This window comes from Neopelma chrysocephalum, unplaced genomic scaffold, assembly GCF_003984885.1.
Source record: "Neopelma chrysocephalum unplaced genomic scaffold, ASM398488v2 Primary Assembly neopelma1_97065, whole genome shotgun sequence".
In the NCBI taxonomy this organism is placed as follows: Eukaryota; Metazoa; Chordata; class Aves; order Passeriformes; family Pipridae; genus Neopelma; species Neopelma chrysocephalum.
In genome coordinates this window covers 2,342,747-2,414,835 of record NW_020925707.1, presented here as the reverse complement: position 1 = coordinate 2,414,835, position 72,089 = coordinate 2,342,747, and the positions used below count along the sequence as shown (strand labels likewise).

Genomic DNA, 72,089 nt, shown 5'->3' with positions numbered 1-72,089 from the left:
CTGAGTCAAAAACTTCTTAAAATGGGCTTATCTGCATGCATAGTACCATCTTACGACAACACAGATGCTTTAAGTTAAGGAGAATGGGCCAATTTTTTTCTTAATATTTTACAAAACTGAATCTCCACTTTCTCCTTTTTCCTGGGCAGTCCCTGGTGGATAGTCTTTCATCAAATAGATTATTGCTGTCTTTATGTGAAGCCTATTTCTTGATATTTAGTCTGCTGTAAAAAATGAGATAATCGCAGGATGTCTTCTTGTATACCTACAATGAATCCTAACAAAGAAATGCTTCTGCATCACTACCAACCCCAAATACTTTGCTTTTTTCGTCAGTATATATATACATATATATATATAATATATATAAAAATATATAATATATATATTATTTTTTAAATAGCACATGTTGTTAATTTCTCTGTTACAGATTGTGTGATCTGTTCCCCCTTGTCCTGCAGCACTCAGCATTTTGCTTTGAGGACTGACCATTTATTGCAGAGACATCTTGTTTCAGTCAGTGATTTACCCTTCTGTGATTTTGATTATATCTATGTTTAATTACGTAGAGTTTCTTTCTTCCTGTACTTGCATTTGTGAAGCATGGTTTTCGCTAGCCTTGGAGGTATTTGTCAAAATTTTGCAGAGCAAGCCTCTTTCTTCACACTAACTTGGTATGTGGCCTTTCATGTCATACTACATGTGATCAGTGACTAACTTCTGACTGGGATATTCAAATATGTATGACTTAGCTATGCTGCAGGTTTGTAGAAAGACAGGTCTGCAGTTTCACAGGGCATCTTGCATTTCCCCCCCCAAAATAACATCTTATGCATGGGTTAAAGAATTATTTAAATTTTGAATTACTTAATCTAGCATTTTTTCCCATTCCTGGCGAACACTTCATTTGTTCCTGAGTCTTTAAATGTGTAGAATTTCACACATACAATTTCTTTACATTGTGATTTGCTTTAAGAAGAAGAAAAAAGCTTTACAGAGGCTCAGACGTACAGAGGTGGGAGGGACTGTGAAGGCTTTATTTCACTTTTGCTAAGTGTTCGTTTTGTTTCTCAAATCATGTAATGGAAATGTGGCATAGTGATAGCAAGACGAAAATTCTAATTTTCGGGGCTTGGTCAAATGTCTCATGGCATGGGGTGTTACCTTTGTTGCTGGAAACTGCTGAAGTAAACATCCACTTCTACAGATCTCTTTAGTTACATCATCCAGAAACTTGGTGAGAAAACCATCCAAAAGGATGGATTGTTTTAACACTGAAGGAAATCACTAGAAATTGAAGCACGTTTAAAAGAGCAACAGAGCTGAATTTTCTTTTCTACTTTTCATTTCTTTCTAGAAGGAAGAAAAAGCCCAGATATTCAATTTGGCTGCTGCTGAGAGTCCTGCCCTCCTGCTTCGACCTCATTTAAACAGTTTAGAAGACCAATCACAAGAAGAATTGTTTTAAAATCGTTTCACTTCTCAGATACAGAAAGTCTAAGAAAGGATATCATCAACACACAAGTCAAGTCACAGGGAGACCATCAGTGTCACTCTTGCATAAGAAAGGGCAGAGAAGCCTTGGACTGCCTGCCCACAGAAGAGCATTCCCACAGGACACATAGAAATGCAGTGGCTATAAGGAGAGGACAGGTAAGAGCTCCAGCAGAGCTAAAATGTGGTAATTGTAAGGTGCTGACTGACGTAGTGGCTTCAGTTAATATTCACTTGAGACCTGAGGCAGAAATCGAAGGTCTACTTTACTTAAAATGAAAGGGGAACATACCAAAGTAATAGTTTTCAATTGAAAAGTAAAACTAAATGACTAAATAGTAAGTCTTACAGTCTTAATTGATTAAAATAATCCTTCTTGAGAGAGATGACAGCAGTTGGAGTATGGAGCAGCCCACTAAACAGAGAGATAGATAAAACCTGATAAAACTTACTGGACCAAAAAGAAACTTGGAGATAAGAATTAACAGTATTTTGGTACAATGACTGTGAGTTCAAATTGGCTTAAACCAAAAAAGTTCTGATCTTGAATTGTAAATATCAAAATCAAGTAAATGAAGATGTACAGCCTGTGACACAAGCCAGGGCATTAGATGACACATGGAAATAAAGATGCAAGACATATGTCAGAGTTTGTATGGGTTGGTCAGTACCTACGGATAAAGAGGACTGCTGTGGAGCATGCTGAAATGTAGCATTTTCACTTCTACTTTCATCTCTCTGGTGGAATACAAGAATGAGATATGCTTAAATACAGAACTTTACTGTTAAGGAATATTATTCAGCTTGGTTATAAAAGTTTCACCTTACAAAATGCTACTTTCATTTGAATGGTAAAGCATCGAATTAATTTTACCAGAGTTTGAATACATTTCCCAGCCTTTAGGAAGCAATCACTAAGCCAAATATAAAGATGATACCAAGCGAATTACACACAATTCAATCAGACAAAACAACTCCCTATGCTGTATAGCAGACAAGGCAAAACAAATAAGCAATGCAGTGGTAATTGACTAGATTTTGGGGAGTCAGGACAAAGGACAAAAAACCATTCTTTATACAAACGCCAAGAATTGCTAGCCTGCCAGAAAAGATGTATCTATTGTGTTAAAAAAAAAAGGGAGCATTTGTATGGTATAGGATCAGTCAGTGGAGAAAGAGGTCTGGGAACACACAACAATGTTTCATATGGACAAAGTTCATTTCATCAAATTGCTTTTTGGGTTGCCCTGTAGAAAGAATTTCACTGTGGAAGAGCATAAAATAGCACAGCTGGGATGATAGTTAACCTTGCAAAGAATGAGGATTTTTTTGCAGCCAGCTTGAGCTCATTCATCACATACTTGTTTACTTCCCCAGACTGCAAAAATACTAAATTCCCTGCAAATAATCAAGTTTTTCTTGAAAAATGAATTCTAGAACCATTAAAAATGATGCTTTGCAAGATGCACAGCTCAAATCTTTATAATCTGAGATGCTGACAGAAATGCTTCTGGTGTGAGACATGTCCAGCTTTAACTTGTCCAGCCTAAGATTCAGAGAAAGGTGATGCTAAATCGCATTTGCAATGGTAGAGTTAAAACGGCTAACACACCGGTGCTTAGGAAAGTTGTGTGTCAATGCACTTTTACTAAGAGATACTCCCATAATATTCTATAAAATCTGAAAACCATTGATTTTGGGGAAAAAAACTGGAACTTATCATAAATATTATATTTTTATTGACAAAAGGGCTTCCTAAGCTCTTCCTTATTCTGAGAGTACAGGATGTTTTAGTGCTCCGTACCAGAGCTTGGGCTGGTTGGACTTACCTCACTACAAAGCCACTTCCAGTTACTGCCAGGGAAGGATTGACATAGTACACTACATCTCTCTTCTGTCTCCTCTTCCCTCTACTCGGCATATTTTATTTTGAGGAAAGGACATGGACATGAAGTACAGACCTAGATGTGGCACATCTGTGTTTTGCATTGTGGAAATTCTCCTTTGACAGCACACAACCAGACTACAGCATTCTGCAGCAGCTGAGAAAAATAATTTCAAATTACCTGTTTCTGGGCACAAATCTCGATTAATCATATACCTGTCTCTAGCCTAAGATCAACACAAATTTTCACACTCTCCAGTCAGACAAAATTGATATGTGAAAATAAGTTCTAAAAATTCTGCCCAGGTAAGTGGCAATTTCCTATTCAAGCATTTCAGACTCAGATTTGTCTCTTCTGCCGTAATTCTGTAATTAGAGAATATTCACATCTTGTGACTTACAGCACTTCACAAGTGTGTGTCTATACATATACAATTTTTTTTCCCTTCACACATGGCTTTATTCGGTCAGGGCTGAACCAATGACTTCAAAAACAAATATTCCTTTTGTTTTAATATTAAAGTTCACAGTCTGTCATAAGCTTGGTAAATCAAATTTACTAACCATAGCTTTTCTCTGAACTATAAAAACAGTTATGCTATTTGTTTCTATGAAAAATAGGTATTTTTGATTTTGTGACATAATTTCCTTTAAAGACCACTAAAAAATAAAGTTGTCTAAGCAAAAGCAAAAATTTCTCAGCCTTTTATTTAATGCAAATCATACTTTTAACAGTCAAAAGAATAAGTCTCTGAAATTGATACAGTGTTTATATTTCTTCAAATGAAAAAGTCTTAACACTGAAAAGCTTCTAAAGGACTTCTATAACTGTGACTGGTTAAGATTTTGTATTTCCCTCAATACTATCTTTGAGAAATCACAATTAATAGGATTTCATTTTTACTGCAATTTCTATAGGATACATTTTCACTATTTGTAATTTCTTAAACTTTTTAGTCTAAGAGATTTACAGAAATATACTAAGTAAAATTCAGAAATATCTTTCTTGATATGTCTATTACATTTAAGGTCTGCCTATCTTGAGTATAGGACTGGAAGTCAGGTGAGCTGAAGTGATAACCCAACCCTGCTAAGTCAATCAAAATTTAACATCACCTTCAGCAGGGTCAGAAACTCAACCTTAGATCTGCTTCATATGTCTGCCCACTGACCTGGGTGACACTTGGGAAATGTAATTTCCTTGTGGGTTTTTCTTCCCCTGTTGGTGTTTTCTGTGTGGATTGCAGTTTTTGAGGCAGGCTTTCCCATGGGAATTTAAATACCTAAGACCCTGATCATCTGTGAATGGAATACTACACTATAGTTTTAAGAGAAATAAAAGAAAAAATATATGGACGTTACTGCATTTTAGAGATGACTTGTCCTGAAGAAGCTACTGCTTACAGGCCTTCTTGGAATGTGATAGATGGGGGGGCTTCTGTTTTAAGTGCTAGACCACTTTGTCTTACTTATACTGTAAAACTGCCATTGAAAGCAGTCATTAAAAATGAACTTGATCATACCAATGCAGGCTGAGAATATGGCTTTACAAACAATTTACCGCAAAAGAGAGTATACTGTGAACTAAGCATCTGTTAGTTGTTAAGTAGTAACAGTTTGCATGCATGCTTTTGTCTGCAGCAAATATGAGATTATGTTAAGGTATCTTTGCTGTCAACAAACACGGCTTGCTTGTTCATCTGCCCATACAAGGTCTGTAAGTTGCTACGAAGACAGCCATAAATCCTTTCTTCAACAGGGATTTGAGTCCAAATCCTTTGTATGCCAGGTGATGTTTGGGCATGGAGAAGATTTCTTTTTGTTGAAACTTATAAAGATACCATACAAGTGATGTTGAATTATGCTATTCCATTTAGGGGGGAAAAAAAAAAAAGAGGAAAAAAAATTCTGAACAAGATGTGGCCACACTCAGCAAATGCCTCAAATTGTTCCTGTCAAGGAGATATGTCAGACAATATAGTTGAAGGCATATGTGAACCCCCTTTGTATGACTTTATCAAAAACAAAGCAATAAAAGCCAGGCAATTCTGTAGTGTCTAACTATACAGTTCAACAACCATTAAATTAAGCAAAATTAAAAATAGCAGTAATAAAAATGGGAATTAGTTCCCAAAGACTGAGTGGTTCCTGCTGTGGTTTGAATTCAGACAAAAAGCTTCTTTCCCCATCTTCAAATCTATATAGTCTAAGTGGGTATCTTGCTGGAAACTTTTAGTAAAATTATGGTTCTCACTGGGAGGCCATTCACTGTTATTAAAATATAATAAAACCTCACAATCCACCATTTAGCTCCTCAGAAAATCTCTTTCCAGTTCTCAGACATGGAAAATTCATGAAGTAATCTCTAATAATTTCACTACAACATGTTTAGGAAATACATTTTCTCTGCATGCAGTAATGAGTTACGAATTGTTATAAATAGATGAAACTAAAACATAGCCTCCAAATAAAAGAAATAGTCATTTAATGTTGTCCCTCCCTTGTTTTTACAACCACAGTTACTCACTTGGAAAAATAAAAACAACCAACATGCAAGCTCTACATTAATAGATAAAAAGCAAGTATTATTATGACTTCAAGATACTTCCTTAAACTTAATTTCTTCAGTAACAACTGAAGAGCAGACTGGTAGCAGGTGTGCTGGCAACATGTCTTAGCTACAATTAATCACACGGTTCCCTGTTCTGTGTTTGCCTACTGCCTCTTAACAGAAAGCAGTGCTTAAAATTTCAGGCAGACCCAACCAACATTGCCTCTGAGTAGGTACTGTGGTGCTGTATTTTGTGCATGGGTCTGCGCTGTGTGGAAACCTAAGTCCCAGGTCTTAAGCTCTAGAACCTTGCCTAAAGTACAGAAGAAAAAAAACAAACCTGGACTTTTTTGTGCTATGTTAAATGAGTTTGCAAGAATAGAATGATGTGCTTGAGTCTGGTCTCACTTCCTAGCTCGGGAGGGGTATTGAAAACACCATGGCATCAATACAGGGTGTCATGGTTTAAACCCAGGCAGCCACCAAGGCCCACATAGCTGCTTGCTCACTCCCTCTTCTGTGGGACAGGGGAGAGAATTGGAAGGGGAAAAGCTGGAAAACTCATGGTTTGAGATAAAGACAGTTTAACAGGTAAAGCAAAAGCCATGCGCACAAGCAAAGTGAAAGAAGGCATTAATTCACAGCTTCCCATGGGCAGGCAGGTGTTCAGACATCTCCAGGAGAGCAGAGCATGTGATACGTTACATCACATATAACAATTACTTGGGATGACAAACACCATCACTCCAAACATCCCCCCTCTCCTCCTTCTTCCTCTCACTTTATATACTTAGCATGATGTCAGATACAGTCTGTAATATTCCTGTCTGTGTCTCTCCCCATTTCCCACACACTCCCAACTTCCTCGCCAGTGTGGCAGTATGCAAAGCAGAAAACACCTTGGCACTGCTCAGCAATAACAAGAACATCTTTTAATATCATCACTGTGTTCAGCACAAATCCTAAACACAGCTCCATACCAGCCACTGTGAACAAAATTAACTCTACACCAATCAAAACCGGTATCATGGCTAGGCTTCGCGAACGAAGATTTGGGAAGGGCTCTACCCACATTTGTTACAAGCACGCTGGTGGCTAAAAAGGCCAATACGAGATAGGCAAGTCCGGTTGCAAAAGGCACAGCAGAAAGACTCCTTAGGTGGTATATTCTGCAAGACATGATTCTTTCTGAGTTGTCTTTTCTCCTCAAGAGTGATTTCTCCTCAAGAGTGATAAACCAGTATACAGGGCAAACAATTTGGGGTCTTTCTGATGTCCCATGGAGTAAGGAACTCTACTGGATCACTGATCTGAGGCCACCTGAAAACAGAATAGATTTGATGCAGCTGAGTTAAACCTCATCTGAAACACAACTCCTACTCCCAACTTCAACCCACAACCCCTAGGCCCTAACACCGAACCCTACCACCATAACTCTAAACTGTAATGGCCATAACCCTAATCCTAATGACCCTAACTTTAACCCTAAACCCAACCCTAACCTCTCACCCCAAACCTAACCCCCAACCTTAAAACCTAAGAGGAGCCACTTTGGACCAAGATTTCACTGCAGGCATGAGCAAGCACAAAAAAATCAGAACTATCCCCACTAGCATGATCTTTCTTCTTTCCTTCTGCAATACGGCCTGTTCAGGTAACATCACAAGAAGGTGTTCACAGTCCTTTAAAACTCTCAGTCATATCCTATGACTCATAAGGAACGCCTAGGTGGGGCTGGACAGTAGTGCAGGTTTTCTTGATTCATTCCCAACACTGTTACCGGGGAACACTTAAACCATGAGGACTAATTTCAAAGTCTGAAGGAAAAGGCACCTTATTGCCTAATGAAGAGAGGAGTTGGAGGTTTGGTGTAACCAGAAAGAGGATTGCTCTTTGGAGTTGCAATCATTTATCCATCTATGTTTTTGATGTGTTCACAATTTACAAATCGTTAAACTGCAAGGATGGACATATAGTGAGAAATTTACTGGACTTTCTTTCATTTGACCTAAAAGAAACATCTGAGTAAAAAGCAGTCTCCTAGCTGAGCCATGTTTTATGTTCTAGAAAGATGGGTTCTTCATTCAGACTCCAAACCAGAATTGTATCAGAACAATGAAGTGAATTTAGAACTTGAACATAGGCTCAGGTTCATTTACGCAAGGAAGACAAGGACTTCATTCTTGCAGGACGGACAAGTAGAGACAAAAAGGAGACACAGCTGTATGCATTTCTTACCTCAGCTTATTCAGGTATGCTTCTCCATTTAAGTAGTTTCTTATACCTTTTCTGGACTCTCAATTTTTTCTCCCTTTTTTTTTATTGGACCAGGTATAGTTGTTTCCCTCTCTCCCAGCTGCCAATCCCTTTATCATTTCACCCTCATCCTTCTTCTATATCTACCTCTTCTTCTTTCTTTCTCTTCTGTTAGTTTTCCAGTGTTTTCTAACCCTTATTTCGGTTCCCTATTTTTTCTGTTCATCCCAATTACAAAATATACAGGTTGGCCATTTTTCCTAAGGGCAAATTGTCTTGAGACTCAATGAAAAGGCTATGGGAAACAGTGCAGCTCATCATTACCAAATTTCACACATACAGTCCCTAGGAAGGAAGATGATAGCCATTTTGATTTAAAGTAGTGAGGTTCTAGCCCTCCTGAAAGGTATAGTAGCTGAGAGCCATCCTGTATTAGCATAATATTAGCATTTTTGTAACCAATGTTTGTGGGACTTTTGAAATATCCCATGTCACAAAAGGAAGGAGAAGATCATGACAACTGACAATGTCTTTAGATTGGCCCCTACTTGCATGATTACTCTGCTTGAAATGTGGACACAGTTTATATTTTACTAGAATATAAAAGTGTGCATAGATCAGAGAAATTTGCAATGCAATAAACACAATGGTGTATGCGCCGAAATTATCATTCTTCCTTGCTGTTACACTGCAACTGTGTCTGGGCACCTGTGCACTGAGTAAATACACTACTGCACAAAAGAACATAAAACAGAGAATTTGGTTTCATTGGGATTTAGCTCTAACACTTTCTTTGGAATTGCTGTAAAATTTCTTCTGGAGAAAAATATGCTCTCTTCCTGACACACATACACAAGAAATTGACGCAGCCCGGTGGGAAATAAGGGTTCTACCACTCCAGAATTAGAGGGTGAAATGGCCCTTTATTGAAAGGCAGTGCTGGCTTATATAGGGGAAGGATGGAAGGTGCTGGAAGGGTAGGTGGAGCTAGGGAGGAGCATGCTAATAGGATACATATAAGGAAAGTAGGGGTTGGACATAACCATAAATGGAAAGGGATAGCAAGGAAATGCTGCAATGCAGCACTAAACAGCCAATCAGGAAAAAGGGGAATAACAGGGAATACAGAACAATGGGGATTTTAATGAAAATTGTAAAATAGGGTAAAACGGGGGGTAGAAATACAATGTGCTTAAAACATAAACTTGGGTACAGAATCCAACAGTCCAAACAGTCTCTTAAATGTGCTAAAGGCACTGTTTTTGGGAGTCCCGCAGATCTCCTCGCAGACATCTATTTCTTTTTTCCAGATTTCATAATCCAACTTCTCTTGGTCTCCCACAAGAAATGGCTCAGAAATTCGGGTAAGCTTATCTTCACTGTCTCCACACTATTCGTCCTGTGGTTGTTCTGCAAGGCAATCGCAAACACCAAGTCATCATTGGATGTTAGTCACAAAAATGAAAGGGGAGGTGAATATGAATATGGATTCTGGCGTGCGTTTTGTGTCTCTAAACATCAAGAGAAATTTAATCACCACCAACCTCCACCTATATGGTGGAGTAACTATACAAAACTGCAGCTCAGTGCACAATCTTTAATTCTGTTGCCTATAAAGCTGAAGTATTTCAAATGCTGCTATTTGGAATGCCAGTATTGCTAAAAATGTAATATTTGACTTAGATAATATTTCAAAGAGGAATACATTTTAATGAAAGTATGTATAGATTATGATAAACAGAAGCATAGAATATATTCAAATTTGGGCTACAAGAGCAATTCTGCAAAGTTTTAGTGTTTTTTGCACATTAACACTCAGTAACAATGGGGATGTCCGGTGCCTTTTCTTGAGCCATCAGTGAAAATATTGGAGGATATTGATCTCTGCATGACAACAGATCTAAGTAGCAGTAGCACTTAAAAATTTGACAAAGTATTATTCATTTTTTTAACTAGATTTTTTTAACAAAAAATTCGAATAGTTAATACTATTAAATACACTGTAGGATTAAATCAGAATTAAAATTGTTAAGCAAATGCAAGAAGGGGACATCAACCAAGCCTATTCCTGAAACAAAAGCATGCATAAACATATGACCATTCCACAACGTTGATTCAGCATTTTGTTAAAAAATACTATATAGGAATCAGCTTTATTTGCTGTGATTTGAGCAGATTTGTATTAAAATTATACATTAAAAAAATAGTTAGAAGGGAGATGAAAAATTTATTTCATCCATTCTTCCTCCTTTAGTTAAAAATCCAGAGATTTGTGCAACTTATTCCTAAAGACTACTAGTGATGGAAAGCCTCCCCAGCAAACCTCTCTGGAGTTTCTCTATCCTCAGTGATAAAAAAAGACTGAAGTAATTCAGAAGATATTTCTGGGCGCCCACAAACATGAAATACTCTTAATGCAAAAAGGACTTTATATGGAAATATGCACTAACAAATGTAAATGTTTCAAGTTTCTAGGTACTTTCTTCAGCACGAAATGCAGCCTTTCAAGAACTCTTTGCCGTAGGAACTAATTAGCACTCTGAAATTTGAAATGCTTAAATGCATGATTATTTGTATTATTCACATTTTTGCTCCTCCAGTCGTCTTCATGAAAGAAATTTTACTGTCATCACTAGCTGCCATGAAATAGTATTTACTGAACATATTTCTGGGTTCACAGAGCTAAACCATTCCTCCAATTCATGTGAAATAAACCATACTATTTGATATAAATGCCATTCATTATTTAAATATCATTAGACCGTATGAGAAAGAGGAAATAATTTCAAGGCATAATTTAGATATCCTGTTATAGAGTTATGAAGCGCTGTTGATGATGCATTAAAGAAAGTTAATGAAAGGAATTGGTGAAGTACTAGATGAATGTTTGAACTCTCTGTACAGTAAACTCATTTTGCATAATAATAAATTTAACTATTACAAATGAAATGTACCAAACGTAATGTATACACCTATACGCTGTAGGTGTCTGCCTGTTACTTGAGTACATTACAGAGATTATATGTAAGACTATATCAGGAATAATGCTCTAAGAGAGGACAGAGCAGCTAAGTGAGGGATCTTCCTCACTGCAGTAACAGCTGTAAGGTTATTCCTGAATTAAAACTTGGTACTGATTTTGGAGAGCAATGAAGAAATTAGGAACGTGCCCTGGATCCACTTTTAAGCAACTCCCGTGACTCTGGGACCCTGTTATGTAGATAACCTCAGAGCTTAGATTAGCATGCACAGAAGGTGAAGACGCTGAATTACTGCAGTGAATGATCTGGGTTACCTCAGGATCCCACATCTGCTTTTGACCCCGAAGTCTGTGTTCATGATAGTAGAAGGACAGGCATGAGAACAGCATGAATTTTCAGGAAAATGCCACAGGCTATTGAGCACATTGTGCTTTTGGAGAAGTGCTTTTCTCCATATTTTAATCAAGTGTAAACTGATAGTTTTGCTTTCTAGTAACTGAATTAAAGTTTTAGAGTCTTGATGGTTTGGAGCTTCAAGTCAACTTTTTTGGCCCCTATGGGGGATGGAGGTCAGATTCAGTCAGATTGGTTGCAACCAGAGTGAGCAGAGAGAGAAAAGTGCACTGCTGGGCGAGGCACCTCTTGACCACTATCGCCATCAGCTCTCAAGTCCCTTGGATGCAGGCAGAGATTCCTTGTGTGGGAAGAGGATTAGCTCCTAGGAAGCAACAGGGAAGCTGGGTTTTAATCTTCAGGGAGGAGGAAGTGCAGCAGAAGATGGAGAAGAAGGTGGTGAAGGCACACTGCTTTCTGAATGTGCACATGGCCTGGCAAAGGGCTGCTGTAGCTGACAGTGTAAGCTGCCATTGGTAGCTGTAGGTGGAACCCAGCAAAACCACCTCTGAAGGCAGGTGAATTTGGGATCCTCTGTATCCCAAATGATCCTCATTTTCAACACCTATTGATGATGAGTCCATCTAACTACAAAAATAATCTAATATACAAAAATTATTTCATGCATAAAAAAGAGTATTGCAGATGTTCAACAGGGTTAACAACACTGATGTAATCCTAAGTGTTCAGCTGAACATGTGATGCATTTTTACAGTAGTATTAAACAGGGTTTTGCATTGAATCTTTTTTTTTCTAGAAAAGAATGTATGTCAGCAATTATAGTATAATTATACTATAATCTGAATTTCACTCTCACAGATGAAATGGGCTTTTCTCCTTTTGCTGCAAATGCCTTTTAGAGGTCACTTTCTGACACTAGGTTACCAGAGCCATAGCAGAGAAAAGCATAGAAAGAGCAGCTTGATCTGGTTTGTCTGGAATGAAATTGCAGTTTCCATTCCATTCTACTGAAGCTCAGTTAAACCTTTCCTACTACACAAAACTGATTTTCAGAACATAATAACTATTAGCAGCAACTTCTCTAACCTTTCTTCACTTCTAATGCCTGTGAGGGAGTACTCTCTTGGGATGGAAAAATCTGCACATCACCAAATTTGCTTGCATCTTTCTGTGAAATGTCTGTTACCGAACAGTTCCGGACACAAGATATCAGAGCAAATATAGCCAGGGAAGGCTCTGTCATCCCATGAGCTCCTGCTCTTAACCTAAGCCAAGGAAGTCACACTAGATTTGTCACAAACCCCTCCTGGATCCCCGTGGGACAAAAGTGATGTTGGTCTTGCCTTCTACAAAAGTCCAAACCTGAGAGCTGTGGGCAGCTCCCTGTCACAAAGCACAAGCATAGTTCCAGGGTAGCCTAGTAACTTTGAAGAGGGCAAAACAATACTGAGAAAAGCGGATATAGCTAATAATTTATTTTTTTCAGGTTGCATTATGCTTTTTTAAGATTTTTTTGTTTCGTTTCGGTTTGGGGTTCGGGGGTTTTTTGTGAGTTGCAGAGAAACCGCCCTAGCAGAAGCTGGGAAAATAACGGACATGTTGAGACCGCGTGGATGAAACAGGACGCTGGGGAACGGGGCGCGGGCGGCGGATTTGGCTCCGGAACTCCAGACGGGCGTGTGCGGGGGCAACGTCGCTCCCCTCCCGCATGCCCGCCTTCTCCTGTCGGGGCTGGGGCAGCTGCCAAGGCGGGAAAAACCCTCCAGTGCCCTTTTCAACCTCCAACCGTCCATTGGGGCAGAGATGGGAAAAAAATTAAAAATTAACAAAAACCGTTCCTTTCCATCGGCACCGCGTTGGCGCTCCTCCCCTCTAACTTTCTGACGCCCCAACAGGCCACCGGGGTACTCCCGCCAAGGGCCAGGGTGTGAAGCCGCGCCTCCGCCAAACACAGCTACACGGTTGTACTCACCATCACTCCCCAGACCCGCGGTTGCCGTCTGTTCGCCGCTCCCAAGGAACCGCCCCCGCCGGGCGCGCATTGGCCGCGCTCCGCCCGCGCCCGCCCCGCCGAGCCGGGGGCGGCACCGGCCGCGCGCCCGGGGCCGAGCGGCGCTGCAGCGGAGCCGGACGCGGAGCCGGAGCGGAGCTTTCTTCTCGGCTCGGCGGGCCAGCAGCGGCGACGGCGCGGGCTCGTCTCCCCGGCTCAAGGCGAGCGAGCCGCCGCCTGCACGCCCGGCTGCTGGGCAGAGCGAAAGAGAGACAAACAAAACGCCGAACAGCCCCCCCGCCTGGTTTGGTTTTATTTTAATTTTTTTTCTGCTGTAATTATTTTTTTGGGGGAAAAAAGCCCCAAGCATCGCCGTGTTTTTGGCAATTCTTGCTGCATGAGGAGTTGTTTCCCCGCACACCCCTGACAAACAAAGGAAAAGGGGGAGGGGGCCCGCGTTTCGCAGAAGACATGCGTTCCGTCAGGAAGAGGTGGACTGTGTGCACCATAAGTCTCCTCCTCATCTTCTATAAGACGAAGGAAATAGCGCGGACCGAGGAGCGCCAGGAGGGACCTCTCGCCGGGTAATTGAGGGGCGCCGCGCCGGGAGGCCTCCCCGACTGGGCAGCGGGGCCGTGTCTCTGCCCGCCGTCCCCTCCGCGTCCCCGCCGGGGTCGATAGGTGCCCCGGCGCCCCCCGGTCCGGAGCGCCTTGTGCCTCGTTTCCTGCCTTGGGAACCTGTCGGGGAGGTGCGAGCGTGCCGGGGTGCAGGTGACTCCTGCCTCCGTCCTTGGAGTTCTACCTGGGAGCTCGGCATAACTTCAGTGCTCCTTAGGGATGCTTGCGCAGGGAGGGTGTGGGTCATCCGCTTAGCTCCGGAGGTTCCTCCGCTGGAAACTCTGGTCCCTCGCTGAAACCGTCTGTTACATGCTTTCCTCCTCCTGCCTGTCTTCGACTGAAAACAAAAGGCGAAGAGTCCCTTGCCATTTTTCTCTTTGCACCTCAGCTTTCTCTTTGTCGGTCGTTGTGTTTATGTACGTGAATGCCGGTATTCCTCATTTTTCTCCCAACTTACAGCTATCCTATGGAGATGTTGGGTTTTCAGCCAAGCTGGGTTTCTCCTTGGAGGAGTATAAGATTTTGTTTTCACTGGAGGGATGCATAAATGTCTTGATCGCTTAATGAAATCAGCAAAAGCTGAGTAGGGGCTCACACTTTCTGTTTGCTTTTGCAAGTCGACTAGGGGAGAGAATACCATTCACAGCAGATTTTCATCTTCTTGTAAGCCCTTGCCTTAATTTGAGGTGTAGGCATAAGGGGGTTGTAAGTACCCGTACAGACCTGGAGGAAGCTGCGGCAACTATAGCCTACTTAGTCCCCGCTTGGCCCCAGAGTTAAAGACAGAAAGTGCATCCCTCCTCCCTGTTCACGCAGTCTGGTGCGACAGCGGGGCACAGGCAGCTGGGAACAGCTGGGCAGCAGTGGCCCCGGATTTCCCGGGAGCAGGGGCTTGCCTCACTTGTGTGTGTGCGTTGTTTGCTTCCCATGTTATTCAAGATTTTCACAACTTGCTGGTATCTTTCCCTGTTGTTCAGCCTGGGTGTAACCCCGGTTTCTGCCACAAAGCTATCTGTAGACTTAGGAGAGGTACAGAAGTTTAAAATTTTGGGGTTATAGGTTTGTGAAAATACACGTGAAAATCAGTGTGTGAGGCAGAATTGTCATTAAAGATACCCATGTTTCTTAGTATGTACTTCTTCCTGTTGGACTAGAGGTAGCTGTTAAAATTATTCAGAAATTACTATATATAAGTTTGCAAAGAAAAAGCCCCCTCCAGCTTACTGCACGTGATTAGACACAATTGAAAAGGTACTAAAATGAACTGATGCTTTAATATTAAATAAAAGAAAATAAGTGTAATATGTGTGCTCTTAACAAACACTTTAAAATATAATGTAATGTACTTCTGCCAAATGATTTAGTGATATATTTATTTCTTTGTTATCAGTGAGACTTCTTGTACAGCATGATGCTAGTCACTTTCGCTGCTGAAATATCGTTTCTCTTCACAGCCTGTCATCCCATTTGTTACTGTATGAAGCAGAAAAAAACCCCTAAGTATTACTACTATCTACTGCCAATATTGGTGTTACACTTGCCTTTCTCCAGAACTAGGGGTTCATGACATTTGGTTATTTTTGACTGGCCGTGTGGGCGAGCAAAGTCACTTTTCTGCAGGATGTTTTACTTTCAGAAGTACCAGTAATACAGAACTATGAATGTTCAGGATGGTGCGTTTTATGGTTATCAGTGAAACCTCAGGTAAACTCCAGATATTCCAAAATGGACTATATGCAATTCCAGATTTTTTGATAAACCTTAAACCAGCTGTGTCCTTCCATAGCAAAGTTTGCTAGTACAATAATTGCAAAACACCCCCTGATTCATATAGACAGTAATGTCCCTTTAAGGGTTAAGCAAGTAATGAAACACGTACGTTGTGTGCAGTGCAGTGTTTCTTAAACAGTGTCATCTTCCACTGATATGGAATATGCTTGAAGGAAGTTACTTTATTTAATGAACTATCTTCAGGAGAAGAGATTGTCCCATGATATTGGTCTGATTGGTTGCCAAGGCAAGGTAGTTCAGAGTGAAGGCTGACACTGTAAGCCGTAAGTTGCTGTCACGTTATGGCAGCTGTTTCATTTACATCAGAGAGAATTTGCAGTGATTCTAGAAGATACGAAGTGACCCAACTTTATTTCACAGTTATTTACACAATGAAGAGTTATCTGGAGAAATTTTTTCTTTTTATGTGTTAGTTTATTTAATATTAATTTAAGTGAAAATTAAATAGAACAATGCCAATAAAAGGGAGAGGAGGATGTGAGCACATTTGCGTTCCTAGTAGTACTTCAACAAAAAGTACCTGGGACTTTCTTTTAGCTCATAAGAACATACTTTAACACTGTTTTAATGTACAAGCTATATAGCTCACTACAGATGTAAATTGTGAATATGGAAGAAAACGACATTTCAAATGCTATGGTGCTTTAAGTGTTGGCAATGTATTTTGTTGTTAAGTTTTGTCAACCATCTCATGTTTCAGTGTCTGCTAAATAATATTTAACCCAGAATAAACTAGAGACATCTCTGGAGTACCTTTAGACTGAGAACTTTACTTGAATGTATTTTGGTAATCTTACTTTAGATGCATGCACTCAATGCATCTAGAAAATATATGCAGGAGTATATATGTAATAAATATTATTACAACCATTATGGAAAAATTTTAGGGAATAAAAAAATTTAATATAGCAAAAAGTATAAGTTGCCTTCTCATTATTGAATTTAGGGACTTGTGCAGCATCCTCCCATGCTCTCAAGTTAGCGATATTTTGATAATTTGCCACAGGTCTTGTACCTAAAGCTGCAGGTTTTCGATAGGTGGCAGCCTTACATCTGCATCGGAGAGATGTCAGGGCTGTGGGATGTTGGTGGAGGGGATGGTGAGGGAGAAAGAGCCGTGAGTAATGCAGGGCTGGTTTTGGTGAAGTGTGTAACACCGGTTTGTTACTTATAGGGGCTTTTGCAATGATGGATCTTTTTAGAAATTACTGCATGTTACCAGTTTTCTAAATTTAGCTTAATTAACGTCCCATTGCAGGTTAGCTCGAGTTTAGCCTGCTATACAGTTTACCAGCTATTACTGCTTTATATATCCTGCAGTAATGTTGCTGTAGTTCTTATTAAGGGCTGGGATCCAATTGTTTTAAGAACTTACAGCCACAGGAAAACAAGAGTCAGCAATTCCCTGAAAACCTTACAGTCTCACATCTTTTCCGTTTCATTGTTTGAAGGGCTGTGGTCAGAAGTTCTGTTTGCAAGTTAAGTTATGGTTGTTGGCAGTATTTCAGAGCATGCTGATTTAACAGAGAAGGAGATTTCTGTATGTTCCTATTCTGTGTGCTCCTGTGTTACAAGACATTCTACATGGTAGAATGTTATATTCAACAACTTTGATATATTTATGATTAATAGCAGTATTTGAACTCAACTGAACATTGCTCTGGCACCTAAAAGGGAGTGGTATGGAAGATAATGGAAACATATGGAGATAAAAATGGATTTTATTGCTAACACCTTAAGTTCTTGCAGTGTTTTGGATTCTCTATCCCATTTGTGTGACCCTACCGGCTAATATTTCAATTGATAACATTATGATAGCTCATCAGGTGTTTAGTGGTTCACCGACTACTTATTGTAGTTTTTTATTTTTTAAGGTTACCTTGCCGAAAGTTATGAATATTACAAGACTGATGGACAGGATAAGACAATTGGGGTGATTTGGATATGTGCATACAAGTTTCCGGAAGTGATGGGGAAATTTTGTGTTTTGTGTGCCATTAAATTCCAGAATTTTGTCCATAAAAGTCTTTAAGTATCAACAGGAGGCAAAAAAAATCTATTAGGCCAGTATTGCAGATTTTGAGCAATTGCTGGGCAAAGGCTTGAAAGTTAACACTTAATTGTTAGTTTAGTACTAGAAATTTGGAACCTAAAAGTGCAGAATCTGCCTCACAAACATAATAGTTTCATCCAGATTCACAATTTGTAGCTTATTGTAGTTTTTCTTATGTCTATTTTATTACAAATATAAACATATTTAGGCTCTTAAATTGCATGTTCAACTCTTAGATATAGCTGTCCCATAGATTTTTTCACAGTTACAGTTCATTTGCTTTAGAAAGCAGAGAGGGAATTGCTTATTTTTGTGGTGAATAAAAAGATATATTGCTGGTGCTTGGGATGTAAATTACTTAAAACTGGAATTAACCTTGGGTGTCATTGTGTCTTTTCTATATTGCATTGCAGAGATGGTGAACTGAGTTTGAGCAGATCAATGATCAATAGCTCTGATAAGATAATTCGAAAGGGTGGTTCCTCAATCTTCCAGCATGCTGTAGAAGGTTGGAAAATCAATTCTTCTTTAGTAATGGAAATCAGGTGAGTGTCTTAAATGAAAAGCAGTTCATTTCATATTGCCTGTAATTATTTTCATTCATGTTACTTATAATTTCTGTGGTCTTGAAAACAGTAATTTGATTTACAGTTGCAGGTGGATGGTTTATAACTGTATATATTTAGGTTCAGTGTTAAATGCAGCTGCATTGCATTAGACTTCAAAGTCATGTCATCCTTCGTAAGAATTAATAAAATGTTTTCATCTGGTTGTGGCAGTCAGACCTGTGCAATCAGCATCTACATTATGCATGTCCACATTTAAGCTGCTTGTTTAGAACTCTTCCACAGCCAGTGGTGAGAATCTGGCACTTTTAGGACATGATTTCCTCTCATCCTAAAGGTTTGAAATAGAACAGCTGAAGGTATCCTGAACATAGCAGTTTTCCTCCCTTGACTGCAGAGGGAGCTTAGATAAACAGCTTAGGTGTAGGGGTCAAGAGCCAGGGCATCAAGTCCTCTGAATCCAACCCTGGCCATGGTTGGTACACATGGCGGGTCAGGCACTGACAGTATCCATGTCCTAGGCAGTTTTCTTTCTTGAAGTCAGTAAGGCCAAAAAGAGCCTTAGGCTGCTGCTGCTGGGGCAACTCAGTAGCAGAGTTAGAGTGGATAGCTCTGATATGTGTTAGTATTCATAGTGGGTCTGTGCACCCTGAGAGAAGAACAAGCAGATGCCTCTTAATGTTGTTGTGTCATACCTTCCCCATCTTCATCAGGAAGGTGGCCAGTGAAATAAGCATGTGGAGCATGACTTGGCAGTGTGGAGGACTAGGAATGTCGCATTCTGTGAAAAATGAGAGAAAATAACTATTTTTGGCAACAATCACATAGCAGACTAGACTTGATTATTAAGATTTTGAATAGACATTTGGTCTAATTAAAATGTGGTTTCTATGTGATTTCCCTTTCTACTTATTTTTAAGTTTCGTGATTGTTTTTTTGTAAATTAAGGGACTTCTTCCGAACTCCTTAAACAGGCATTGTTTCCATGTACGAAAGCATGGCTTCTCTGAATGAGAAACTTGAGGGTTTTTTTTAATGACTGCTATTTTATGTCCCTGATCCTAAAACATGCAGAAGATAAAGGTAGCTCAGAAGTGTATGGAGCTGTAGTAAAGAACCGATGTTCTGGAAGCCTTGTGGTATGATGGACCTAGTGCAGCCCCATTTGAAAAAGCCAAGGAGCAGCATAAAGGATGGAAAGCGTAGCAGGATTTGGGCAGGCAGAAAATTAATACTGTGGAGGATGTAGCTGTCACTCAGCTGCTTGATAAGTGCTCTGTGGAGTCCCCACTCCTTGACTGCCCAGGTTAAAGGACCTCAGTCATTTAGCTGTGTTTCCTACTGATGAAGACGGTGTGGGCACTCTAAAATGCAGCTGAGGTGCACTTTAGGAATGGAGTTTGATCCAGAACCATTTTTCAACCTGTTTGACCAGTGTATGGTTGTTCCATAAAGGCTGATTTCCACTCCAGGACAGTCTAGGGAAGATAAGCAGATTGTCAACATCAGTGATAGTATTTAAAATTTGTATGCATATAACTGACAATTTATGTTGGAGAAATATTAAGTAACTTTAGAGGAATACTGTTGAAACTTTGTTTCATAGGCTATGGGTCTGACAATTGGAAGAAAACAGCTGTTTTTTATTTGTGAAGTAAACTGATTTGGAAGTCGTTGAGTGACTATAAGTAGAAACAGATAACTATTCTCAGTCATTTTGTTGAAAAATGAGTATCATATTTCATAACCATGTAAATCCAATATGCCTTGCTGGTCAAGCCAAACAACAAAGTAAAAATATTACAATAACTTTTTTGATGAAAATTAAGACATAAAATGAAGCTTGGGTTATGCTAATTTTCCACCTGTTTCAAATGCAAAATACATCATTCAGACAAAGAGGTAAAATAATAGAGAATAGTTTAGATTTTTTTTCCAGCCTGTTAGTACATGTGTATCATCTCAATGTACTAAAATCACAAGTTTCAAAATAATTTTTTTCTTTACCATTGGCTGAAGGGGAACATTCATTTAATAAATTACTATTGTGCACTTTAGAAGCATCATGACATGATAATATGGGGGTTTTTTAAAAATTGTGCAGGAAACGATTTAATTTTTGGGGGGTCTCATAAATACAGTGAAGAAAAAAGTGTATCTTGTACACTAACTTAAGCAGTAGAGGTTCTACTGTATCGTAACGTTTTCTGTACAGTAGAGAGCATCAAGCTGAGGTTATGTCCACACTGCCAGTCCTGTTTTGAGATGAAATAGCTACTATCATGAACACTGAGGCAGAGAGCAGGTGTTTTAACTGAACCAGTAAAAGAATTTAAATTAATGTGACTTAGGGCCAAAAGTTGACATGAACTATATGAAAGGAACCAGTGCTACCAGCCAGTCACAGTATTTCCAGAAATCCTCTTTGCTGACATAGCATGGCATATTCAGTTATGGTACTCAGCAGTGAGGGAGGGACATTTGGCAAACTTTTCACTGAGGAAGCCACATGCAGCCCCTTGTGAGATGTGTTTCAATCTGATGCTGACTAAATGATCTGCTTTCTCTCACTTTTACAGGTGGTTTGCTATACACCTTTCTTCCCTGTTACAGCAGTAAGAAGCATTTTGGCTGTATTTTTACACTTACACACCTACCAGGACTAACTTCAAATGTGTCTAGTGAAGTCCTAGAGTGTTCTTGTGGTTTAACTAACTGTTCAGCCCTCCAAAGTGCATTACGTGCACTGTGTAGACCATGAAGATGATTCATGCTTTATTATTGCAACTATTAACATGAACAGTGGTTGGTGGTCTTGTGGTGTGAGGTTGACCGTAGGAAGTAACGGTAAGAGAAAAACAAAAAACAAGCTAGTGCCTGTTGAATTATACATAAAATGTTTTCAGTTCTTAGGAGTGGGGAAATTGTAAAACCATTAGTGTACAGCATAAAGATATTTCATAAAACAATCACCCATAAATGACAGCTACTTTTATGTATTATCAGCTTTACACCTGCATTAACAATTTTAGAATGAAGAAAATATATGATAGTGAGCCTTGCTTTGTGCAAGGACTGTTGGTCAATAGTATGTTGAACCTAGTTGGCTGGCATCTAGAATATTATACTTTGCTTTGTTGACTGTGGGCATCACCTCTGGTTACTTATTTTTGCTTAGGATGGTGACCAGTCTATGAGCCTCAAAGGTGAATTCTTGGCCAGGCCAGGCTCAGATAGGAGTCAATGAATGAAAAAGCTCCTTTATCAGGACCCCATGGAAGGATGGAAAGCTTTCACTTGGTTTCTGGTGCTCTGGGACTTTGCAGCCAGAAAAGGCAGTCTGAGGAGTGTAGCAGCCCTCCTGGGAGGGCAGCATTCCTTTGGAGATGTTAAGCAGACATAAGAAGAAAGAGCTAGACTTTCTATGATGGAGGAGGATGTTATTGGTAATATTAATTACTTGAGACTGTGGGAAATATGATACCTTGCCAATCATGATTGGTCTGGTGGGTGAGTGATTTTTCCAACTGATGTTACCTTCTGATTGCTTACAGCTTCTTTGAAGAATAATAGATAATTCTTGTGTCTAGGGAAGGAGGATTGCTTTCTTGGTTCCCTTTCTGTCTGAATGATTTCAGTCATGAGGAAGAGAATATATCATGTGCTAAGGTTTTATGTCTTAAGTCCTTTCTACTCTCTGTAGCAATGTGAAGGTTTTCCTTATGGTTATGGAAATAAGGAAACTTCAGTTGTACTGGAAGCCATAGTTTCAGAAAGGAGGGATGTGTTTGAGATGGTGCAAACCTATCTGAGGAAGAATTCCACATGGGGCTGATGCCAGCACATCTGTGACCTATATGAAATGAACTACAGTCTGATGTCTCAGTGTGTGATTTTTTCACACTTATTTTTGATTAAATATGGGCACTTCTCTTGGAAGGAGCAGAAGGTTTTGAATTACAGGAAGGCAAAATTTAAAGAAAGTGTATTGAGGATGTATTTATCTTATTGAGGATGTATTTATCTCTGCAATGTAACAGAAAATTTCCTGTCAGAAAAGTGTGAGAACTTGTAGGATGTTAAAAGCATCTAAAGAAAAAAATAAGGGCAGCTTCCTCCTTAGAAAGGTTCAGGTTGTTATCGTTATTTGTCTTTCAAATTTACATGAAGCAGCTACGATAAGTCCCTGAAGTGCAAGCAGTATGTACTGAACTGGCAATGGAGCACTATAATTGCTCTGAAGCTTTTGGAGCAACATTTTGAGGCCATTTGGACTATTTCCTTCAGATCTTCTGTGTGTCAAAGATCCCATGCAAACTGGGGCTCTCTGGTCTGGTTTAGTCATAGTAAACCTCAGGGGATTTTTGCTTGCCTGTCTGTCTTACTCTACCTTGCTTATCGTCATGAAAAGCTGGCATATGGTAGGCCTAAGTTGAATCATGGTCTGTTTAAAAGTCCTCTTTTCCTTTTGTGTGCCCACTCTCCTGTATTACAGCATTACTGTTTGTGTGGCCTCTGCTGTCTGGGGGCTGCCAGGAATTGTCCCAAGGTTATTTGCAGTTAGGCGTGTTTTTAATGAATCCAAATCAGTGGTTGGACTAGATGACCTTTCAAGTCCCCTTCCAACCCAGACTATTCTATGATTCTAAATCTGCTTTCCTTGAAGAGGTTTTCTTTAGGCTTCCTTTCAGTTAGACTAAAGCGAAACCCAACAGGTGCAAACACCCACAGTCTCCACTGCGTCCTCAGGAAGCCAACAGGAGCTGGAACTCCAGCCATCTACAGAGGCAAGCTGTGACGTTTTGTGACCACAGAGTTTGTTCTTTTGTGTTGTTTTTTTTTTTTAAACTAATTTAGCTGACAAAAAGCATGCTTTATCTAGGCTGTAGTCCTTGGTGATTTCAGAGGCTGAGACCCACCTTCTGCCTTCCAGCTGGGGAGCATGAAGCAGTGTCAGGACTTGCTAGGGTTAGAAAATTGAGTTGTTTATTAGACCTGTGTGAATTAATCAGAGAAAGTCTTCAGGAGAGCAAGAAGAGGAATCAGAAATATACATCATGACCTGCACAGCTTAAAAAATAAAAAGTTTAAAAAAAATTTGAGTGGCTTCTTTTTCCCAAGTAAATGAAGGATTTTGCCAAGAGTGTAGTCTGCCATCCACAGGCAAGATACTGTGGGAGAAGTGCTAGCATGAGAAGTACTGTGCTTCTGATAAGGCTAGGGAAGCACCGATACAAGCTGCATGGGGTGTTTGCCAAGTCCCTACCACAAGAGGTTACAAAATCTGGAAGACTTTTAGATAGAGGCACATCTTCAGTGCACACAGAGAGGATTAGGTAAACACTTAGTTCCGTAATGTGGTTGCTGTTGATCTAGCCCAGCTCCCTGGGCACTGAGGATGCCCTTTAAGGGCTTCCCATCGTGGTTACTGTCCAAATGAGCCCAAATGCCCCAGCAGCAAGGGTTTCTGGCACTGCCTTCCTCTAAAGAAATGATTTTCCCCAGAAAAGCATTGGAAGTCATATATTAATTTTCTTGAGAATTCCTAAAAATATAAAATTATTTGTAATCTTAAAAGTCAAATGATTTAGTGGTTTATTTTCTTTCCCTAATCCACACAATTCTGTGGCAGATGAAGAATAGTTTGACATTATAACAATTTTGTAGTAGAAAGGATACAGTACAAAATAAAACTAAAAAAAAGGAACAAAAGGAGAAAAATATCACCATATTGCCCCAGAGCAATACATAGCTGCAGCATTTGGAAAGCTGTGCAGAGACATTACTGTCTGTTACATAAACTTTATCAGATAACCGGGAGTTTAAGTAGATACTTAAATATTGTGAAAATTTGTTTCTGGTTGTCAAAATAAAACTTTAGGTCAACCACAGTTTGTGACACTGTGTTTTTGTGTGTCAAGTAAAGATGTTGCAAACAACTGCTTGGCTTCAAATAAGAGCAAGCCACATCTGTCTCACCTGCCCACAAAAGGGCTCAGGCTACACCCATGATAGAGTTTTATTTGTCATAACAAAACTTGGAGACCTCAAATAAAACTGTTTGTTTATATATCTTAGCTTAAGGTTGCAGAACACCTTTGCTGCAAGGTTTGCTAAAAATCATGCTGGTTTTTTCCTTGGTGGAATTGAGCTTACTTTGAATTTTATATGCAGCTTGAAGTGGATTAGCATTTATTTGACATTATTTTGTCATATCTGTTTAATAAGAATAACCTTGTTGTGCTATTTTTTAATCTGTTAGACCGAACAGACGTTTTAACAAGTTCTTTTTATTAATCAGCATCTAGACTGACTGAAACACTCATGTATGTATGTTCAGGTTTTGTCACATCCCTTGGACTTTTTTTTCCTCTTAGCACTTATGTGAAAATGGGAAGCACTGCTATCCCCACGGTACAGATGAGTCAGTAGCACAGAGGAACTTAAAACAATAGCATGAACTCTGCATTCTTTATCGTGTTTCTTTCAGTATTAAAAGATATCTGGATAGAGTCAGACAAATCAATGAAAATATTTTAATGTTAGCAAATCTCTTACACGAGGATTCTATTGTGTACTGTAATACCTGTGTGTACATTTAATTGAATATGCAAATGACAGCTTCAGATAAGAAAACATTTTTAAAAATATGAGAAGATACTAAGATTCAGTGACTTCTCCCGTTTCAAAATTTTTTTGTAAAATAAATTCCGTAGACATTTTAGAAATTTCAGCTGTTTTAAGTAAGTGGTTGATTATCTTTTTTTAATTCAGGTCCACGTGAAACTCTTTTTGGAGGACTCCTATAAGCATATAGATAAACAAGTTTTGAATGTAAATAACCAAATTAATAATGGAAGCCAAGGTGCTTTTGTTTTTTTGGCACTGTTTGCATAACTTCACTGCCTTCCTCCTTTTAAAAATATACATATGACACTATATTCATGCACAAATGTTGCTACTTGTTTGCTATCAAGAAACAGTTTTAGGCCCATTCATTCTCAGTGTCATGGATGAGTGCTTTAAATTACTAAAGCGAATCTTCTGGTGATCACGTGACTTTTTGTAGTCAGAACTCTATGTTTCTGTACACTTCACATAATTTTTTTGCTTTTTGAGACTCATTTGTGGTCACCCCTTCTCAAGTCAGAGTGTATGTGAAATGAGTCTCTGGATATCTTAGGTGATACTACTCATAGCTTTTGATGCATTTGTCATATCCTTTACAGACCCAGCTAGTAGCTCTGCTCCTAGGTAATGAATACTTCTAGATTGGGCAGTTGCTTCTTTCTTGCTCTTTTTCATTGTGTTAGCAATTCATGTATCTGTTGCAGAGTGCCCACTAAGTAAAGCTCCATCAAACCCATGGAGATTTTAAGCCCGTTCAACTTAAAGATTGAAGTTGAGTCATCTTCCTTTTACAGAAATACCTTGCCTGGTCTTACCAAAAGCAACACTCAGGATTTGCCTATCCTGCTCTGCTATTCTGAGCCTCAGTACAAACTGTCTTTGCTCTGATACTGCTTCATTCATACATGACAGCTGTAACTGATAGCCCAAGACATACTAGATATTCTTTCCCATTTTTTTTTCTGCCCTAGTTTAAGAAATGTGAAGAATCACTTGAAAAATATTTTTATCATGTTTCACTTCCCCTGAGGCTTTTAAGATCGGTTGCATGGTGAGTATTTTGTGTCATTGCTTGCAAGATTCAGACATTCTTCCTTCTCGAGGCAGTGACACAAGACCTGGCTCGTGAGCATGGATGTTTCTATAGTTCATCCCTTTTAACTTGTGGGGGATTATTTCCCCTTTATGGCTGTAACTGAGTGTTGCAACTGCGAGAGTGGCATCTCTAGTTATGTTTTCCTGTTTTGATGTTCTCTAAGGAAGTTCTGCTCTAAGAACTTAATATGTAAAAATAGCATTCTCTTAACAAAATATCTATTCTCTTTCAAATTCCACTTTACTTACTGAAAACAGTGGAAAATATAAAGTTCTTGTTTTTTTGTTAGATTTGCAGAGGCAAAAGTGTCTGTAAGAATTATCACATGCTGAACACTCTGCCCCAGCTCAGCACTGCTCAGTTCCTTGAGAGTATTGTACTTGTGTTCAAATGTGGTCTTATGTCTTTTCACACATATACATGCTTCACAGAGCAAGGGTGGACACAAGTGTGTAAGGCTTGGCTTATTTGCAGTCCTGAGCTACCAGTGGCTCTTGCAGCTCTGGCCTGGAGTCCTTCCTGGTCCTTCCCAGCTGAAAACTGCTCGGTGCTGTCAGTGCAGGTATTAGTCATCTCATACATTAGTCATTACATTGCAGTTATTAAGTGCCTCTTTTGAACTTATGTATGAAAAATGTGCCAGTTTTTGGACCCCAGTACCCACCTGTCATGGGCAGAATGGAAGCTTTGAATGGCTGGATTCACTCTTAGCCCCAGACTTGGACACCAGTTTATGTTTAAAGGATTGTATAGGTGCAATTGAACCTTTATCTAATTTTGTTCCGCAGGATTAAGGATGGGAACCCAAATTTACTTATATTAATAAAATTAATTATTTATTGATGATCATAATGATAATTATTAGATTAAAAGATTTTGATCAGAATTATTTATGACACAGTATATAGAGAATTATACCTACTAATATATGCACTGTTTGTTGAAGCCATATTGAAGCAATGATACTAAAGCTAGCAAAACTATTGAGCAGAAATTGATGGTACTCACGCATACTGGTGACTGTGGGCAAGTCTCTTTTGCTCAGTCTTGAGAAGTAACCTTGAGAGGGGTCCCCACTCAAAGGAGGAATCTCCACACACTTTCCAAGAAGGGCTGTGTTGGAATTCCCTACCATTAAAAAGAGGTGCTGGGCTTTTGTAGTATTAGTGATTAACTGTCAGTCATATGTCTTCAGGCCAGGTGTGTCAACTCAGCAGCTTTAGGTGAGTTATCAGCATTATCTCTTGTTCATTCCTTTATCAGTGGCTTTGTCTGCTGCATCCTCACCAGTGCTAGTTTCTGTCAGGAAAGATTATTCCTCACATCCCCAAAATGTTTAACTTTATAATTGACAAGTCAGACCAGTCTCAGCATTCTTCAAAACCGAAAGTAGAGTCATCCACCCTTCTCTATCCACTACTGATAACTTTTGCAATTAGAGTCAAGTTTGAGCTGTTTTACCCCCACTTAGGCAGAGCATCCTGACGCGCTAGCCCCATAAGCAGGTACAGTTACCATGACTTGACTTCTTCAGCTGACATAAAAGCAACCATTCTTCACCTGTTACTTGCTGTAGGCTGGTAGTATATAACTGTTTAATTGCCATAGGTCACTTGATCCATGGTAGCTTATTAAACCAACGTATTTTGGTCACGTGTGTCTGAACCTGTCTAACAGTTGAAACAATTAGTTGCAGAGAAGCACAATAAGTGGTTCAAAGTGATGAAGAGTTTGTAAGTGGTTTTGAGTTCATCTAACAGCTTGACTAGACCCTGAGCGGCAGTAGTTTAATTTGCAGTTTAAATTTTAGTTTAATTTTTGTTTAAATTGGTACAAAAGACTGTGGGTGTTCTCATTTCGAGTTAATTAGGATAACTTTAGCTGAACTTCAGTTAATTAGGAGGAAGTTTATACTAAACTGAGTATGTTACTCTTATGGTGAAATAAGAATCCATAAGAGACAGGGCCATTCCTGAACCAAGCTGATTTCTATGAGATAATATTTTTTAAATCATAAATACTTCATATATTCAACTGTGTTTCTGTGAAAACTAACCGCCACAGTCCTTCTTAAAAATGTGTTTATTCCAGAATTTTGTAAAAATAGTCAAAAATAGTCAAAGATAGTATGCCTTCTAATTTCCAAAGTTCTCTTCCCTTGGTCTCTCGGTGCCTTTGTCTGTAGAAGTCATTAAGCTCTATTTCTGTAGTATTTATGTGTTATATTGTAACCATGATCTGAACTCCCTCCTAACAGCTTTGCTCTAACTCTATCCTAGAGCATGGGAAATGACCTTAGTATGACTGACACTGCCTCCCCTCTCCTTTATGTCGTATGCCTTGTACAGTCAGTGTTGCTGTTTAGATAAACTCCGTTCTAGCAGGGAGCGTTGGGTTTTATCTGTGCACTTTCCTGTCAACGCAGAAAGAACATTCTTCAATTCTTGGATGCTGAAAGAGATGTCTCAGTGGTCAAAAGCAGCTTCAAGCCAGGAGATGTAATTCATTATGTACTGGACAGGCGTCGCACCCTAAACATTTCTCAGGATTTGCACAGCCTTCTCCCTGAAGTTTCCCCGATGAAGAATCGCCGATTTAAAACATGTGCAGTTGTTGGGAATTCTGGTATCCTTCTGAAGAGTAGCTGTGGAAAAGAGATTGATAGCCATGACTTTGTAATAAGGTAAGTTTTCATCTGCTGTTGAAGATGAAATACGTTTCTTGGCTAATATGTTTCTTGGAGAAAAGCTAGGAGAAATGTTTTAATCACAGGTGTGTACTACAGGCCTAGTGGTTAGCATGCAGGACTCTCACTGCTGCGACCACGGGTTCGAATCCCATGTCCCCCGGGCAGATGGTAGCTCGTTAGCCCTGTGAGGCCATCCATCTATGAGAAGGACACTCTAAACAAACCTACGTCCTAAGGACCTCACTGCCATTGTCCAAGCTTGCTTGGCCCCGGCAGATGAACCTTAGGATTAAAGGGTGGGCTCAGTTCAGCGCAGGCTGTGTCTCACCTAAAAAATCCATTGCGCAGGCTGGAAAGGTAAAAAGACCTTTCCCCAAATCTTCGTTCGCGAAGACTGGCCATTAATTAAATAAATTAAAGTACTACAGGCATTATCTGAAATTAATCTGAAACAATACTCATCACTGTGTGATTCCTCATGTTTAAATACATGCCCGTTTTATTGACAAGGTTATTTTTACAGTGAAAATAAAACAAGGGCCAAGGAGAGAAGCTTGTACTACTTATTTTTGCTTTTTGCTGTTCTTATTCCAGACAAAATAAATATTCTTACAGAGGCCTTGGTAGAATAAATGCAAAATGTTTTCTCTCTCAAAAAATACCCTTTCTTAGCGCTTAGTCAATACAGATGGCCTTTTGTAAATTACTTTATTACTTATTTGAGCATGGAGTAAAATTTTGATGTGATGTATTGATGCTGAACCAGGCTGCCATTAAGGTAGTTGGAAGTCACCCATCGATATTCCTTCACGTTGCTCTAATAATACATTTCTGCAGTTTGGACAAAAATGTTGATATGTATCACTTTTTATTCATACTTCAAACATGCACAGTAGAATACCTCTGGATTTCACGTATCAAAGGGGAAAACTGACCTCATTTGACAGCTTGGCATTATATAGAGAATGTTGAGCAGGAGATGGGTCTTCTGCTTTTGAAGCAAAAGTTGCAATTGGTTTGGTTTGAGGACGGTGAAAAGGCAGAAAACAGGAGGGTAGTAACAGAAAACAATATAGAAATAGTTGTCATTGTAAGTTATTTGCTTTTTCTTTTCTCGCCTTTAAGAAAGATGGTGGCAAAAAAATATCAAAAGGACATGGAAAAAGAAAGATTACAGGTTTTTAGTACATAAATCAAGCAGGATATGCATGACACTTGGATTTCATTTGAAAGGTGTACCAGCAAGCTGCAACTGAAGCAATAACACATTGTTCTTTCATTTTCCTTATTTGTTTTACTTGTACCACTAGGTATTCAAATTAGCATCCTTACTGCAGGAGGAATCCAAAAATAATTACCACATTTTTAAACCACATTTAGCCTATGGCATGCTTTTGTACTCTCTCTGAGATTAAATATGATTAATTTAACAGGACTACAGAAAAATTTAGACACTAGATTTTCTAGATGAAAATTTTCTTTCAGAAGGTAGGGTACATACTTTTATTTAAATCATGTGCTGAATTTCTTTGAAGTCGTCCCCATGGTCCTCCAGATGTTTTAACTAGCCATGAAACTAGGTGATGATATCTGATAGGTTTTAACTTATTCAAGCTATGTGGAAGAAAGATAATATTCCTAAACATTTGGTGAAGCTTAATAGGAACAGTAGGAGGTTACTGTTGCTAATCAGTTAGACTGGAGAAACATGTGGGTATTCTGTGAGGCTGGTGAGAAACCGGCATAGGTTGCCCAAAGAAATTGTGGATGCCCCATCCCTGGAAGTGTTAAAGGTCAGGTTGAATGGGGCTTTGAGCAACCTCTCCATGAAACATCTCTTATGTGGTATATGACTAATAAAGTGATCAAAATAACAGTTAGTCTGACAATGTTGTGGTTAATAATCTTTAAGGTTCTGGGAATAGCATGCTTGGCCCTGTTCCCTATAGGGAATTGTAACACAGTTGTTTTATTTTCTTTTTCATTTGCAAATCAAAGTTAATATGTTTTTGAAATCATATATCTCATAAGTTAAACTATATGATATTTATTTATGTAAGTCTCCATGTATGCATATGCGCATAACATCTGTTTAAAGTAAATAGCAATAATTTGTTTGTAGTTCAAGTTAAAGAAAAAAGCATTCTTGGGAATTACAGTTTCCCACATTCCTCATCTTCCATTTAGAGAAAGTTATATGCAAGGCAATATGTAATCACATGGTGTAATTATGAAGTTCTGGTGTACTTCATAGATAGTAATGTGTAAAGTATTTTCACATAAAAAGGCAAAGATGCAGGTATTCAGGATATTACTAAGTTCCATTTCTTAGTTTTTCTTGCATTAAAATATCATTCTCAGTATTTCACTGCTGTAGTTTTTGTGGTTTCTTTTTTTTTTAATATATATATGAACAAACTTTCAGTGATAGAAATTCCTTGCTTTATTTTACTGTCAAAGGAATGTTGTTAGAGTAAAACTCTTAATTTGTGTGTAATGTTGCAGCAAGGACACACAGTCAATAATGTGTTTTGCCACTATTTCTAAAATACCACTTAGGCTTTCTCTGGCAGTTCACTATGCTATGTCTGTTGATGATAACTTGCATTTCAGTCACTGGTGTTAAAAAAAGATGCTAGGAAGAAAGAATTTCATGTTACCAGTGTAGGTTCTAGTCTGGACAATAAGAGTTAATGAAGTTTAGTAGCAGGTGATGTTACAAAAAACATCTTCATACTGAAGTGAAATCAATCATAAATTCAGTATTCTTGTGGACTTCTGTTGTAAAAGGGGATATCAGGTCAATAATGGTATATTTTACATGGCACATCTTAAAAAGCAGCCATGATTGCTATGGGTGAATAGAATCTATAATGCTGTACCTGAGCCTCTAGGCTTGCAGCTCTCACGAGACATTCTCTGTTGTGCCATGGATAAGGACTGGGATGAAGTGGAATATGTTAGGGGATTCCCTGCTAATCCAGATCCCTGTGGTTACTTTGAAGCAACTTTAGCCTTTTCAGTAGCCAAATAAGTATGCAGAACATGTGAGAATCATACATTTTACTATTAGTTTTTTCAAGGGATATAGGAAGTTGGTGCATGGCTCTTTTTGTAAATCTCCCTTTTTTGGGTGTGTGTGAAAGTGATCACAGCACTGCTGCACACCTTTATTTGAAGAGCCACGTTAGAAGATGAGCTGCATACACACAGGAATTAGGGCAATGTGCTTCTTGCATGTAGGCTGAGTAGAGACTGTATATTATTGACAGTAGTCTAGGTAATGCCTTATGTTTCAGGGAGGTTTAATATGTCTGCCAGCAACAGGCTGATTTCATAACCACTGTATGTGGTTAATATTGTGTGACTGATATTTTTGGCTTTGTTCTACAAAAAGAGGATATTAATGAAACAATGAATGGTTTTAAAGCACTTTTTTGCAGCCTTTCAGGGTGGTTTCTAAGTGTTTATTTCAACTTGTAATCCTCAAGTGTACCAATTGTTAGAGGATTAAGAAGTGTACAGATTCATGGCCAATTTTTGCATTGTTACTGTATGTAGAATATTATTTTAGTTCTCAATGTCAGGTCAAATGGAAATGGTAGTCACTTTTACTCAAGGAAATTTTCATGGCTTTTATTTAAAATTAACTTGAAAAGAACAACCTATGGTCTATGAATACTATGTATTGGACATTGGCATTCATATACATGATCTGTATGTTTATTAGTGACAAAGCCAGTTGAACTGATTCTCTGTGGAATAACTGACTTTTCGTTTGAGTTTATTTTTGTGACTATGTTTTCCTTATTTTCTTGTTAAGCTCTGCTCTCTAAAAGATTGTGTGTATTATGAATGTGCTTGGGCCATACAGATGTCACAGCAAACCTGGAGCTGATTAGTTTAATGTAAGTGTGGTATAGGAGTGCTTACTCCATTCTTCAGTCTTTTCTCATGGCATACAACTCCAGCCATTGGCAGTTTGGGGTTTTTTTTCCCTACACTTTTTCTGAAAATATCCCAGTGTAACTAATATATGCAACAGATGGTTGTGGAAGAAGAGGGTTTTCAATCACTGAGACTTTTTGACCTGTGTATCTTAGCATCCCAGTTGTTCTACATGTGTCCAAAACACCACATGATATTTCAGACATTATCTAGTTTTTCCCTTTTGTCCCAGAGCTCTTTTTAGTGATAATATTGCAGTGCATCTTCCTGTTGCAAATCTTCCTGCTATTGCCCTGAAAGCTCTCTTGTAGGAGCCCCTGTATTTTTACTATGAATATTTTTTATTTATATATATATATATAGGCCTTTCACTATCACGGTTATACACAAATACTGTGTAAGTTAGGTGCCCCTGTAAACTTATCAATTACCTAAATCATATAATTGATGCCTAATACTAAGTTTAGACTAACTAACCTGTTTAAATGTCTGTGCTGAGGTTTTAGCTATGGTCTGGTCTGATGTCATGGGGAGAACAGGGACTGCAGCACTAATTTGAGGCACCTTGCATATTATTGCCTAAGATACTACCAATCACCAATTATGAATGTTTCCCACTTAGGTTTTTTTCTAACCCCCTCTCCCAAATGTGTGAATCTTCGTCTCATGACACCAGTTTCTGAACACTTCTGCTGTAGATAAGCAGTTAGAAGTAGTAAGGGAGCAAACAATAACTCTAATTATTTGTTAGTTTAATGCAAGGGAAGGATGAAGTAGTAGAGCTTCTGATTAAGCACAATTATATAGGAAAAAAATAGCCATAAGATTTTTGTTTCAAATAACATATTTAAAGTGATTCTCTTATGGGAAAAAATGACAAAGGAACTCATGAAAACCATTATTTAATAAAATTATTTTTGCTGGGGCAAAACGAATTTTATCATTTTCTCTGGAAACAGTCAATAGCTTGGTCTCAGGAGAAAGAGGTTTACAAACCTTTTTCTAATGTGGTATATTGTCAGTGCTCATATTTACACTTATTTGCTTAATTGTTAAGTCAGTCTCCAGTGCTATATGTGACTGTTAATTACAATCTGTTCTCATATTCTCAGTGTCAGTAACCTCACAGCAAGTTTATCTTGCTCACCTTCCACCTGCAGCCTGCTTACCTGCAGCCTGCTTACTTGCACATTGACGTGAAGACAACATTGGAGTTTTTAGAAGGAATGGCATTTGATGGTATGGTGCAGGAAGTTTGTGGTTTGGAATCAAATTTTAAGCAGGCATATAGTTTCAAGGTATTAATAATGTGGCATGTGAGGAAGGGGAAATTCAATAAATTACAATCCTCTATTTATTCTTACTGAAATAAACTCTTAAAAAATATGGTTTCATTTATGGTGTATAAATCCCTAGATGCATAATGATAAAGCTTTTGGTGTAGAATCCCTGTCACCTCCTCATCTCTGCTGTGAAAATATTTGGCATTCTGTGCCTTATGGCAAATTAGCTAGAATTAAAGATTACAACGAGGTAAGGGTATTACAATGACTATTTAGAAGTTGTTTAATTAATAGGCTTCTTAATTTCACTATAAAGAAAATTAGTGTGTGTTTATGTGTGTGTGAATGCAGAGTTTTCTTGAAAGAGTCATGGGAATTGATGAGAGATCATTGACATTTGCTAACAAAATAAACTTAAAAATTCTAACAACAGCATGAAACCGAGGTATAGCATAAAGATGCCTTAGAGTTTCAGTAAAAGCTTCAAAACAGGTAAAAGCTATTTAGGTATACTCAGAGCATATACAAATACACATAGCTAGTTTTATGAGCCTTGAAGCACGCAAGAAACATAAGACAAGATGCAGTGGTTTTAAACTGAACGAGGGTAAATTCAGACTAGATTTAAGGAAGAAATTTTACAATGAGGGTGGTAAAACACTGTAACCCCATAGTTACTGAGTGCATTTGGATTGCTCATTATTTTCTGAAGTTACACTTGAAAAATGTGAATATACAGTATGCTAAGAATTTGAACTGCTTACACTCTATACCTTTCTAAAATACAGTACTTAAGTATATTACTGATGTAGCAGTTAGTGACATGCAAAGTAGGAGACTTTGTGTGTAGTATGCCTGTGATGATTTTTTTCCAGGATTTAGGTGGAATTGCATTTATAAGGTGGTTTAAAACTACGCTCTTGAGGTTTAGGCACTGATGCTGTTGGCAGCTCAGAAAAGAGCTGTCAAAAGGCATAAAATCAAATTAGAACCATAAGACCTATGTTATGTGTGCACATTGTGCATACGACATACAGCTTTTTAAACGATGTGGTGTTGTTACATACATGGTCTGTTTCTGAGAGGGAGCAGGATTTGCAGTGTCAATATCTGTCTTACATTTTTAAGTAATAGATGTCATCATGTGTGTATATGTGACTAGCAAAAAAACCCTGCTTTGCAAGAATCCTTCATTATGTTGTGCAATCTGGCCTTAAAAGAGGTATTTTCAAGAGCAGCAGTAATTCAGTGAATTTGTTTGTTTGATTTTAAGTACTTGGTTTGAATTTTTTGTCATTATTTTTAGATTTTAACAGACTTTTAATAATTACAGGTTCATGCATTAAGCTTTTCAGAAACAATTTTCAAAGCCAGTATTGAATTCAGTGGAAGTTTTTTGTGCCCTACCTACCATTTTCTAAAAGATATTTCTCTTAGCAGCCTGAAATGCATGCAGATTGTTTATGGAATAGATGTATAAAGATAATGAAGAATGTAAATCCATTTCCTAAGAAAGCCTACATCTGCCCACGTGTTATCAGAAAGTTGTACTTCTTTATCTCCTAGAAATATACAGGCTTTACAGAACATTTCTTTCTGAAGACGATAGGACCACTTCTTTAGCTGATAATTCCAGAATGAAAATGATATTCTGAGTAATTCGTAGTATCAATCAAGACTAGATCATCAATTGGTGTTAAGCAATGCTGACTTATTTTTATATGTCATTGGACATCTGGCTGTAAGAAGAAGCTGGTGGATAAGCTTAAGTAAAAAGTTTACTGCACAAAAAAAAATAGAAATTGAAGAACTAATGGAGTACTATTTATATTAGGAATATAATAATATACAAATATTTTGAAGGAGCTACCTCTGACATTGCTTCTTAGCATCCTTTATCTTAACAGAGCAGTCTGTTAAATTATGAAAATACTGTTGTGTCGAGATACATATTTGGGGCAAACCAGCTACAGGCTAATTCATTGAGGATGTTGTGGAGGCAATTTGTTTCAGTCAGATAATGCTGGGCACTGAAATCACAAATGATTTCTGAATCATATTTTGTCACCTGCGTTCAACACGTCTGTGATTACATATATATGTATTTATATAACTGATGTAAAAATCTGCTGAACAAAGGCCCTAAAAAAACCACGAAGGTACTGAAAAATTAAACAAGGTTTAAAAATGAGATATGAAGGAAAAATTGAAAATTTGATACATTTTCCCAAAAATTGCAGTTCTGAGTCAAATAAAAATACTAAATTTCAAAATGTCCAATCAACTGCAATGATAACACCAAAAAACAAAGTACCAAAAACTCATTTAAACACGTGGTAATGTTAGTTTGTAAATAATGTTTAAATACTATATTGTAAAAAAAAAAAAGAAAAATGCATTGTATAAGTTATACCTTATTTGGCTACCGTGGCTTTCTTTGTGTGAACTCTTGGTAACATCATGACAAGTGAACATTAATGAGGGGTAATAGGTTTAAGAAAGTGTATCCTTATTCACAAGTGCTGCTTCAGCTGTCGATGCATTCTAGGGCATGATGACATAGTTTTCAAATGTACAAAGAGGGTTTTTTTTACTCATAGCATTATGTACACTTAATGTATTTAAAAATTTGTCTGGTGAGTGTCCAAGTTGAGTAAAATGCTGTGTGTTATCACATCTATTATTTCTGTTATTTTTTTCTCACATTAAATTGAATTGGACTTGCATGTTCATTTTCAGCTTTCCCTTCATGCACACGTTTTTCTGAGTTAATGTTTCATATTTATTTTCATTTTTCCATTAATTTCTTCCTCTTCAGGTGCAATCTAGCTCCTGTGGTGGAGTTTGCTGACGATGTGGGAACTAAATCTGATTTTATTACCATGAACCCATCAGTTGTACAAAGAGCATTTGGAGGCTTTCGGAATGAGAGTGACAGAGAAAAATTTGTCCATAGACTATCCATGCTGAATGACAGTGTCCTTTGGATCCCAGCTTTCATGGTCAAAGGCGGAGAGAAGCATGTGGAGTGGGTTAATGCATTAATCCTTAAGAATAAATTGAAAGTGCGAACTGCCTATCCATCACTGAGACTTATTCATGCTGTCAGAGGGTAAGTGTATGGAAAAGATTGGTTTGTCCTTAGCGCAATGAAGCTCATAACTAGAATTCCTAGCAGGCAGGAAAAAAAGATCAATGTTAAAAGGAATATGATATTTCCCTTATTGATGTAATGGATTGCACTTATGATAAGTTTGTTCAGTAAAAGATGTCATCCACTCCTTTAGCCTACTCTCTACAACTGAAATGCATTAGCACAATAACTCTTAATTGCACTTTATGTGTAAAAATGTATCATCATTACAGTGATAAGCTAATTTTAAAAATAGTCTGAATTTAAAGAATATCTGGGAGTTATCAAATCAGCATACAATGAAAGTGCAATGTGTCTTCTGTGGGTCAAGACTATGAAGATAAAAATACAATCTAAGTAGCATGGGGGGGTAAGGTAGCAACCATGTAAATAATGAACTCTGGCAGATCTGAAAATACTGAGCTCCTTCATACAACATCTAATATTTGTAGCGATATTTCTCCTTTTGAATTTGACCAGGTGCTTGGGCAATTCAAAAACATTGATCAGAATCACTGAAAACATGAATGTAACCACTTGTTAAAAAAAAAATACATCCATACTTTGTGCAGAGATTTTTTTTTCAATCCCAGAATTCAACAAGACTATCAGATGAAGGCTCCAATGTCTTTGTCACTACAAGTAAGAGTATATGCCTGTGCCTGAAAAAGATTCAGAAGATGATGGTGGTGCAATACGTTTGTGCAGCAAATTATGACAATATGGTAGTATTCAGCTTGAGTTCCTTGAACTGTACAGTCTGAGATAAGTTTAGAAGGATGTTTAAAATGTTACCTCAATCAAGTATGAGAATAAAGCTTAAAAATAAGTTGTCCTTCAGGATATTAGGACTTAGAATATGCTTTTCTCCTTTTGCCATGTCTCAAATAGATAAACTGCTGCATTCCCCATGTGGTGCACTTCTGGCACTGGAAAAATTTGAAAATCATTTGGAAATTCTTTAATTTTTTACCAAGTTCCCTGGTTTTGTTACAGAGTTACACTTTAGCTATTTTATAGGCCTTGATTGTGTTGAGTTTTCACGTATTCAACATGCCCATAGCACTTGGGTAGGTGTAATGGTTTGTTTGTGTGTGTGTGTGTGTATAAATCTGAGTAAATAAAATTACTTCCAGTTGACAAACAGCTGTTCTAATTTCCATCTGCTAAATCTGGGAAAAATTATCAAATGTGAATGGTAATTCAGAATTTGCAGTCTTCAAATTGGCCAACTTTTAGGTGCTTTAGGGGGCTTTGTCTTAAAAAAAGAATTAGCACCTGCATTGTCTCTCTGAAAGAGGCAACAAAAGCTCTGCCATCAGAAATGAATTAGACAATGCTGTACTTTACATTATACTTAGCAGTGTCATCTGATATGACTCCAGAAATTTGTCCAGTTGTTGAATCTGTGCTCTAAATGTTAGACTCTCCACTTCAAACCTTGTTGTTTAATCAACTTGCATTCCCATTTTTGTTCTTTCAGAAAGTAACCTAATATCTTTGTTACTGATCTTTTTTTGAAATTTGAATAAAAACGTAACAAGAAGTCCAATTTAGCTTTGGTCTAACTCCTGACTTTATAAAGATGAGGCAGGTATGTCTTGGTGAGTCCGATTTGGAAGTGATACAGTTAGCAGTAATACATTTGAAACAAATATTCCTTAGATGTCTTAGATGGCAGTCTTAAAGATACCAGCCCATTATAATGAGCTTTGTATTACAGTAAAGTAAAAAACGTCTTGGGAAAGAATACTGTCTCTTTACATCTCCCTAGAATCTGTTAGGTTTGTACATCAAATGGAATACTATGGTAGTATGAGAATCCAGTAAGCAAAAATTGTTCTTAAAGAAAAGTGTGCCTGAGATAAAAATTAAGATTTTCTACAAATAAGAAAAATATCTTAGAAAATAAAGTTAAATGTAAAGCTGCATAACCTGGTTATGAAATCAGTCCATTTTGGATTGTAAGATTGTGAAAGTTTAAGCAAGTTACAGCTGCTAACTTCAGTTTGAAAATAATGGAGACTAAGTCTGCTGCCATTTAGAACTGTATGCAACTTACATACTTTGTTTTAAGGAAAATCTTCATTATACTGTATTCTATCTGTTGTGCTTATGTTTATTTCAAATTCAATTTGATGATATATGAGTCTCTGGAGAAATAAGGAATTCTTACAAAACACTCCTTGTTTTATTAATCTGAGCAACAGTTGTGGGGTTTTTTGATGTATTTGATATATTTGTTTGTATGTTTGATGCCTTCACAAGCTCTCCACTTGCAAGTTGAAGTCTTTGTGGCAGTTAACAGTGATGACCCAGCTGAGGCCTGTGATGCTGCAAAATGGAAAGGGTAAAATAAACAGAATGGGAAGATTGCTGTTAATTGAATGAGGAGCAAAAGCAGGAAATCTACCCACAAAACCTGCATGTTAAAACACACAGTAAGACCTGTGTGGAGCATCTAGTCTCCTTGACAGGATGCCTAAGATGTGCTAGACTGAGATCGCAGGGCTTATGCTGTCTTGCAACTTCTTAAGCCTCTAAGGGAGATGGAGTTTGGTTTGTTGACAAAAGCATGATAAGGAAAGGTGAACTACAGGAAGTGGGGTTTTTAAACTGTCTTAGTTTACACAGGAGAATTACTTGCATCTGTAACCTTTGTTTTGTAGATTCTGAGTGTTCTCAGGTAGTTATATCTTTGTGCTTGAATGTAGCTAATGATTTTCATCAAATGCCACAAAAGTTTAGAGCAGACACCTGGACAAGTACCATTTGCAATCAGTGTTCTGTATTAGTATTTGTAACATCCCCAAACTACTCTTAACCTCCATACATGTAAGTATTCACTCCTTTCGTTTACAGTTTCTTCCCTTTATAATTCCAAAGCATTCTGGTTTTATTCTTTGAATATGCATATTTTTATTACATAATAATTTATATGAAGATAGCTGAAACTGCTTTAAATTAGACTTTAGTGATAAGAGAATCAGTCATGAAAGATACTGTGGGTCTTATGGTGCTTTTTATATCTTGAAACCCTCATAGATTAGTAACGACCTAAGCACAATAAGATATTTGTTAGACCATGCCAAAGACATAATACCAGGAGGATCTACTGAAGAACTGTCTGCAACACGAAAGCATATTCTTATGGGGGTGAATACAAGGTGCAATTTTCTGTTTAATAGGCTAAAATATGCCTTTAACCTGTTTCATAAGACTTACACACCCGGGTTGTTTTTCTTTTACCACAGATATACCTGCAGATGTGGTACACCACAGGGCTGTATCATATCTGTATAATTCAGCTGGTTGAAATGAGGCTTTTATTTGAAACTTTAATGTATTATGTCTTCTTAATTTAAAAGTATAAAACACTTGGCTAATGAAAACTGCCTAAAAGAAAAGATGACCATCCTAAAAAAGTTACAATTATAAAGTCATCTTTTTTGTTTGTTTGTTTTTGAAAATACAAATTCCCAGAGTAAATTTAAATTGATATCAAGAATTCTTTCATTTAATGCATCTAAAATTTTATTAAAATATGGAAAGATACTGTATTGTGGGCCAAATCATTTAGTATCTAATCATCAGTAAAGTTCATAATTCCAACCTGACATATTAAATACAAATAAAGAATATTTAATGCTGAAGGGTGCAGGCTGACATCCTCAAGGTTTGGAAAGTATTGTCTCTATTCCTTTCTGTGTGTATCACACTGCCAAATTTTTCCTTCATTAGTCTTTAAAGCATACAGTGTAGGCAGTTCCTAATGGCAGAACATGAAATTCCTTAGACTTCTGATCTAGCTGAGGCCAAATTCTATAGTTCTAATATAGATAATTTAGAATTTGTTTTATCTAATAATGGGCAGTTTTGCTGCAATCACATACAGTACTTAAATTTTCGCTCATATTTTCCCTTCTTTTTTAATGAAAGAAACCTTATGAGCAGTACGTAGTATTTCAGAGTTGCAGTTGATCAGAAAGCAGAATAATGACTGCATTGTGAGATAATTTTTTAAAACTTTTTTATTAGTACACTTTTTGGGTCAAAAAAAAAAGGTAATGTGTTGTTGGAAAAAGAAACTACGTATTTGCAGATTTCATGCCTTAAACTTCTGTGAGTCATGGCCACTCCTCTAAAATCTCAGAAGGATTTTAGGTTTTAAAACCAGTCTAACATGATAACTACTTTTTTAATCAGTAGCATAAAATAAATGGCCATTGGATTCAGATTTTTTTCTTCATTAGATTTAGATCAAGTGGCTTGATGTGCTAATATTTTTCTCTATTTTACTTTTTCACTTTTTGATCAACAAGTTTTGAAAAGTAGATTTGAGAAGTGATTTGGGAGCTGTTGCATGATTTTTTCACAAAGCATCTCGAATTTATGGAACTTTTAATGTAATTGTGCACTTATTGACAAAATAGTTGAGGTAATCAATATGTAACAGAGTTCAAGGTGGAACTAGGATAAATGATTAAAAGGATTTACTTGCTCTCTAATGTCACTGCCAAGAAGATTAATTATAAAAGTGATTATAATGAGCAAACAACACAACTTGAGCCTGAGATTTAATGCTGAACTGTTTCATTAGGATTATTTGTAATAATATTTTTCAAATGAAGTGATACTCTCTGAGGTGTGGACAGTGTCTATACAGAGTCATGTCTCAGTAGCAGAACTGTAATGGAATATGGATTAAACAGCAGACAAACAGGAACTGAGTCTGCTGAGATTAGAGTCCAGATCATGTTGTTTACTTCCAGTGGTGGCAGACAACCAAACTTAAAAGTAGGATCTGCAGACACGTTCTGCTATGGGGATCCCCCCTTGCGGTTCTGTGGAGGAATTAAAGAGGGTTCCTAAGACTAACCATGTTATTGGTGCATTAGGTGGAGGTCAGAGGTAACTCCCAGAGCCTTGCACAGCTCTTTTTTTTTTTTTTTTTTGTGCTTCTGCTAATGAATATCTGAAGACATCCTCTGAAGGGGCTGAACACCACCACCTCCTCAGCCTGCCAAGCAATACAGTCTTACTAATTTTTTCTCCTATTTCCTTTTCTCACTCCACAAAACAAAGTTCTCACGCTCATCTGTACATGTAAGAATGTTTTCTTGGCTTTTTTTCCTACTGGAACCATCGCATCAACTATTAGTCACTCACCAGCAATATCACTGAAATTGCTTAACATAAGATTCCTTATCATCTTTTGGGTACGGAACAGTTGCGTGGACATCCTGTGGGATTTGCTTGTGCTCCGCTTATTTCCTCCTTGATACTGCCTGTAAAAGAGCAGTATTATCCTGCATTAAACAGGGCAGAACTCCCACTGAAATCTCCATGTTTTGCCTATGTAAGGAGTATACTGTGCCTATTTATGGTCACTTTTCAGTGCAGGGTCTTTTTTTTTGTTTATTAGTAAGAGCAAACAGCTGTTCTTTGAATGTAGTGACCTTTTGCACACTTTGCCACGGGTTCAGAGTCCTTTACTCTGGGAATTACGGAGAAAATACTTTCAGAAACTCAGACATGCAGAAATCAAGTAGTTCTCCAGCAGCTCTGTTCTAAGAAAACAACTACCATGAGCAATCTATATTGTAAACACTTCTGTTTCTTTTCTTACTGCTAAGGATTTTACTTAACAGACTCTTCTTTTTTCTTTACCGCTAAAATGTATTTCTGAAGAAAAGACATTTTGCAATACATGGATGAATAAATAATCACCTCAAAAAATAAAATATTACAAAAATGGCCATTAAGCTAAAAATAGAATTTTAAATATAAAATGACTATGCCTTTTGCATCACATATTAAAATATTCAAAATATTGGGAAAAAATTTGCACTAGTTTCCCATCTTTTCAGTGGAGTACAATCCTTTTACATATGTGGATGTTAAAAATAGGAGTTCTACATTATAGTACCGTGACTTATCCTTAGAGCTGGATTTGTTTGGTAAGTTATGCAAACAAATCGGATGCCACTTAATTTGGATTTTATGAATTTAATCTATTGTGTGAAGTTGTTCTTCCAATGCCAGGATTCTGTCCTAAGAGGAGAGCAGAAAGTGATGCTCCCATTCCTGAAGTGGAGACACTCCAAGGTTGATCTTTCAGTCCGGCAGCTAATTACCAGGGCTGCAGCACCCCTGCACCTCCTGAGAGTGCCCCTTCATCTCGTTCAAAGTTTCTCAGGATGAGCTTTTATCTCCTTTTTGCACAAGCTTTCCTATTTTATTATGTTTCTGAAAGATTTAGCGAGGTCTGTCAAGAGAATATCTCACTATTTGGGGGTGAATTTTCAATGGAGACAAATACAGTTGAAGTAGAGGAGGATACGAGGGGGAAACTGAATGTGCACTAAACTGACTGCTTTTTATATTTTTTGTTGCCTGGCCCATTTTGTCAGGTAGGCCATGAAAAGCCTAATCATAATAGTAGGAAGAGAACCATTATGCTTATTTTTATTTTCTTTTATCATTCTTACTTTTATTTACCTTTTATCATTCTTATTTTTATTTACCTTTTAAAAATAAAATTCGATGAGTTTTTGTTTGAGGAGAGGTTTTTCAACTCTTTTGCTGTGGCAACTGTTTTGTTCCTTATTATCAGCAATGTGTACACTTAAGACTACTAAGTAAAGTCTTCTAAGGTTGAATCTCAGGTTTCAACTAACATAGAGCAACAGGATTAGTCATAAGAAAAAATAGTCATGATTTTCCATTTTCAAGTTTTGCTGCTTAGTTTAACTACTGTGAGCAACAGCACTGTACTTAATGCTAATGACTGCTAGCAACTATGCAGGGAATAAGTAACATAGTTTATTCATACTGTGTATTTGCAGATTTGTATTTATTATGAAAACTATTTTGCTACTTATTATTTTTCAATTTTAGGTGTTTTTTTTCTTTTTAATTTATCATCCCTTGCATAAAATCTATGTTTCTGAAACCTATAAAAATGTGTTTATTAACTCTCATTTGAACATATCAGTAGCTGTGCAACTGAGAAGTAAAATAGAAACAGTTTTTGTAGTCTGTCTTTGAGGAATAAATAACAGAGAGGACTGGAGTCCATAGGGAATCATGTTGGCCAGATAGTATTAATAGAATCAAGATTAGCTTCTCGGGGTTTTTTTTGACATGTGAGATGAATTATTTGTTGATTCTATTAGGTTTCCTTCCTGTTTTTAGTGATATTTCTAAGGTAAGACAATAATACAAATTCTACAGTTTTTGTTTTGATTGTAATGCCTACCAAGAGTTTTCAAAGATATGTGCATTTAGTTTTGATCTTATTGAGCTTTTGTGATGAGGAGTAGTTGTATTAAGCATCCAGCTGGTAGTGGATTTCATCAAATGCTTAGTTACTGAGGTAACATGGAAATAAGTAAACAAAGCTGTAGGTTTATGCGCTGTATGGTTTGGCGTTTCCCCTTGGTCAGTTCAAGTCATTGGGTTGTTAAAATGAATAGTGCTTTGGTGAAATAATATGCTTGCACAGTCCTTACAGTGGTGTCATTATAGGGAGGAGCAGTTTGGCTTAGAATCTTCTGTAGCCTTGCTTTTTTATGCAGATGAGTTTCTTCAAGAATGCTTTAATGGATTTGTTTGAAGTCTCCAAGTTCTTGTTGGTATACAGAGAGAGATTTAAGTGTTTCAGAAGCACTGAGTAGCATTTGAGCATTTTTTGTCTGGAGTTACCAAATGCCAAGGCTATGGCTGCCTTCCTCCCAAACACTTGTGCTGAAATGTAAGGTGTTGTGTTTTGTGTTTGTGGGTAATACAGTGTTAGTCACACACCAGTGTTTTGGCTGTGCCTGAAGGGCACTTGCACAACCTCAAAACTTCCCTCATCTCACTCTCCCCAAAACCAGAGAGTAGGCTGATAGTGAGCAAAATCTGGGAAGGGACACAGCTGATCTGAACTGACCAAAGGGCAATGCCGTGCTGTGCCATGCCATGCCATCATTCACCTAGGTAGTCTGTCTCTTTATCTTGATCCTGAAGTTTACTTGGTTTTGCCCTTCCTGTTCTCTCCCCATCCCACTGAGGTGGGGAATGGGAAAGCATCTGGGCACTGTCAAACCACCATGTGAGGGAAGGAAAGTGTTTATTTGCTGCATCAGCCATGTATAAGCTTTTCAGAGTCTAAGGGAAGCCTGTTAGCCTGTTTCAGTTTGCATCAGAGAATTAAAAAGTGAGAAAAAGGGTGAGCATTGCTGTATTTCAGACCCGTGGGAGGGTTAGGTCAGTGCTGGGATACCTGGTGATGTTTTAAACATAGAACATGTTTTGAAAGAAAATAACTGATTATTCAGGTAGCAGGTCTGGATTCTACTTCTTTTGTGTTGGAAGGCACACTGTGATTGAGTTAGATGCTAGTGTCTGTGTTTTGGGTGGAATGAGATTTAAGTCTCTCACCAGTACTCATTTCTGTCCCATTTGCAACTGAAGTCTCTGTCCCTCTGCATTCTGTTTTACACGTTGCTTCTAGCAGAGGTTGTTCCAGTGAATCCTGTTTTAGGTGTCCTGCTGTCCTTATGCTCATTTGTAGACGTATGGACATATCTGTACATGTATGGGAGGTTAGTGTGGTTTGTGGATTCACTTTATGAGTTCAATACTGTAAGGTTGCTGTATTGAAGTCCTTTTTTGAGGATTGCCCTTCAGTCTTCAACAAGTGAATTAGTAGGCCACAGGAAAAATTAAAAGAATAATAGCTACTTCTAAAAAAATGTATATATATATATATATGTAAACCTTTTTTCCTACTTTTTTTTATTTTCAAACAGTATTCTGTATTGAAATAATAGTTGATATACCTAATAAGCACTGTGGAAACAGCTTACTGATGTTTTCTATTCTGTATTTAGTGGGAGAAAGTGTCATAATTTGCATTTTTTGAAGCATATATTTAGTGAAGTAGACAAAGAAAATTGACTTAGAGAAAGTTATTTCTAGATTTGCTTTTTCATTTTACACTGAGTTGTACTTTATTGTCTAGCATTGGGATACAGGGTACTTTCCAAAGTAAATGAGTAATCAAGAAGACCTATAAAAGGATATGAGAGAGGACCCTACTGAGAACAAGTGCAGCTCCTGGTTTCAGAACATTTTGGAGGCTCACAAGGGGGATTTTATTTGTTGGTTTGGTTTTTTTTTCCGTTTCAGTTCAAGTGTGGACACACTTACTAGAAGAGTTGGCAGAGAGGAAGTAGTAGTGGGTGTTTCATAGTCATACTGAAACCAGCAGGTGGTACAGCTTCTGGTTTATCAAATTCTTTAGCCTTAGATGAAATGGAACATACGTTAAAAGGGCTGAGAGGGCAGTTGTCTTTGAAAGACATGTTCATGTCATGTGTGGCATGAACTTTATGGGTGAGACCTTGTCTCTTTCACCTTTTAGTCTTTAAGGGTCAGAACACAGCAAATGCAATAGGAAGAAGGTAGTCTACAGAACATAGCTCTCAATAACAAGAAGCGTTCAGAAAATAATCTCAATAAATCACTAAAGAGAAACCCCAGGGTCTGATAGAGAGAAGGTCAAGGGGGAAAGTCGTCCCTCCATGCTATAGTGTGTTCCCTCTAAACAGCAAGGCGTGCACTCCTGGTAAGGACCTGTGTGGCTGCATGAGACCTCATGAGTACCGCTGTGAGCCCTGCTGGGGAGACTGTGTGCCCAGGAGATGGGCAGGATGGCCTGCTCTAGGAGGAGACCTCTAAGCTGGCACTGGAAGCAAAATGCAGGGCTTGACCCATAGATCACTGATGGCAATTAGGATTTCTGCTGCCTGCAAGCAATTTGTCGTAGGTGTGCATAGAGGAGTTGATTTGCTGTAGTTAGTGGGTTTCCCCCAGGGATGTTTCATGGGAGCAGATCCAGAGAGATGATGGTCACTGGCTCTGGAGTTCAGTAGAAGGTGAACTGGATGAATTCAGGAGAGAGAGAAGAACAGGTTTGAGAGGATGTCAGTAGAGGAGGATTTGACTCACGCATTTGTGAATGTCTACTCTCTGATGTTGTTAGTAGCAAACTGACTTTTCCAACTGAGTCTGTTTAGAGAACATTCTCACTAATGGGGATAATGCATAAAGACTGTTGAAGAGCACATTTGCCTTGAATCTCCTTGCTTTAACTCATGAGATTACTGAGACATCATTGCTATTTTGGTGTATGTCATCCTCTAAAGCAGAGATGAAAGAGAAGAGGAAATCTGTCTTTCTGAGTTCATTTTCAAATGCTATAATCTTGTTTGTGTTATGCAAAGCAACTTCCGGGCACAAAATATCTGGGAAATGTGCCAATGTGTAAATACACTTTATTTCTATATCATTGATGACTTGAAGTTGAGTAGCTTGAATTCAGACTGAAGATCTCACTGCAAATTACTGTTAATTACATGGTTGATGGTAACTTAGTAAAGCCACTGGCAAAATACTGTGGTAGCATAATAGGAAATAACAGTAAGACGGTTCAGATTTTATTTAAAGGCTTTACTCCAGAAAGTGACAACTATTTCCTTTCCTTTTAAAATAATTTTTAAATGCATTTACAAGGTCTTTTTTTTCTTTTTCTTTTCTTTTTTAAAGTTTTATTTTATTGTAATCTTACAGTCTAGTGGACTAAGTAGCTGATTGTGTTAGGGATTGTCATATCTCCTTTTTTTCTGTATTTGATTTATAACAGCAATAATAAAGTAGACAAATAGTACACACCTACCTGCTGCATGCCTCTATTGATAAATTTTAAAGTGCTTGAAACCCACAGAAAGAAAATAGAGCAAGTTGTACAATGGAGAGGACACATTTCTAAATTTTTTTGGCAAATAGTAGCCAATAATGACAAAGTCTTTTGTCACATTTCTCTATACTTCTCTCTGACATACATAGTAAAAAGAGATATTGATGCACAGGCTGTCATCAGCAAATCTTGGAGGAAAGCAAGCTAGAGACAGAAAATCGTTTTGGAGTAAAGACATCCATTAATCTTCCTACTTAAAAACCACAGAAATTTCTCTTGGGAAGTTATTGCTTGTAAAATCAGTAGTGAGGTATGCAGCCATTCACATAGGTATCATATATTTGTTTCTGACTGAGTGTAGCCATGACTGAAAACAGTTTTTTCCTTGTATTGCATATCCGTGTGAAACCAGTTGGTGGGCTTGGCAGAACTCCAGTCACATCTCATTGCTGCTTTATTGGCATTTTGGTTGGCATTGTTTGCAGTGGAGCTGGAGCTTAATAGGATGTGAAAAGTGAGCAACATTTATTCTTTGAAGATGCTGGTCCTTTGGCATGGCAGTGTGTGGACTCCAGTGTGTTGTTTAAGTGTGCTTTTCATATTTAATGGATTTTCTGAGGCAATCTCTCACTTTTGAGCTCTACGTTAAGTTGTGATGAAGCAAATTGTTTCTCTTCAAACACGTTCTTCAACACATGCTTGCACATGCTTCAGTAAATGCTTTTTGACCGATTAAAGGTTTTGTGTAATCTTGATCCTGAGGAGTAACTTCTGCCTCCTTAATTTACTGAAGTAGTTTACTTTTATTTGCTTGAAGACTCTCTTCTGATTGAGTAATTCAGTGACAACAGTGGGATTTATTAAGGTATAATCAATAGCTTTTAATCTGCTCTGGTTCATTGCACTGATCAAATTTAAGGACCTGTAATGCATATTTTCTATAATAATCTCTAAAAAGGAAACTTCAGATTGTATTGATTAAATCAAAAGAGGTCCGATTTTCTTCTGTATAATTGAATTTAATCTAACAAGTAACATAGCACTGAACATGTTGTTTTACTATATATATCCAGAGCTAATGTTAGGCATTTTTGACTTCAGATGTCAGGGGAAGTCGAGCACAAGCTGAAAGCAGTTTTAACGTGCTTATAGTCCAATGAGCAAGGAGCATCCTGAACATATGCTCAAATTCACAGGTTGCACTTTTCAACATCAGCTTCAGTATCAGTGCCATTAATGAAATGCTTTCATAGTAGAGGGCATAGTCCTCATCCTGGAATCATCTTTATGAATTTCCCCCCTTGCACATACACAGCATATAACATTCCATAGCAGGGAACAGAATGTTCCATAGTTTTCTCTATTTTTTTGTCCTTTTAGGGTAGGTTTAAGCTTTGTAAGTTGTTAGAAAATGGTCTCCGAAGAATACAGACCTATGGAATAGATGTTCTGGGCAACAAATGAATTATTACAGGGCTTTTTGAAATGACAAAAGCAGAATTTACATTTTGAGTATATCCTTCCATTATTGTGTTCCTAATTCCTTAATATGCATAGTGGACACACTGCATTTTATTCTTATTCCTCATATATTTGGTTTTTCTTGTTTTGATTTCTGAACATGACTTCACTTGCATTGTTTTGAAAAGGGAGAAAATTAGATAGAGGGTTTTTTGTTACAGAAATACATTTACTGGGCATTAGCATAAGAACAGATATTCACATCAGTAGGAAAGACTAGATCTAATGGCAAAAGCTAGAATTAGGGCAAGTTACTAATTTTAATTACACCCCTCCAGTAATATTCTAATGAAATTTTCATGGGGAAAAATGCTAATCAATTGTAAATTATAGTAATGCTTTCATAAAATATTAACAATTCTGTAGTTTTTTGCAAGGTGTATTTTAACAATTTAATCCAAAGTTGCCTGTGTGTCAAAGCACTTAGTAATGCCCCCAGTTTGATGCATCGTACTATTACATCTTTACAGTAAGACTACATAGTTCTTTTTTTAGCTTACTATCCTTCAACTGAATTGTTTATTCCAACAGAAGATTTTTTCCTGTTCCTAATTTGACAGGGCTTTCCCAGAGAAGCTTTGGCTGATGTAGTTGAAGAGTGTTATGCAATCAGACCCACTCTTTTTACAAACCAAATTTCTTTTTCACTTCATTTGCCCATTTTTGACATGGGAGACAGCTTTGCATGTGATAATCTTTAATGAACATTTTGTCATGCCCTCACCAATTCCCAGAAAAAAGTCAGAACCCCAGGGCACAGTTTACAAAGTGCAGAACTTCAAGATTAACATGAACATTGGGTACGTATAACCAAATTACTGGCAGAACATGGGTCAAATTCATTTCTTGCCTGCAGTACCTTTGCTGACTCAAGCCATTATCAAAGTTTCCTACGAAGTGACTCCTTCAGTAGTCTTTCTGAGGACTAAATAGCTACTCTGAGAAATATAAATGAAGTCTCTTTCAGGAAGGGAGTATGGCTGGTAGAAAGCAAGGAGCCTATTTATCACCCTGCCTGACCTCTGCCTGTTAAAATTACCCCTATGGGCCACGTGAAATTGGATGCACTCTTGGGTTCTGATTTCTCAGTTTAACTCCAGCAGTAGGGGACGTCCCAGAGTGGGCTTGTGTTTCTGTCCTTAAGCTGGAGATTGACCTCTGGTACCAGCCCTCCTGATGCCACAGGCGAGACTTCTGCCCAGGAAGCCAGCCAGCCATTACAGTTAGTCTGGATCTACCCATGGGTCCATGAAATGTTCCAGCAGTAGGGAACAGCAATGCTGTCTCTTTTGCCACTCCTGAATGGAAAGAGAGCCCTAGAAGATGAGTGAAGAGGAAAAGAACTTTCCAGCAGTGGTTACCACTCAGGGCAAAGCTTCTTTTTCAGTGGAGGAGTCTGCTTCAAAAATAGACACAACATGGTCATGAGTCAAAATACAAGCTTAGGCTATAAATGTCCTAAAAACTGAAAAATCTCAGTGAAGTAAAATATCTGTCTCCTATGACTGCCTTCTCATGTTGCTGTTAGAAAATGCTGGGTTTTTTCTGTACAGTACACATTTTGTGTGTGTGTGTGACACTTTTTCCTACTTCCAATCTTATTTCCCCCACCTTTACATACGATTCTGTGTGTGCAAGAGTGGTAGTAGTCTTATTTTACTGAGTAGAAAATTTAATCTTTAAAGCCAATAAAGTATTCTTGTGCCATCTTCAGTGTGATCATGATTCATCCCTTTGCTTCATTGCTTCTGTTTAATCCAAACTAATGCCAGTATCCTTTTTTTAGGGAAGAAAATAAGTAATATTTACAACATTACACTAGAGGAGAAAAAGCAATTGACTCCCTCTAAAACATGCTTCATTTGTAGCCCTGTGTACTTAAAATGCAATTACATTCTTTTGCCTGCATTTATAACTGTTTTGTTAGGATTGGGCTCAGTGTGCTTTGCAGAATGGAAATCCAATACGACTTTTCCTACCAAAGTTTTTTCTTAGCTTATTTTATATTACAGCTGTACTTTATATCTGTAGACATAGGTATATAGTTTATCTTCTGAGATTTTATGCAGAAAGAATGAAACAAAGGAAAAAGGAGGATTACAAAATTATGGCAAATAGTTGCGTGGGTTGGTATTCCACTTGGTTCTATTTCTTCCTAGTTAATCAAATACTTTCTCTTGTGTTTTGTTATCGTTGCTTCTGTAGTTTGCTACAGACATTTGTTTCATATTAGCTTAGATTTGACTGTTTATGTGCCATCTAAACACATCTCCCATCTTACATTTCAAATTCTTATAAATTCACATGAATGCTTCCTGATCACAATTTGTACACCTACAGGTGACACTGTTCAAGTGTTCTCCACCATTTTTTAAGGTTTTATCTTAGTCCTTAATATTTGCATGTTTTTAAACTTTTCCATGAAGCAAGACAAAAATATATGAAACAATAGTCATTTAACTGTTGGAAGTGTAAAGAGACTGTGTAAAGTGTAAAAAAAAAAAGCCAGTAATGCTAGCAGCTTTTAACAAATGTGTAACAAAAAAATAACTTATTTGATTCAGGTTCAGTGTATATTAATCAAAAATAGATTGATTTGAACTTACAGACTGCCTTTTATAAAAGTGTGAAGGTAGTTCATTAATTTATAACGGAGGGGAGTAGAAGAAGAATAAATTGATGCAATTTTATTATTTATCACTGATGGGTTCTAGTTTATAGCCACAAATTGATTGCCAAAAAAGGGTTTTTTGAGCAGGTCAGAATTTTTTAACCTGAATGAAACATTAACATATCTTCATATGTGTATGAGCCAGCAATATATGCTCACAGACCAGAAGCCCAAGTGTATCCTGGCCTGCATCCAAAGCAATGTGGGCAACAGGTTAAGGGAGGTGATTCTGCCCCTCTGCTCTGCTCTGCTCTGGTGAGACCTCATCTGCATTGCTGCATCCAGCTCTGGGATCCACAGCGCTGGAAAGAAATCTACTTGTTGGACTGAGACCAGAGAAGGGTCACAGAAATTATCAGAGGGATGGAACACCTCTCCTATGAGGAAAGGCTGAGACAGTCAGGGCCTATTAGGTGTTGAGAAGAGAAAGCCCTAGCAAGACCTTATTCTGGCCTTCCAGTACCTGAAGGGAGCCTACAAGAAAGCTGGAGAGGAAAAGACTTTTTACCAAGGTCTATAGAGACAGGACAAAGGAAAGGAGTTTTGAACTGAAAGAAGGTAGGTTTGGATTAGACAGAAGGAAGAAATGTTTTATGATGAGGATAGTGAGACACTGGAACAGGTTGCTCAGGGAAGTTGTGGGTACCCCATGGCTGGAATTGCTCAAGGCCAGGTTGGATGGGGCTCTGAGCAACCTTGTCTAGTGAAATATGTCCATGCCTATGACGAGGGGGCGTGGACTAATTGATCTTTATAGAATTAGTAGGATTGTGTTATTTTGAATAGGAATAAATGTGTATTGTTTGTTGCTTAAGCTTTATTTCATTTTCATTTCTTTTTTGTTTTGTAAGGTTTGCAACTCCTGATGCTTGAAGTCCCTTCTGCAGGTCTTCACTATCCGCTTCTGGGACAAACCAAGCAAGGCTTAAACTTCTTAAACAGTTGGGGTGTTTCTAGTAAAAATCTTAACATTTCTTTGAAATTTCAGTGCATCTTTTAGAATTTTTTTCCTTTTTGACTGAGTCACCACTCTACTTATTTTAGTTAGTTTTGAACGGCTTTATATCCCTTCAGGTACATGGGCATTAGCCAATTTCACAGATATAGTGTACCTCATAACAGTGTGAAAATAAAAGAGCATTTACCAATGTTTAATGGCTGAGTGAAGACAGTGATCTGGCCTCAGCTGAAATACATTATGAACAAGTTGGTTTACATACAGCCATATGCGTTCAGGGAAACAGCTTGAATTTTTCTAAAATTTGGAATTCTGGTCACATGGTTTAACTCTTATTGGTCATGGAATGGCCAGTTCTTCTGCAATACCTTGGTCATGGTGGCAGTGAGCAGGATGCCAGGCACCTCATTGCTAGCAAAGCTTTGTAGAGGTGTGGACAGCCTTGAGAGAGGAGCTTGGTCTTATTCTGTTGGAGACCCTGTGCCCATTACCAGTCAGTTTTCACACAGTTGCACTACTGTTTTCTTTCAGAAGTTACTTCAGCAGATGGAAGATGATGACACTCATTCTGCTTTTGCACTGCAGCACAGAGTACACAGCACCTGCACAGTTTTAAACTTGTCCTCTTCCCCACCTGAGCAGATCAAACCCCGCATTTCCTACCATCATACTGTGCCTCGTATCTGCTGGGGGCCTTTTGGGGGAAAGGGATGTCTGTCCTGCTGGGATGCTTCTACTTTAAAATAAAAAAATAAAAAAAATATCTGGACAGTTTTGAAAGTCTGTATTTATGAAGGAAGGATCTAGGACTGGATGGATCATGGTTATCTTATACTTTGAAATTAATGATGGTTTAAATAAAAAACTGTTGCCATTGGTTTATCGAGGATTGAAGCATAGGTCGTTTCCTTTCGGTGAATGCTTTTATCAAATACTTAAAGCGACTTATTCATCCTGTTATCTCCTTCTAAACCTAGGTCAATAATTTCTGTTTGTTTAGATGAAAACAGAAGGAGCTAGTGTGGGTTCAAATAAAAGTACTCTGATAATTTGGAAATATTGCAGAAGTGGGACAGAAATTGAGATCTGTTCCCAGACTTAAACATATCCTGTTATTTAGCTCTGAAGGCTTTCTCCTTCATATATAGTCCTCACTCTACCATTCCTTTGAAATGTTATGTAGGGCATGAGGATGTGGAGGATTTCTGTTATTAGATCAAAGCCTTTTTATGTATTAGAAGAGTTCATGAGCTTAAACTTTAGCAAGTGTTTCTTAAGAGCAATATTTGTTTATTTTGATACTTTTTTGTATTTAGCAGATTATTTTCCTATAGAGGTGATTTTCCAAAAATTGATTAAAGCACCTTTGGAAGCAGATCATGCCAAGACAATGGTGCAAAGCAGAGTAGTCTCCTACACCAGGGAAGCTAAACAGTTTTAAGACAGGTGAAAGTGAGCTTTGATATATTCTTAATTATTTTACCATAGCCAGTAAAGGCTATGCTCACAGTGGTTAAAATTATCTGCCATGGCAGTGACAGTGTAGAGCAGCCTGCTGGCCATGCTCTCACTTAGCTGTGGCACTGGAAAATATGTAACATGACTGCATCTACCACTGATATCACCGGTCTTTTCTTTCTCTTTAGAAGAAAGATTTCCAGACTGAAACCAATTTTTCAAGTGGTACTTGAAGCCTTCTTTATAAGTAAGAATTTTAGTTCACTTCACAGTATAGGATAAAGGGGTAAAGGAAAAATGAACCAACAAAAACCAACACTTAACATGAAAGTAGTGAATTAAGTTTGCTAAAAAGTAAATGACAATTTTTGGGAGTGGTTCAGCTCTTCATGAAGAGCATTATTCCTTTAAAGAAAAGAGTTTTTTGTATATGCTCTTTCAAAATTTTGTACGTTGAAAACTGTCAAGTAGATCTTGTGTAAACACTTACTGGTATTTCTGTGCTGGCCATCACATTCTCAGTGTTGTTGTTCACACTTTAATTCTTTCACACTCTAGATTCCTTGTGCAGCATTCTGCCCAAAGCATGTCTCAGTAAGAAAAGGGCAAATAGTGCATTTTTAATTAAAATATTGACATAAATTGAGAGTGTCAGTTGAAGAGTTTTTCATATCATTGGTGTTTTTAATCCCATTGAAGACAAGCAAGCGCAAGGAAAGGCTTTATTCTACCCGAGTTTGAAGAAGATATTTGCGCTAGCACCTTCAAGAGAAAGCAGATGCTGAGTCCTAGTACATAAAAATGACTGTTTAAGAGATCCCTTTTTAGCCTGTGGTCTTACCAGTGCTGGGTGCCAACACAGAGGGTTAGAAGAAAAGTTAGAAACAGAGAAATTCTCAAGAGCTTACCTTGTGATATATGCACTCATGGCCAACAGTTTAGCAAACCATTGAGAAGGAGCTTCACCAGCACTGGGTGTTTGTGAATGTTAAGGATTTGTATCTTTTTAGTCAGTTCGCTGTTGGCATCCAAAACATCCTGTTGCAATGAACTCCCAGTTGTGTTGCATAAAAATTACTTTCATATGTTTATTTCAGACCTACCACTGCATGACTCTACTGGGTCAATAGTTTGTTGTTTTACAGTGTGTTAAAGCAGTAATTAAATCCCTATTTCCCGTCTTTGCACACTACATAATTTTGGAGCCTTGTGCCATCTCCCCACCTAGGTGTATCTTTTTCAAGCTACTCTATTCATTCTCTCCTCATACAGAAGTTACTTTATTCTTCTGATAACCTGTGTTGCTTTACTCTGTGTCTTGTCCTGTTCTAAAGTAACTTTTGAGAAAGTGTAATTAAGAGAGTATATATCCTCTAGCTTCTCACACTTCCACAGATGCTCTTGAGTAACACTGAAATGTTTTGTCTCCTTTCTCAAAATCTTTTTTCCCTTACCTTCTTATTAATGCTAATATTTTAACTTCTCAAATATCATGTAAGATTTCTCAGAAAACTCTTTTAAAAATATTCACTTTGTGTAATGGCTGTAAAAGGAACAAAATTTGAGTGACAAGTGTGTTGAGAGGGTTTACTTGGAGATCAGCTTGCCAGTCAAGGAACAGAGCTTGGTATATAATCTTTTGAAGCTATTCAGGGTTATATATTTTTCCTCAGATTCAGCCTGGTCCAGAGAAAGGAGTTAAAAATCCATTGAAATATACACAACCAGATTCTGTCTGTTTATGCATAGACATCTTATGGAATTTGTAGATATGGCAAATAAAGATGTTGAATGTGCTAAATTATCTGATGCTTGAATGTAGCCCATCACATCTGGTTTTCCTTGTCTGAGATGACACTTTGAGTACAGCAATGGGAGAGCACATCTCATGTTTGAATCTAGGCTGAAGTCATCTATTCCAGTAGCAGGGTAAACAATTATAATTTGAATTCCCCAGTATCCAATTGGGTATGATGATTGCCATAAATTGTTGTGTGTATTTGTCATTGTATTAGAGTCTTCTCAGAAGATCATTTTAACATTAACTATTTTTAAAACAGATGTCTCTTTTTTATTTTTTAATTTGAATTTAATTTTTGTCAATAATTGTAGGAAGTCATTTTCAGGTAGCAACATGCTATTCAATTAACATTTCTTCTGCAATCATGCTGACAGTAGAACATTCCATTTTCATAAATGTAAAGTTATCTAGCTAGATACAGGTGAAATTAGGGTGCATTTGACTGAGTATTAAACCACAGGTGATATATTGATCTGGTAGAAGCAGGTTCAGTGTTTTTATAGACCAGAATATTGAAATTCTGTAAACGCTAAGATAAATTTAAGTGTCAAAGCCATCTTTTAACAATGCTTATGGCTGTAAAAAATGTATCTCATATTTATCAGGGCAGACTTTTACATCTTTAATTGCTTATTTTCAGGTGTGGAAGGAGTTTTCCACAAAGGCTCCGTCCCTTCGTGGTTCGTCTTATTTTTCCAGATCCTCACAAAACATACCACTTTACTGCTGACACAAGGCTTAAGAGCTGTACATAGTACACCTGATCTGTAAACCTGTAACTGTTTTGGACCCCAGTGGCAAAGAGATGGTTACAAGTATTGAGGTCTTGTACCAGTGGTTGGGGACAATCATTTTGCCAGAAGGTTACTGCTGACCAAAGAAGGAATGTTTTTCTATTATATTCTGTTCACACTCTGTTTTTCATTTGGTTTCACTTTATTTAAAATTTCTTTCATGCAAGGTTGAGTTAAATAGTATGAGGTCAGCTGAAGTTAAGAAAAGATGAATGTTTGTGAGGATTGGAAAACACAGAAAAATGTAAAAAAAAAAATGTTCAAATGTATATTTAGAAGTTCAAAGCTCAAGTAGACTGAGAATTTGTAGACATCAGCAGAAACAAATTCTTACATTCTTACTTTCCAATGTAATCCTGTTGGTTCTGAGGGAGGTACAGCAAGTACAGGACTTGATATTCATGACAGAGAGAATTTTTGCACTTTCTGCTTCTTTACTTGAAAGGGAAAACCTTCTTAAAGCTCTGAGAGAGCAGGAATTGACATGCAAATACCTGAAATTGCCAGTGTTAACCTCCACATGCGTCTCTGAACAAGGACCACTTTAAAAGTTTTTACCAACTTTGACAGGCTATTCTCTTCATAACTTACATTTTCTGTTTGTTAAATTGTGTCCATTTTTTTGTGCATAGGAGAGTATAATGGATTGTCATACGTCTCAGTGGTATCAAGGCTTTTGGCACTGTTTCCCACAGTATTCTTGCATCCAAGTTAGGATGTTGTGGTCTGGATGACTGGACAATTAGATGTCAAAGTCTGGCTGGATAATGGGGCAGGACACATAGGTTAACGGGAGAAAACTCAGCAAGGAAAAATGTGGAGTCCTGCACCTGGGAGGGAGTAGTCCACACAGACTTACAAGTGGGGGCTGACGGAGTGGCTGAAACCATCTCTGCTGGAAGAAACCTGAACATCTTAGCAGGCAGCAAGAACACGAGCCATCAGTGGTCCTTGTCAGCAAAGGGGACAAAAACATCTGGAGCTGTATTGGCAGGCCTGTAGTTGGTCAAGCAAGGAAAGTGATTACCCCCCTTCTACTCTGCACTTGTTAGGCCACACCTGGAGAAATTTGCCCAATTTTGCCCCCCCTCCCCAAGCAGTAAAGATATTGCCCAACTGAAGGAAGTTGAGCTGGGAACTATAAAGGAGGTTGGGCTGGAGCACAGGCCCAGTCAGCAGGGGCTGAGGGACACTACTCTGAGAAAGAAGTTGGGCTAGAGATCTACTGACATCCCTTCCAATAGGAATGATCTCATAATTTCTGTAAAAGTCATTATTACTGAGATGTTTTCATTTTGGTACCCATGTCTCTATTTAAAATCAATTTTTTTGTTATATAGCTTTTATAGATTTTGGTATTATCTTGATAGAGACAAAAAAGTCTTTCATAAAAAATTACATTTTTACATAAAGAATTTTAAGACGTCTAAGTCTTTTATTCATGGTGTGGAACTGCATGTAGGAGCTAGGCTTTATTAAGATGATAGCATTAAAAGGGAAGGAAAAAAATTTGTTTCTGAAGCACCAGAAAGTGTTAAAATAATGCTGGTGCAAATCCATTATTGACAGTACTTATCTCCAGTCTTAACAGAAATACCAACATTGTCTTTTGATAATTTCCCTTTTGTCTGTAACATACAGTGAAATATTCAAGAGATCACTGTTCAGATTTTAAAATCATGTGAAATCTATTTGAAGTGTGTATGCTCCATAAAAGAAAAGATTGCAGAAAGGAGATCCATATTGTACTGGAGGAAAGAGAAGGTCTCACCTGTGTGGCCATGGTCTAATATGTCTGAGGCAAGTAAAACATTTTGGAGATACAAGATGCTTGGATTTGGGTTGCGGAACTGAGGTGAAAATAGACAGCATGATATTAAAAAAAAACACAAACAAAGAGTAGAAGCGGAAGGGCATTGTTAGAAGAACCAGTACCTGTTTGAATATACCTTCTTTTCATGAGAGAGAGAATTTTAGCTGTCCCCTGCTGTCAGCAGGGTGAGCTTTAATCTTACAGTGTGGGTTTCTTTAGTCACCTGTTCCAAACATGATATTTATGAAGTCTAGTTTTATAAAAAAACAATACATGGACCTGTCTAAGTACTGATCTGACCTTCCTTTCATTGCAGATAGTTCAACATACTCTCTGTATGGGCTTTTTTATGTGTTTGGGGGTGCTGTGTTTTTCCCTTACTCCTGGAGGTTTGTTTTTAACTTTTTACTACTAAGCTGAAAGTCATGACATGTTGCCAGTGTTTCTACTACATTACCATCAGCCATGTATTTAAAATTAATTTGAAGCGAAATCTCTTTGATTTCAAGCTACTCAACTTCAAGTCACCAATATTATAGAATTGAAGTGTATTTACGCGCTGGCATATTTTGATAAATTCGGAAATCTTCAATAAATTCAGCCTTCAGGCCCCACAAATGAGTTGTTTTAGCACAATGTATTGAGAGAACAAGTGAGCACTTTTAGTGGTGGACTGTGTGGCTGCAGCCTTCCAGTTATAGTCTTCACAGTGATGCCCATTTTCTAATATAGTAAGATGCACCTACTCCTTTTTCAGTTAAGCTTATTTGTTTATCCAGCTGGAAAACAAGGAATTGGTCAAAAGAGAGGTCCTCATGTGGTTCCATGGTAAATTGCTTCCTTCATGTTGTAATCTTAGTTATACAGAAAATGAGCTCATCCCAGAAAAATAAGTCAGAAGAGTACCTTTAGGCTTTAAACCGAAGTTATAATAAGACTCCAGAAACTGAAAACAGGTACAAAAGTGCTCATTAGTTAAAGCAGCTGCAACCATTGCTGTTTCTGTGCTAAAAGTGTTCAGATTTCTTCAATAACTTTTCCATAAGTAACCGTTTATCTTCTAGAGTTGGAGTCTCTTCTTTGGCTTGTTTTACAGTGTTGCAGTTTATCAGAGTAAGAAGCAAACTACCTAGCGTCTTGTGTCTGAAAACTTGTGTTTTTGAAGACAATGACATTTGTCATTTGTACACCTAACCATTTCCAATTGCTTTTGTTCCTTAAATATGCTTTTTACCATCCTGTTTTTTACAGCCAAGCAAAATTCTGAGTCATTCCTTATCTTCGCTTTGGAGAAGCAATCACTCAGCCTAGAACTGCTGTTTGCTTGCAGAGGCCCTTAGCTTTCAAAAACAAATTAGCTTTCACATACATAGGTATCTGTGGTTCAAGGCTGTGGTTTTGGCAAACAGTGAGACTAGAAAGGCCAGTTTCAATGGGATGGTTAATTTAACTGTTGCACATTATCTGATGCTTTTAGGACACTTTAAGCTTTGATTAAAGACATAGTTTTGCTATCCTGTCTCATAGGGGGGGGAGGAGGTGTTCCTCTTGCTACACTACTAAATTCCTTTACATCAATCTTAAAGTATATATACTTTAAATTCCAACCTATTGTAGCCCTGTTTAAGCCAAGGCTAACTCTGGTCTGATGAGGTTTATCTGCCGTGACCCCCTTCCTAGACTGGTAGAAGCCATTCACAGCCTACAACTAAGAGTGTGGTGACACATTGCAATAATTTTACATTTGTGTGGTAACACTGTAATGCTTACCTCCCTTACTTGGCATTGCACGTTCCCACGGTTTGACCAGTTCAACTGTGTGCATGGCTGCTGTTTGTCTGAACCAACAGAATGACCATATTTAAGAATCTAAGTACCCTTTTTTATTTCTGTAAAAATGCTAAAAAAACTTTATATTGAATCAGTCTTGGAAGAAGTGTTTTACCAATAATAGGCTGACACTATTTTAATGTAGTTCTGTTTTTGAAGGTTAGGGATGTAGAACAGTATTGGTGGCAGATTTTGAAGGTACCAATGTGAGCTACATTATGCAATCCAGATAAGGTCCAATTTTCCTCTTTGAAAACATTCTGCTGCTTCTCAACCCATAACCAGACATGTTGTTACTGGCTCAGGGAAACTGTCCTGAAGCTTCAGTCAGACCTGTTGAGTGCAAAACAAAGACTTTTAAAAATCATTAATGTAAGATTTTGCTTTTTTGAAGACTGCTGGTAGCAACCAGGAAGCTTTATGTGCTTAATCACAAGCAAGTAAAACTTCCCTTCTGTTTACTTGTGAAAGTTACATTCTTAAAGTGTTGTGTTTATTACTTCCATTTGCTTTTTACTTAGACAAGCAATCTGTGAAGTAATCACTAGGCTGATCAAATATTCAATGTGGGGCTGACTTGATCAGGTGAATTGGATATTTCAAGGGATTGGAGTTTGTAGCAAGAGACTGTTCCCTGGTCTGGCTGAGGAGGTTAACTACAGCCTTCTAGTGTCTGCAGACATCATGACTTCTGTTTAGGGTTAAAACTGAACTTAAAACCCTTAGTTTGCCAGCTTTTCTTCAGCACTGTGTTAAATAAGGCCTTGCTTATCCTCTTCTAAGAGGAATAAAGGTGCACCAGCACAGCTTCATCATTTACGATCTTGGTTTAGAGAAAAGAATGAAACTTTTGTCTTAGTGTGAAATCAATGCATAGTAGATAAAATAAGTTCACAGGATTTATTCATGTGAGGTTGTATGATAGTTTCTTAATGTACTTTTTCTTTCTTTGCAGCTATTGGCTGACAAACAAGGTCCACATTAAACGACCCAGCACTGGTCTCCTCATGTATACGCTTGCCACCAGATTTTGTGATGAAATTCATCTATATGGATTTTGGCCATTCCCAAAGGATTTACGTGGAAAACCAGTCAAATATCACTATTACGATGACCTGAAGTATCGGTATTTTTCCAATGCCAGTCCTCATAGGATGCCATTAGAGTTTAAAACGTTGTATGTATTGCATAATAGAGGAGCACTTAAATTAACAACAGGGAAATGCATACAGCAATAAAACACATGTAAAGTACAATAAATACAGAATACACACTTCATCATATAGATGTTGTGGAATGGCAGTGGGACCACAGTGGGGATTTGTTTCAATACCCACTAAGCCATTGGAAAAAGGAATTTTATCAGAAGTACATAACCAGCTATTATACCTGTAAAGTGCTATATAACTAAGCTATCTTGACTGCAAGGGTTCAAGTAAGTGCCACTTTCAGTAAGAACAAAGCTTGAATGTATATTCAGTAGTGTTTACAGGATTCAGTGACACATTCATCATGAATTGAAGAAATAAAATGAGCCTGCTGATTTGCAACTGTGGTCAGACAGTCCAGAAGAAATACCCAGTGGATGGAACATTTTCTTGAGCAGATAAACCAGGCTTTGGCAGAAAAGATCATGGTGGATTTGAGTAGAGAAAGTGAAGTCTGGAAGATCAAACAAATCAGTAAATGCCTTCAGTCAGAGAACTGTTTCTGATCTTGTATTATAACCTCAGCTTTTGTTGCTGTTTTTCTTACTGCTGTTGGTTGGGTTTTTTTCCTTTTAAGTATTGGAGCCCTTACAGGATGTTAAGGATGTTATGAGTAACTAAAGTATATCTGTTTGGAATTGTCTTAAGAAAAAAAGATTCATAAGCATGAGAGGGTGGAGGGGAACATCAAATATTTTATCTAGTGCTATTGTATTGTATCCTGCTGTCACACAACCCTTAACATCCCAAGTGTTCTTCTAGCTACCGCTGTCAGTACCCACTACACTGAACCACTCAGAGATCATTTTGATCCATTTTTAAAGAGGAATTTTTCTCTTGTGTACAGATTTGAAGACATACAAGAAGGTGCCCTTATTTTTGGTGCCAAAGATTACTCTTATACACATTTTTCCTTACCTTGAAGAAATTGTGTAAATCGTAGAACCATAGAATTAGATTTAGTCTTATGTTTCTTTGCTGCTCAAGGGAACATAGTCTTATTTACATTTTTAAATGTCTCAAAGCAAAGCCTCTTTACTGAGTTCTCATATAGAATTCTTCAGAAAAATCTGCAGAAGTAAAAAAGTTATTTCATACATTCAAATATATATGTGTAAATACACACAATTTTATTCCTAGTAGAAAGGAAAACGCAGTCTAAAGAAACTCAGGTGACAGGGGAACAAATCTAAAGAAAAAAACCCCAGCCAATTAAATGGAAAATAAAAGAACTGCAGATAACACAGTTCTTTTAAAACCTAAATTTCTAATGCTGTTGGATGATCTCTTTATCTAATATACCTCTTTTGTATCAGCTTGATGTTCTGATACGTAATTGACTGAAATAACACAGAGCTTCATTATCTCACAGTCTTCTTTTTATAATAGTTGTTTATCCACAAAACCAAGAGTTCTTTCACTTCCTTCACTTTTACTTCCTTTTCTTCAAAAAAAGGAGAACAAGAAATTAGAGGAGGGTAGGAGAGGGTGGAGAGCTAGTACAACATATACTAAGAAACAAAACCTGTCTGCCTGTGATATGTCTTAGTGCTAAACAAGCACATAAATGGATAACACCATAGTTCCATGTCTTTCATGTCATACTTGGCTAAAGAGGAGGCATGCAGATACAATTTATGGGTATTTTCTTGTTATACTTTCATCTCTATGCTAGGTCCTCATCTCCAAATATGATATTCTACTGAATTTTGAATTAGCTTGAGCAATTTCATATGTATCACCACACTCACAAACACTTACTTGCTGAAAATGCCATTTATTACTCATTTTCTCCTCTTAAATTCACATGTATTTTATCATGCATGACTGGAGATCTGGGATTATGCAAATTTGGTAGCTAAATCACTGCCTGGCAGACAGTTTTGCCAAAAGTTATGGGGAATAGAGTCAGTTCTGCTATGTCTAAGACACAGTAGCATCTTTCCTTATTCACCAGGCTCTCCTACCCAGGACAGTTTACTTTGGCCATATGCTAATATGTTGGATGTGGTCCTAACATGAAACTCACTGAAACCAAGGTATCACAAGGAACTAAAACAGCCATACAGAGAGGAATGTGTGTAATTTGTTGTTGATAAGCCAGAGGGTGTTATTTGTTCACTATGTACGCTTGCATTTTAAGACAAGATTATTTCCTTGATGAAAGGTGGGCATATTCCTGTTCTTGTTTGTTAGGGTTTTACTGCTTTCAACCTTCTAAAACATATTTCATATGCATTGACAGAATTTCTATTAAATAAAGAATTCGCAGTTGCCAGTCTCTCAGAAGCTCAGCGAAACATCTGCACAGATTTATTTTCTCTTCTGGGAATGTCTTCTTCTCTGTAGTGTCAGGCCATCAACAAAAAGCAGGTTCAAGGAGACTACTATATTAACTGACAGGTGATTCTGTTCACCTCAGGGAAGGTTTGAATGTGCCACTTGATTATGTTTCTGGCAGCAAAGTAGGTGGGGACACTTAATTCCTGTGGCAGTAAAAAAAAACTTATTTGTGTAATTGAAGAAATGAAAAGAATGACACAAAATTAGAAAGCTTGGTGAGAAAATTTGTCTTTAGAAGTCAGCAGACAAAAACTTGACATGAGTTGTTTTGCAAGCTTCACATTTGATTTGCTGTGAGTGAAGTTAACTTCAGTACACAAGCCATGGAGGCCAGATTTTTACCATTAAGTTTCTCTGACTTGGTGTTGCTCAGGCCATGACAATAGCACCTACTTCCAAGACAACAGTGTTTGCTTATACCTTCTCAAAACTGGGCCTTAAACTCTCTTCCTGCAGGCTTTCAACCTTCAGTACTGCATACTTTTGGCACCATGAGCCGTGGTCTCACAGCTCCATACCGTCATCCACTCTCATCCTCATAGTCCTCTCCCCTCAAACAGGCACCCGGGTGTGCCTCCCTACCAAAACCATAGGACTCCTCACCAACACACCTCTTGTTTCACTGTATCCTGAGCTGAGGTGTGATATAGTGAGTGGTGGGCTTCAGGCCATTCTCTGAGGTAAGTAGCAGTTGTGGTCTCTGACTGTGCAGGTTTTCACAAATACTAGGAGTCATTTTACTCTACTGTTCTTGCATAAGAACTCTATGTGGAGCCCAAAGAATCTTGGGAGGCTCCCTGGTGTGCAGTTTGTTGTGCTACAAATTGTCTGTTTTGAGGTGGTTTGTGATCACCAACTACAGGTTAGTCTAGGGTGACCTGAGGTGGGAATGCCCAGGACTTTCCCTGTTAGGTTACATGGCCTTGGCTGGTAGCACTTGCCCTGTTGGGAAGCTGTAGCAGTGGAGTCATTGCAGACACCCTTTCTTACCTTTCCCTTGTACCTCCTGGGGCTCCTGGCACATTTCTGTTGAGGCACCTCAGGTCCTGAATGGTCACACACTTCCACTGTGTGACTTTTTCCCTAAATGTGACCCAGAGCATAGCAGCAAAGGCTTAGCTGCTGTATAGAGGCTTCAGAGTGGAACAGATTTCACCTTGTGGTCCTTCAGCAGTCAACAAACAGCTTAAGCCTCCATAGCTGCCCTTGGATGATTTCTCTTGGTTTATGTGCATTCAACAACTAATACAAAGTAGGTAAAATAAAAATAAGTATCCCTAATATTGTAATAGCTGCCCTGGTGAGGAACAACTGAGAGATGCCAATCAGTTTTGTTCAGTGTTCCTTGGATTTATCGTCTCATCAGCCACATCAATTGACAGCTATAGTTCCTAAATGTATGTTAGAAATAAGTACTGGGACCTACGTCAATACAGCAGAACATGTATATTTTTCCAAATCTTATGGCAGCTTTGCATTAAACAACTTGATTTCATTCAGATAAATTTATGTAAATTGTTTATTAAGATCCATGTTAATGTTTCCATGACAGAGTCTTTCGTATTTCATTAAAAAAATAGATAAATATTTGATTGTTAACTTTTCAGCTTTGGGACAGTTCTTTCCCACAGCTCTGAGCCACTCTCCAGTTTTAAGATCTACTGAACCTTTCAAATCTTGTCTGGTTTACAGAGTCTGGTGTGTAGTAAAGACTGTATCATTCTGTTGTTTAACAGTATAAGCAACATGTGCTTGAGGTCAGTACCTTTTCTCTAATTGACTGCAATTTGAAGCAAATCAGGTGTGGGTTCAGTACTTTTTTTTTAGTGTTTGGTCTAGCAAAGTGCTGAGCACTTTTTGCAGTGATTTTCCTGGGAGAGACATGTCCAGGGTTTAGATGGGGATCTAGATTAGCATATTTCAGAATATAACTCTGAAATTGCACATTATTTATTTTTAAGAGCACTGTTACTTTGTGTAGGGAAAAGCACAATTGTTATAAATGTAGATAAAATAAAGGAAGAGCGTTTACAGAGAGCTTCATTCCTGCACAATACTATTGCTACTGAGTGTATGTAATACAATTTATGTGGTTTAAAGTATTGATATGTATTCTGTCAGAATTGTCATGTTTGACACTGTTAATATTATTTCAAGTACAGCTATGGGGATTGTTTTTTATTTGTATAACTGTAAAATAAAGAAGTTTTTTCTTTTTTTTCTGCTATATTCTGTTCAATATTCCTTTGTAACATAGTTTTGGTGAATTTTTTCAGTCATGTGCTACTTGTAAGGTTATGTGGAAGGAGAGTGTCTGCTCCTTTAAGGTGTCTGATTAAGGACTTTCTCAACACAAAAGGGGATATTAAGAAAAGGAGGAAGCCATAAACATGAACAGAAGGACACAAACCTGTCTGACCAATGATAAGGGAGGCAGAGAAGAGAACCAAAACTGATCAGTCACACAAACTAGTATGGGTATGTGCAATGTAGGATTTTTTATTCCAGTAAGATTTTCTGATCAAGGACCTTGTCAAATGGGATACTGAGGAAAAGGGGAAAACAATGTATGTGGAGACCCAAACCTTACAGGCAAATCATAATGGAGACAAGGACAAGAAGCCAATCTCATCAGTCACACTGAACAGCTACCAAGAAACTGTGGGCAAACAGGACTTTGCGACTGATAAGGATGCAGACTGGAGGTCTGGAATGTTGGAGGGGAGGCAGTGGGACTTTGCAAAGTGATGGGGCAAAGTGAAGGGAAGCAAAAGAAGAGGAATAGACAGAAAAGGGGCTGGTTGTTTGTAAACCATGGCGGGTCAGTATGCTTGTCTGGCAGAGTCCTCAGACCAATTGCTGCAGTCTGTCCTAACTCCCTATTAAATCTTCTCTTACTGCCTCCTCTGTGTAATCTCACTGTCTCGTGTGCATCCTGCAAGGACTCAGTACCAGATAGTGGGGGACTCTTGGGAGAAGAGTGGGTGCCAGCTGTGCTAGTCGGATGAGGGATGTGGATACCACTGGCTTGTGGTGTTGGCTGCTGGACTTGAGTGGTGGAGGTCTCAGTCACTTTCAACAACTACCTGAAAGGGGGGGGTTGCAAGGTGGGTTTTGATCTCCTTTCCCAGTAACAAGGGACAGGACGAGAGGAAATGGCCTCAGGTAGTGCCAGGGGAGGTTTATATTGGATATTAGGGAAAACTTCTTCATTGAAAAGGTGGTTAGGCATTGGAACAGCCTGCTTAGGGAAGCGATGGAGTCACCATCCCTTGAGCTATTTAAAAGATGTGTGTATGTGATGCTGACAGAAGTGGTTCAGTGGTGGACTTGGCAGTGCTAGTTTAACAGTTGTTCTCAATAATCTTAAATGTCTTTTCCAACCTTATGATTCAGTGCCAGCAGCTGGAGCAAGTGGCAGTCTTTAACGTCCTGTCATGAGTGGGGAATGCTGGGTGCTCCCAAAACCAGCTGCTGGGTAGCACCAGCATAAGTGAGGGAGTCAAGGGCTTAGTACAGGTGGCTGCAGCAGGACCACTGATCACAGCCCATGTGTGTGGTGCTGATTGCTGAGGGGAGAGTGTTTGTATTCCCCCCACTCCAAATGTGGTGTGCTTGGAATGTGTGTGTGTGTCATCGCCAGCAAACTTCGAGTAAGGGACCCTGCATCGGGGCAGGGTGTCAGGCAGGGAGAGGGTCTGTGCTGGTGTGCCCAGGGGGATCTGGAGAGTGTTCCATGAGTGCCACACTGGGGGCCTTCTGCCTGCCAGCACAGGAGGAGGAAGGGGCTGGGCTGTCTGCCCCAGTGGTCGGGAGTCCTCTATGGGGTGATCCCAGAGGCAGAGCTTCCTCGGTGCCAGCGTGAGTGTCCAGCTGTGTTGGTGTCCTCTCTGTGTGTGTCTCTGTGTGTCACAGGGACACATGCTCAGCTTCACCTCTGGGTGCACCTGAAAATTGCTTGAAAGAACGTAGAAATCATACATAATACTGCAAATACTGTACAGTATATTTAAAGCCTATTTAAATATATTTAAATCCAGCAGTATCATGATTTTATCAATAATAGATTTCTAAACCTTTACCAGCCATGGTGCAAGAGCGAATACACACTGGTTATAGAAACTAGAAACTCCACTCTGGTTATAGAAACTAGAAAACATCATCCCCAACCTTTTCTATAATGAATTTGATATTTTTAATCTATACTTGCAGTTTCTGTCTTCACACACTGTTGGAGCTTGTGTGTCTTTGAAAATTCTATGACAGTCAATATTTTGCTGAGCTGTGTTCTTTTTCATGGCACAGACATAAAAGATGCCAGATTTTGCTGAATTCTGCTTATAGCTCTGTAATATTAATTAGAATATTTTAAATTGCCATCCACTTTTATTGGAAAAGTGCAGTCTTTGATTGCTTACTACAGCAAAAATATAAACATATAATTGATGAGCAGTAATTGTGTTCATGAAAAATTATTGCACTGTAATGAAGACCTGCTCACACTGGCATTATTCAGCCATACTTTCTCCTGCTGCCTTTGACAGTGGCCTCTGTTTATGCCTTTTTATCTTCTGCTGGTTCTTTAGGTACCAAAATAAATGCATATATAAATCAATGAGATGTTCTCAACATTTTCTTACTGCAAAACTTCAAAGATATTTGGTGGGATTCAAGCGCTGCCATAAGAAACCTGATTAACAAGCAAGAGTGCTTCTCAAAGGAGTACTGCCAAAAGGAGTACTGTCACTAAAGGCAAGTAATTTCCTCTTCCTGTTTAGTTGTCCCTTTATGGCACTCAGGTGGTAACAGAGCTTGCCAACTGCATAGGTAGTTAGTCAGCACAGTATCACAGAGCGGTTTGTTGGAAGGGACCACTGGAGATCCTCTAGTCAAGCCCCCTTGCTAAAGCAGGCTTATCCCAAGCAGGTTGCACAGCATTTTGTCCAAGTGACTTTGGAATCTCTCCAGAGATGGAGCCTCCACAACCTCTCTGTGCAGCCTGTTCCAGTGCTATGTCACCCTCAAAGTAAGGAAGTTTTTCTTCATATTCAAATGGAACTTTTGTGTTTCATTTTGTGCTGTTGCCACTCAGAGAGGTGGAGGTCTCAAAAAAAAGAGAAAAGAATACTTCCTTCCTGGAAACTAAAATGTATTCCAAGGGAAGTGCAATGAGAAACATAAAATTACAAAGATGGAATGAGAAGAGTCTTTAAAGAGGAGACATAGTTGCTTGAGTCTCAATACTCTGGTTTTAGAGCAAACAAGTAACTTTTCCCCTTGAAAGGAGTCTCTTAATTACAAATCAGCCTCTTAATCTCCTTACAAGTCACTCCATGTTCTCTAGGCTGTTATATACATACACTGGCTATTCTTACCTTTCTGACTCATTTTACCCCACTTTGAGTGGAAATAGTGGAGTTAATTTTATTTAGTGAAGAGTGCAGAGTGTGTTTAAAATAAAATGATATCTAATTTTAAAGAGTAAGGAAGATAGGTCTATGTACACATCAGATATTGCCTGTACATCAAATACAGTTTGCACTCTGTTGCTATTAAAGCTACTGTCTAAAGTTAGACAGGAACTTTTGTCCCCTTTCTACTCTACAGACTACCATCTGTTCTGGTGCACCAAGGAGCATCCTCTGTTGAAGAACCAGGGGGCATCTCATGACTCTTATCCATTCTGAGAGACAGTGTGAAGATTGAATTTCTATCCCAGAGTGGAAAATGCAGACACCTACCCAAAACAGAGCTCCTGTAAAGCACAGGTAAACGTTGAAAAAGAAAACATTTCCAGTCAGGAATGGTAAATTGCTATGCTAGGACTCCAAATGCCAAAACTACATATATGGACATGTCCAAATATAATGCATGAAACTTTCAGACTCTCAGGTCTTTATTTGCCCCAGAAAAAAAAAAAATCAAAATAGCTTATTTTTGGAAGTGATAGCATTTTTTGATTGTGGGTGAACTCAGATTTTTGTGTTTCATAAAATAATTCTTCCAATTCTTCCAGAATATCTTAAATGGAACTGTTGTATTTCTCCTTAGGACTACAGCATTATTATTAATGGATTACCTAAAACTCCTGTTGCCTGGCCAATGTGGGGGATGACAGCAGGAATAATCTGTCATCCCCTGACAGCCTCACCTCAGTCATGGCTTGTGTGAAACAGTACCATCATTACTGAAATTTTGAGAATTCCAGTAATTATTAACCCGTATTGCAGCCAGGATGGAAATTTGATGGTGACTAAAGACAAGTATCTCTTGACGCTATAAGCAATGGTTTTAAGTGAGGCCCTTTGAGCTCTTCTGGACCACAACAGGTTGCACCAGTATCTCCTTCTGAGTGGGACACCTCTCAGAGCCAGTGAACTCTCAAGCTTGCGAAGTTCAGAGCATCGTCACCAAAAGCTGACAACGGGTCGTGGGCTGGCACACCCCAGTCCTCAAGGTTCAACCCTCACCTGCTGAAAACTGACAAGATATTTGACATGAATGCTCCACTGAAGAGGAACTTTTAACAGGTTATAAATTTTTATACATTTACAAAATTTATATACATGTATCTTTATACATTTATACACATATATACATATACATATATACATATGTCTTTCTGTTTGTGTGCATGAATGTGTGAATTGAAGTAGATATCCTTGTAGCAATGTTGCCATCTTGGATCTATAATCAAGTCATACTGTCTTTATAGTTAATCCTATTATTGACTGACTTTGTAAATGTTATATTAGTCAATAATTAAGTGCTGCTAAAGTTTTATACTCTGCCTTAAAACTGATCCACCTTAAAGCTGTGAATAAACTACTGCTAGATCACAAGCTGTGTAAAAATTCCATCTGTGTTGAACTGCTACTTTTACAACATCATATTAAGATGACCTTTTGGGGATATCTCAGGCAGTGGTTCTTAAAGTGATTCTAACTTGATTTTCCTTTGTGTGTTTAGTAAGAAATAGAGTGAACCTTGCCATCCAGCTCTGGGTTTTTTTATTTTTGCAAATTTACGTCAGACTTGCTTTTGCTAATATGTTTCATGGTGATTCCTTAAGCAACCCAAACCACTCATTCACAGCAGAATGTTATTATTATGTCAATGTGTGAATAACATACAGAGAACTGTATGAATGAATGAGTAGACTCAAGTAAAGTTCAACTCCTGCCTTTAAGCTTACTCCCCTCCTAAAGGACACTAAAAGGCATTCCTGGAAATGCTCCTGCCAAAAGAAAACCTGTTAACTCACAGGTATGCTAAGGAGGAGTTAATTCCCAGACCAATGTAAATCTGGGAAAGTTATTAGTTCCAGTGTCAGAATGGGCATGGAGAGTCAGCCAAAGCCCTGACTACCTGAAAATATTCTCTGAACTTGAAAGAAGCCCTTCCAAATAGTTACCGTCATCCTTAATATGAATGTGTATCTCTAACAAATGCTTTAAAGAGGTGTATGATTTTTGTAGTAAGTCTTCTTACCTCAAATTATTAGGTAATCAGTCAATTTCCGAAATCCTGACAAAGTGAAATCACACTCACAAAGGGTTTTGCTAATACAGAAGTTCTGAAATGAGCTACTTCCCTGGATGGTAGCAGGGAAGCAGTGCAAGCACCT

At 38.1% G+C, this 72,089-nt stretch overlaps 1 protein-coding gene across 1 annotated transcript; it reads left to right on the top strand.

Moving 5' to 3' along the window:
- The first annotated feature begins 13,694 nt into the window (after positions 1–13,694).
- Positions 13,695–66,679, top strand: ST8SIA4 (ST8 alpha-N-acetyl-neuraminide alpha-2,8-sialyltransferase 4). Its single transcript, XM_027671256.1, has 5 exons — positions 13,695–14,095; positions 18,387–18,518; positions 28,691–28,948; positions 37,004–37,297; positions 61,867–66,679. The coding sequence occupies exons 1-5, from the start codon at positions 13,983–13,985 to the stop codon at positions 62,147–62,149; spliced, it is 1,080 nt and encodes a 359-aa protein (XP_027527057.1). The 5' UTR covers positions 13,695–13,982; the 3' UTR covers positions 62,150–66,679.
- Positions 66,680–72,089: the final 5,410 nt, after the last annotated feature.

Bases quoted from the DNA above. Each gene is read 5' to 3' on its own strand.
- ST8SIA4 (XM_027671256.1), top strand. From the start codon at position 13,983: ATGCGTTCCGTCAGGAAGAGGTGGACTGTGTGCACCATAAGTCTCCTC. The intron at 18,519-28,690 runs GTGAGTGTCTTA...CTGTCAACGCAG, and splicing joins TCTTTAGTAATGGAAATCAG to AAAGAACATTCTTCAATTCT. The intron at 28,949-37,003 runs GTAAGTTTTCAT...CTTCCTCTTCAG, and splicing joins AGCCATGACTTTGTAATAAG to GTGCAATCTAGCTCCTGTGG.